The sequence below is a fragment of the Carassius auratus genome, chromosome 6 (genome assembly GCF_003368295.1).
Source record: "Carassius auratus strain Wakin chromosome 6, ASM336829v1, whole genome shotgun sequence".
Taxonomy (NCBI): Eukaryota; Metazoa; Chordata; class Actinopteri; order Cypriniformes; family Cyprinidae; genus Carassius; species Carassius auratus.
The window spans coordinates 15,377,701-15,440,849 of NC_039248.1; the positions used below are offsets into that span (position 1 = coordinate 15,377,701).

General features: G+C 39.1%; 4 protein-coding genes across 11 annotated transcripts in view; 3 read left to right on the forward strand and 1 right to left on the reverse strand.

The window, feature by feature from the left end:
- Nucleotides 1–831, forward strand: part of rhbdl3 (rhomboid, veinlet-like 3 (Drosophila)) — a 71,004-nt gene extending 70,173 nt beyond the window's left edge. For all 4 annotated transcript variants that reach the window (XM_026263081.1, XM_026263082.1, XM_026263085.1 and 1 more), the window contains one exon: nt 1–831. This exon is cut by the window's left edge and continues 1,376 nt beyond it. The gene's annotated coding sequence lies outside the window, so the exon portion shown is untranslated.
- A 15,541-nt stretch (nt 832–16,372) lies between these two features.
- Nucleotides 16,373–25,992, forward strand: znf207b (zinc finger protein 207, b). Of its 4 annotated transcripts, none has more exons than XM_026263137.1 (12): nt 16,373–16,575; nt 17,000–17,126; nt 17,212–17,350; nt 17,446–17,634; nt 17,734–17,809; nt 17,894–17,964; nt 18,978–19,117; nt 20,593–20,685; nt 23,065–23,277; nt 23,473–23,638; nt 24,315–24,505; nt 24,720–25,992. In XM_026263137.1, the coding sequence occupies exons 1-11, from the start codon at nt 16,535–16,537 to the stop codon at nt 24,473–24,475; spliced, it is 1,416 nt and encodes a 471-aa protein (XP_026118922.1). In that variant the 5' UTR covers nt 16,373–16,534; the 3' UTR covers nt 24,476–24,505; nt 24,720–25,992. The 4 variants fall into 4 exon arrangements, with proteins under 4 accessions (XP_026118922.1, XP_026118912.1, XP_026118904.1 ...); XM_026263127.1 differs by having other exon boundaries at nt 24,315–24,497; XM_026263119.1 differs by having other exon boundaries at nt 24,315–25,992.
- A 5,086-nt stretch (nt 25,993–31,078) lies between these two features.
- cd7al (cd7 antigen-like) lies at nt 31,079–36,716 on the forward strand. Its single transcript, XM_026263159.1, has 4 exons — nt 31,079–33,806; nt 34,109–34,462; nt 35,273–35,379; nt 35,874–36,716. The coding sequence occupies exons 1-4, from the start codon at nt 33,746–33,748 to the stop codon at nt 36,048–36,050; spliced, it is 699 nt and encodes a 232-aa protein (XP_026118944.1). The 5' UTR covers nt 31,079–33,745; the 3' UTR covers nt 36,051–36,716.
- rhot1b (ras homolog family member T1) lies at nt 36,400–55,005 on the reverse strand. 2 transcript variants are annotated; one of them, XM_026263103.1, is made up of 20 exons: nt 54,694–55,005; nt 53,799–53,857; nt 53,601–53,682; nt 53,385–53,428; nt 53,236–53,289; nt 53,017–53,069; nt 49,375–49,483; nt 48,089–48,190; nt 47,882–47,980; nt 43,829–43,937; nt 43,335–43,455; nt 42,853–42,937; nt 42,511–42,656; nt 42,282–42,382; nt 41,832–41,962; nt 40,245–40,328; nt 39,934–40,056; nt 39,484–39,686; nt 38,721–38,843; nt 36,400–37,059 (listed from the first exon to the last, which is right to left on the reverse strand). In XM_026263103.1, exons 1-20 carry the CDS (start codon nt 54,728–54,730, stop codon nt 36,942–36,944), a joined length of 1,983 nt encoding a protein of 660 aa, XP_026118888.1. In that variant the 5' UTR covers nt 54,731–55,005; the 3' UTR covers nt 36,400–36,941. The 2 variants fall into 2 exon arrangements, with proteins under 2 accessions (XP_026118888.1, XP_026118896.1); XM_026263111.1 differs by lacking the exon at nt 38,721–38,843 and having other exon boundaries at nt 36,658–37,059.
- Nucleotides 55,006–63,149: the final 8,144 nt, after the last annotated feature.

The following is a 63,149-nucleotide window of genomic DNA, read 5'->3' on the forward strand; positions in this document are numbered from 1 at the left end:
CAAGAAATGTGATTTGCAGTACCACAAATTGCACACTTGATTAGATTTATTGAATCATATTTGTTTGTATATTTTAGTCATGTGTTAGTGGAATGGACAGCATGACCGGGGAATCATCACAACTCAATTTCAAAACATTGATCAACTGAATAATAACACACACACACAAAAAGGAATTTACTACTATACGTGCAACAAATAACTAAATTGATCTGTTCTGCTGTAGAATATATAATATGTATTGCAGTAGTTTTTGAATGAATTGTGAATGTGTGACATCTACTGTATCTCAAATACTGTAAGTGGTCTATATGAAGTTTATCTTTATTGGTGCTGTAGTTTTGGACCGGTTGCTGTCTGTGCCTCTGGGAACTGGTTAGCTCCTCTCAGTTCTGTCCACATTGAATGACACGTTCTGTGTCATTCTTTACAGCAAAACTGATCCTGGTACAGCTTTGTGTGTACTCTCGAGAATCTTCTGCCTGTAGTGTGTGTGTGTGTGAGTGAGTTGCCATTGATTCTCAAACTAACAGGAAAAGAGGAAACTCAAAATAAAATCCTCAACTTGACAACAGAAAATTACTGAATCCCAGTTTGGATCTGCTTTAACAGTGTGTTTAAGCTACTTCTGAAGTGCCAGTATACTTTTTGTTTGCATTGTGCTTACTTTACTGTATCAAAATGTAATGCTGAGATGTAAGTTACCTGGGATTGTGTGTAAAGGGCTATGGCACTGGAAATAATGAGTTTCACCAGGCATATTTTAACATGCACCTATTTTGTAGATTTGATATGTAAATATAGAGTGCATTAAAAGTCTGTGATTGGAAATGGCATTTTCTGTGCTTTCATTGTGTGCGTCAAAGCAACTGAACAACATTCATTAGGAAAACAGTGTGTCAATAATGCAAAATGGCAGTTAAAGGCAGTTCATCATTGAATTCAGTGATGTCATCTCTGTTCAGGTAAATAGTGTCTGTCCATTTAATTGCAATCAAGTCAACAATATCGCTGTAGATGAAGTGACCCCAACTAAGCAAGCCAGAGGCGACAGTGGCAAGGAACCGTAACTCCATCGGTGACAGAATGGAGAAAAAAACCTTGGGAGAAACCAGGCTCAGTTGGGGGGGGCAGTTCTCCTCTGACCAGATGAAACAAGCAGTTCAATTCCAGGCTGCAGCAAAGTCAGATTGTGCAGAAGAATCATCTGTTTTTTTGAGGTCTTGTCCTGGTGGTCATCTGAGACAAGGTCTTTATAGGGGATCTGTATCTGGGCCTCTATTTGTCCTGGTCTCGGCTGTCTTTCAGGGCAGTAGAGGTCCTTTCTAGGTGCTGATCCACCATCTGGTCTGGATACGTACTGGATCCGGGTGACTGCAGTGATCCTCTGATCTGGACACAGACTGTGTCATGATTCTGCCCTCGTGTCCTTGATTTTTCCTAGTCTTGAGGCAGGATCATGGCAGACCCGTGTTTTGTGTTCAAGCACATGGCCTTGTCTTTGGGCCATGTGCTTGTGTTGTCTCGTTCCCTTGCCCCGCCCCCCTTGTTAACCTAGTCGTGTCTTGATTGTCCCATCTGTGCCACCTGTCGTGTCTTGATTGTTTCCCCTATTTAGGTCTCCAAGTGTGCTCTGTCTTGCGTCGGTTCATTGTGATTTGTGTACCTGTGATTGTTCCACTCTGTGATTGTTCCTTAAAGAAGTGTTTGTATTACCGTGAGTGTTTGTTTATAGTTAGTATTTAGAGTCCTTGTTTATCTTGTTAGTCCAGTCCTGTTTTAGTTATTTAGTCTTTACCTTGCTCCGTGTTTTCCCCCTCGTGGGTTTTGTTTTCCCCTTTTTGTAAATAAACCCCTTGTTTTGTGATTCCCCGTCTGCACTTGAGTTCCTCCTTGCCTAACCCTGACAGAATGAACCGACCACCAAGGAACTCAGCAGGCAGGAGGGCCTCTGAGCTTCAGCATCAGGCGGAGTTCCGGAGGCTGTGCTGGACGTCATCCCCCGCTGACAGGAAGGGGGTCACCCTCCCATACTCGCCTGAGGGGGAATGGGTCCTCCGTAATTATGCCCGGCTGTGGGAAAGCATCTCCCAGGAGGAGCCACAGAGGTCCCCTCCACCTACCCAGCTGCCAACGATCCCTGAGGGTCGTGTCCTGGCCGTGGCAACCCTGGGGGATCAGGCAAGCCCCCCCCAGAGTCCTGAGGTGCCCTCCACAGCCAGCAGTCTCCCCATGAAACGAGGGAGACGGTTTTCATGGGAGTCAACTTCTGAGTCTTCGGTGTCCGAGACTGCCCTGCCCGAAACCAAACTCCCCCAACCCGCCTCTGACCCAGCTGTGGCCTCTGCACCGCGCCCAAGGAGGAAGAGGAGCAAGAGGGGGCCTGCCGGTCCTGTGACCCTGTCTCCTCCCGTGCCAGCAGCGGAGAGCGCTGGCGTGCCCGTGCCAGCAGCGGAGAGCGCTGCCGTGCCCGTGCCAGCAGCGGTGAGCGTGCCCGAGCCAGCAGCGGTGAGCGTGCCCGAGCCAGCAGCGGTGAGCGTTGGCGTGCCCGAGCCGGCAAAGAAGAGGGCAGTATGCAAATCGGCAGTCGTGAGAGTGCAGGAGAGTGCCGCGGCCGACTCTGCAGCAAAGACTTTAGTACAGTGTGTCTCATCTCATAAGGAGATGCCAATTGTCTTAGCGGCTAAAGCCTTTTCAGATTATTTGTCTAGTCTTGTCCGTATCCTAGAAGTCCCCGTCAGTCCTGTCTTGTCCCCAGACCCTGTCCCTAGAAGTCCCGAGTGTCCAGCCGTTGTCTCCCCGTGTCCTGTTGTCCCCCCGAGCCCAGTAGATGTTGTCTCCCCGTGCCCAGCTGATGTTGTCATGAGTCCCGTTGATGTAGCCCCGTGTCCCGTGGATGTAGCCCCGTGTCCCGTGAGTGTTGCCCCGTGTCCAGCTGATCTTGTCCCGTGTCCAGTAGCTGTTGTCCCCCCGTGTCCAGCTGTTGTCCCCCCGTGTCCAGCTGTCGTCTCCCCGCGTCCCGTAAGTCTTGCCCCGCGTCCCGTAAGTGTTGCCCCGTGTCCCTTGTCTGCTCCTATCATGTCCCCTGTCAGTTGTCCCGAGACCCCTCCCCGCCCCTCACCACCCAGACCTGCCCGTACCCCCCGTCGTCAGCCTTCGTCCTGTCCTCCTAAGATCCCTACCCCTCCCACCCACCCTGGTCTGTCCCCCATGAACTTTGTGCTCCCTCCTCCTCCCCTTCCCTGTTTGTTTTTTTTGATTTGCCACCCTAACCCGGCCATTGTGTATTCATGTTTGCCGTTGTTATTATTTGTCATGTCTTGTTGGTTTGTGTCGGTGTCCCAGTCCGTCCAGTCAGTCATGTCCCGTGTTTGATGTTCCCTTGAGGAGCGTCTGGAAGCCGCTCCTTAAGGGAGGGGTTCTGTCATGATTCTGCCCTCGTGTCCTTGATTTTTCCTAGTCTTGAGGCAGGATCATGGCAGACCCGTGTTTTGTGTTCAAGCACATGGCCTTGTCTTTGGGCCATGTGCTTGTGTTGTCTCGTTCCCTTGCCCCGCCCCCCTTGTTAACCTAGTCGTGTCTTGATTGTCCCATCTGTGCCACCTGTCGTGTCTTGATTGTTTCCCCTATTTAGGTCTCCAAGTGTGCTCTGTCTTGCGTCGGTTCATTGTGATTTGTGTACCTGTGATTGTTCCACTCTGTGATTTGTTCCTTAAAGAAGTGTTTGTATTACCGTGAGTGTTTGTTTATAGTTAGTATTTAGAGTCCTTGTTTATCTTGTTAGTCCAGTCCTGTTTTAGTTATTTAGTCTTTACCTTGCTCCGTGTTTTCCCCCTCGTGGGTTTTGTTTTCCCCTTTTTGTAAATAAACCCCTTGTTTTGTGATTCCCCGTCTGCACTTGAGTTCCTCCTTGCCTAACCCTGACAGACTGGGTCTGGTGGCTACGGTGACCTCAGAATAAGAGAGAAACAGACTAATATTAGCGTAGATGCCATTCTTCTAATGATGTAGCAAGTACATCGGGTGGTATGGGAAGTGTTTCCGGTTCCGGTTTACCTAATTAATGCAGCCTAAAAATCCTTTAATGGATTTGGATATTAAAAGCATATTAGTATGTTATGTGTAAGCCAGGTTAAAGAGATGGGTCTTTAATCTAGATTTAAACTGCAAGAGTGTGTCTGCCTCCCGAACAATGTTAGGTAGGTTATTCCAGAGTTTAGGCGCCTAATAGGAAAAGGATCTGCCGCCCGCAGTTGATTTTGATATTCTAGGTATTATCAAATTGCCTGAGTTTTGAGAACGTAGCCGACGTAGAGGATTATAATGTAAAAGGAGCTCATTCAAATACTGAGGTGCAAAACCATTCAGGGCTTTATAAGTAATAAGCAATATTTTAAAATCTATACAATGTTTGATAGGGAGCCAGTGCAGTGTTGACAAGACCGGGCTAATATGCTCATACTTCCTGGTTCTAGTAAGAACTATTGCTGCTGCATTTTGGACTAGCTGTAGTTTGTTTACTAAGCGTGCAGAACAACCACCCAATAAAGCATTACAATAATCTAACCTTGAAGTCATAAATGCATGGATTAACATTTCTGCATTTGACATTGAGAGCATAGGCCGTAAATTAGATATATTTTTGAGATGGAAAAATGCAGTTTTACAAATGCTAAAAACGTGGCTTTCTAAGGAAAGATTGAGATCAAATAGAACACCAAGGTTCCTAACTGATGACGAAGAATTGACAGAGCAACCATCAAGTCTTGTTTAGAGTTTTAGAGGTCCTATAATTAACACCTCTGTTTATTTCTGAATTTAGCAGTAAGAAATAACTCATCATCCAGTTTTTTATATCGACTATGCATTCCATTAGTTTTTCAAATTGGTGTGTTTCACTGGGCCGCGAAGAAATATAGAGCTGAGAATCATCAGCATAACAGTGAAAGCTTACACCATAGCTTGTGTTAAACCTGCTTAAATTGTTTTATCTTTTTGCCAAATTTGGGTCAGATAATCTTAAAACTTTCAAGAATTTCATGCAAATACTCAGTTATAGGTCTCTCATTTGATGTTTTGACCATGACAAAAACCTTACTCTGAAGCATAATTTTACTGTAGGTCGACTGTCCATTTAAAAGAAAGGCACATAAGAATGGAAAGTTATTTTGCAACTCTGTAACAAAAGATGTATATACGTGTTTTATCTTAACACTTATATTTTGCTGAGGCTTTACATCACAATGATAACAAACGTTTCACCCTAAGCTTGATCATGACATTGCTGTAGTCCTTGTAATGAACTAAGTATCCTTTTCAAAATCATGGAGCTTTACAAACCTTCTGAATCCCTATATAAGGATTTGAACATATATGTTGTGCCAGGAGCTACCTATCAGATTATGCTACCAACACTGTATTTAATACTGTAAGGGTAGGTGTACACATTAATGAAACCTCATACCTTATTTATATCATGCTTGAAGCAAAATCAAATAGGAAGCATTTTGTTTTGAGACAAATGTTTTAAAGTGCAATTGCTGATTGTTTTTATTAGTGTTTAATAGTTGAATTATTTTGTTAAATTATTAAATATTTAAGATAATTATTTTGAGGATCCATAGCTCTCAAATTGATAGTTAATAGATAGTTAATAGTTATTAGATAGATAATTGCAATTTCTAGCCCAAAAACCTGCCCACTTAAAATAAAAATAAAAAAAAGCCAAATTTTTAATTGTCAAAATTTTATCGAATGTCACTCAAGGTTGATAGAGCCTACTTAAAGGATCACTCCACTTTTTTTTCTTTTTCTTTTTTAGTAGGCTTGTTTTCCAATTCCCCTAGAGTTAAACAGTTGAGTTTTACTGTTTGCAAATCAATTTAGTCGATCTCCAGGTAGCATAGATCACTGAATCTGATTTGACCATTAGCATCTCACACAAAAATGGCCAAAGAGTTTCGATATTTTTCCTATTTAAAACTTGACTCTTCTGTGGTTACACTGTGTACTAAGACCGATGGAAAATTTAAAGCTGCGATTTTCTATGTCGATATGGTTAGGAACTATACTCTCATTCTAGCGTAAAAGGAACCTTGCTGCCACAATTATATTATGCAGTGCCATAAAACATCTTGGTTACGTATGTAACCATGGTTCCCTGAATAGGGAACGAGATGCTGCGGTGACGTCACCTGCTATGGGAACACCTTCGGTGTGACGAATGTCTGAAGCCCTATACCATCCCGCCAATCCTATTGGCCAAATAGCGCTTGGCACCACCCTACGTACGCATCGTATACCTGGGTGCCGCCATTTCGCTCAGATTTCATGACTGAAGAAGAAGAATGCTATCAAGGTACGGCATGGCCAGGACCGCAGCATCTTGTTCCCTATTCAGGGAACCATGGTTACATACGTAACCGAGATGTTTCCTTTCATAGGTCACTTCGATGCTGCGGTGACGTCATCTGCTATGGGAACGCTATACCATAACGCCTGACGTACCTGATAGCTGGGATCCAAGGAAGCATCCGCTCAAGTGGAGAGAACCCGGGAGCCAGGAGCCATCCTCGCATACGGACTCTAAGACTTGATAAAAGTGCTCGGTGGAAACCATCCTTCCGCAGCACAGATATCATCCATAGAAGATCCACTAAGAAAAGCTCGAGAAGAAGCCACTGCTCTCGTGGAATTAGCTTTAACTCCTAAGGGCGAAGCGAGTCCGCGCGCCTCATAGGCTCAAGATATTGCCTCCACCAGCCATTGGGACATGCGCTTTTTTGTAACCGCATGGCCTTAACTCTTATGTCCAAACAGACAAACAGCTGGTCAGACTCACGCCATGGGGCTGTACAATCCACATAAGTCTTTAAAGCTCAAAGGGCAAAGACTTAGATCTTCTGACCCCGCCTCAGCAGGGGATAAAGCCTCCAGGACCACTTGCTGAAAGTGAAATGGATTAGATGCGACCTTAGGAACATAATTAGGCCTCGGTCGCAACAACACCTTCACATATCCCAGTGCAAATTATATGCACGAGGGTGAGACAGAGAGAGCCTGTAAATCCCCAACTCTCTTGAGGGAGGATAAGCCATAAGAAAAAGTGTCTTCAGAGTCAGGATTTTATCCGGTACAGTTTCCAAGGGCTCAACAGATGCCCTGATAACCCTGCAACACAATGGATAAATCCCATGAAGGAACTCGCACGGGGTGGAAAGGCCTCAGCCGTCATGCACCCTGTATGAAACGAGAAACCAGTGGATGACGGCCCACTGAGGTACCGTCTATATATTCGTGGTAAGCTGAAATAGCTGCCACGTAAACCTTAGAGTGACTGGCGTCACTCTATTCGAAAAACGATCCTGAAGGAACTCCAGCATTGAAGCCACTGGACAGTATCAATCAATCAATCAATCACCTTTATTTATATAGTGCTTTAAACAAAATACATTGCGTCAAAGCACTGAACAACATTCATTTGGAAAACAGTGTCTCAATAATGCAGTTGAAATAGTGTCTGTTTTTATTTGCAATCAAGTCAATGATATCGCTGTAGATGAAGTGACCCCAACTAAGCAAGCCAGAGGCAACAGCGGCAAGGAACCGAAACTCCATCGGTGACAGAATGGAGAAAAAAACCTTGGGAGAAACCAGGCTCAGTTGGGGGGTCAGTTCTCCTCTGACCAGACGAAAACCAGTAGTTCAATTCCAGGCTGCAGCAAAGTCAGATTGTGCAGAAGAATCATCTGTTTCCTGTGGTCTTGTCCTGGTGCTCCTCTGAGACAAGGTCTTTACAGGGTCTGTATATGGGGCTCTAGTTGTCCTGGTCTCCGCTGTCTTTCAGGGCAGTAGAGGTCCTTTCTAGGTGCTGATCCACCATCTGGTCTGGATACGTACTGGATCCGGGTGACTGCAGTGACCCTCTGATCTGGACACAGACTGGATCTCGTGGCCACGGTGACCTCGGAACAAGAGAGAAACAGACAAATATTAGCGTAGAGGCCATTCTTCTAATGATGTAGAAAGTACGGTGTTATGTGAAGTGTTTCCGGTTCCGGTTTACCTAATTAATGCAGCCTAAAAATCCTTTAACGGATTTGGATATTAAAAGCATATTAGTATGTTATGTGTATGCCAGGTTAAAGAGATGGGTCTTTAATCTAGATTTAAACTGCAAGAGTGTGTCTGCCTCCCGAACAATGTTAGGTAGGTTATTCCAGAGTTTAGGTGCCAAATAGGAAAAGGATCTGCCGCCCGCAGTTGATTTTGATATTCTAGGTATTATCAAATTGCCTGAGTTTTGAGAACGTAGCGGACGTAGAGGAGTATAATGTAAAAGGAGCTCATTCAAATACTGAGGTGCTAAACCATTCAGGGCTTTATAAGTAATAAGCAATATTTTAAAATCTATACGATGTTTGATAGGGAGCCAGTGCAGTGTGGACAGGACCGGGCTAATATGGTCATACTTCCTGGTTCTAGTAAGAACTCTTGCTGCTGCATTTTGGACTAGCTGTAGTTTGTTTACCAAGCGTGCAGAACAACCACCCAATAAAGCATTACAATAGTCTAACCTTGAAGTCATAAATGCATGGATTAACATTTCTGCATTTGACATTGAGAGCATAGGCCGTAATTTAGATATATTTTTGAGATGGAAAAATGCAGTTTTACAAATGCTAGAAACGTGGCTTTCTAAGGAAAGATTGCGATCAAGTAGCACACCTAGTTTCCTAACTGATGACGAAGAATTGACAGAGCAACCATCAAGTCTTAGACAGTGTTCTAGGTTATTACAAGCAGAGTTTTTAGGCCCTATGATTAACACCTCTGTTTTTTATGAATGTAGCAGTAAGAAATTACTCGTCATCCAATTTTTTATATCGACTATGCATTCCATTAGTTTTTCAAATTGGTGTGTTTCACCAGGCTGCGAGGAAATATAGAGCTGCGTATCATCAGCATAACAGTGAAAGCTAACACCATGTTTCCTGATGATATCTCCCAAGGGTAACATATAAAGCATGTAGAGTAGCGGCCCTAGTACTGAGCCTTGAGGTACTCCATACTGCACTTGTGATCGATATGATACATCTTCATTCACTGCTACGAACTGATGGCGGTCATATAAGTACGATTTAAACCATGCTAATGCACTTCCACTGATGCCAACAAAGTGTTCAAGTCTATGCAAAAGAATGTTGTGGTCAATTGTGTCAAACGCAGCACTAAGATCCAATAAAACTAATAGAGAGATACACCCACGATCAGATGATAAGAGCAGATCATTTGTAACTCTAAGGAGAGCAGTCTCAGTACTATGATACGGTCTAAATCCTGACTGGAAATCCTCACATATACCATTATTCTCTAAGAAGGAATATAATTGTGAGGATACCACCTTTTCTAGTATCTTGGACAGAAAAGGGAGATTCGAGATTGGTCTATAATTAACAAGTTCTCTGGGGTCAAGTTGTGGCTTTTTCATGAGAGGCTTAATAACAGCCAGTTTGAAGGTTTTGGGGACATATCCTAATGACAATGAGGAATTAATAATAGTCAGAAGAGGACCTATGACTTCTGGAAGCACCTCTTTTAAGAGCTTAGATGGTATAGGGTCTAACATACATGTTGTTGGTTTAGATGATTTAACAAGTTTATACAATTCTTCCTCTCCTATAGTAGAAAATGAGTGGAACTGTTCCTCGGGGGGTCTATAGTGCACTGTCTGATGTGATACGGTAGCTGACGGCTGAATGGTTGCAATTTTATCTCTAATAGTATCGATTTTAGAAGTAAAGTAGTTCATAAAGTCATTACTGTTGTGGTGTTGGGAAATGTCAACACTTGTTTAGGCTTTATTTTTCGTTAATTTAGCCACTGTATTGAATAAATACCTGGGGTTATGTTTGTTTTCTTCTAAAAGAGAAGAAAAGTAATCAGATCTAGCAGTTTTTAATGGTTTTCTATGGGATATGCTACTTTCCCGCCAAGCAATACGAAATACCTCTAGTTTTGTTTTCCTCCAGCTGCGCTCCATTTTTCGGGCTGCTCTCTTTAGGGTGCGAGTATGCTCATTATACCATGGTGTCAAACTGTTTTCCTTAACCTTCCTTAAGCGTAAAGGAGCAACTGTATTTAAAGTGCTAGAAAAGAGAGAGTCCATAGTTTCTGTTACATCATCAAGTTGTTCTGAGGTTTTGGATATGCTAAGGAATTCGGATACATCAGGAAGATAACTTAAAAAGCAGTCTTTTGTGGTAGAAGTGATGGTTTTTTGATACTTGTAACAAGAAGTAGAATTTACAATTTTGGCTATATGAAGTTTACACAGAACTAAATAATGATCTGAGATATCATCACTTGGCTGAATAATTTCAACACTATCAACATCAATTCCATGTGACAGTATTAAATCTAGAGTATGATTTCGACAATGAGTAGGTCCTGAAACATGTTATCTAACACCAATAGAGTTCAGAATGTCTATAAATGCTGATCCCAATGCATCTTTTTCATTATCGACATGGATATTAAAATCACCAACTATTAAGACTTTATCTGCAGCCAGAACTAACTCGGATGTAAAATCACCAAACTCTTTAATAAAGTCTGTATGGTGCCCTGGTGGCCTGTATACAGTAGCCAGTACAAACATAACAGGGGATTTATCATTAACATTGGTTTCTCTGGATAATGTTATATGAAGCACCATAACTTCAAACGAGTTATACTTGAAGCCTGCCCTCTGAGAAATCCTGAAAACGTTGTTATAAATTGAAGCAACTCCTCCCCCTTTGCCTTTTAGACGCGGCTCGTGTTTATAACAATAATCTTGGGGGGTGGACTCATTTAAAATAATGTAATCATCAGGTTTTAGCCAAGTTTCTGTCAAACAGAGCACATCTATATTATGATCAGTTATCATATTATTTACAAAAAGTGTTTTCGTAGAAATGGATCTGATATTCAATAAGCCAATCTTTATCATTTGTTTATTAATATTGCATTTGTTTTTTATTTGTTGAACCTCAATTCAATTGTTAACCTTAACTTGGTTTGGACGTTTTTTGTATTTTCTAGTTCGGGGAACAGACACAGTCTCTATAGTGTGATATCTAGGTGAAAGAGTCTCTATGTGCTGAGAATTAGCTGACCTCTGTGACGGGAGGCAGCTAGCAGACGGTCGGTTTAGCCAGTCTGTCTGCTTCCTGACCTGGGCCCCAGTTAGTCAAGTATAAACACTAAGACTATGTGCCATATTTCTAGACAGAAGAGCAGCACCACCCCAGGAGGGATGAAGACCATCTCTTTTAAACAGGTCAGGTCTGCCCCAAAAGCTCGTCCAATTGTCTATGAAACCTATGTTATTCTGTGGGCACCACTTAGACATCCAGCCATTGAGTGATGACAATCTGCTATGCATCTCGTCACCACGGTAAGCAGGCAGGGGACCAGAGCATATTACAGTGTCTGACATTGTGCTTGCAAGTTCACACACCTCTTTAAAGTTATTTTTAGTGATCTCCGACTGGCGAAGTCGAACATCATTAGCGCCGGCATGAATAACAATCTTACTGTATTTACGCTTAGCATTAGCCAGCACTTTTAAATTTGCCAAGATGTCAGGCGCTCTGGCTCCCGGTAAACATTTGACTATGGTGGCTGGTGTCTCTATATTCACGTTCCGTACAATAGAATCGCCAATAACTAGAGCACTTTCATCAGGTTTCTCAGTGGGTGCATCACTGAGTGGGGAGAACCTGTTTAATGTTTTGATCGGAACAGAAGAGCGGTGTTTTGACCCACGACTACGCTGCCTCACCGTCACCCAGTTGCCCTGCTGCAGGGGCTCTGCTGGAACCGGACAATGTACAGGAGTCCCTGAGCTAGACGCATCCAAAGCCATATCTAGAGCCCTAACATTCTTACTGTCCTCAATTAAAGTTTGGATGCGTGTCTCTAATTCTGAAATCTTCTCTGTCAGCCTAACTATTTCCCTGCATTTATCACATGTGAATCCCTCATCAGCGACAGAGATAGATAAACTGTACATGTGGCAAGAGGTGCAAATAACAATTGGATCCAATTGGATCCACATTACGATTTTCATACCAGGTTGTAAACAGTCTCCACTTTAAAGCATATAAGCGTCTCGTAGAAGCTGCTCTAGAATTCAGTATAGTCTCGGTAGTTTCAACAGAAAGACATACTAACTCACTCCGCTCAGAGGCCACGCCCACAGTTTCCACAGATCTGGCCTCGGGTGCCAGATCAGTCCCTGTGCTTGTGATAATAAATCCTGTCTGAGGGGAAACTCCATGGAGAACATGCTAACAGACTGATCAGGACTGCAAACCACGGCTGTGTGCGCCACCGCGGAGCCACCAGCAGCAGCTGTTCCACTCTGTTCAGCCGTATTTAGGATAATACCGCTGGGATCAAATGAATCGGGGAAAAAGCATACAGACTGGTCCTGGGCCAACTGTGAGCTAACGCAGCAAAGCCCAGGGGCGATGGGGCATAGGGAGAACCATAGTGGGCAATGCGTAGTCATGCTCGACGCGAATAAATCCACTCTCGTTTCTCCGAAAATCTGCCATAAGAGATTCACCGTTTGTGGGTGTAATCTCCATTCCCCTTGTTCCAGAGCCTGTCTGGATAGCAAATCCGCTCCGAAGTACAAACGTCCGGGGACATGAACAGCTCGGATCGACAGAAATTTGTTCTGAGACCAAAGAAGAACATGTCTCTGAAAAACAGAAAAACTGCCAGTAATTCCAACCTGTTTATATGCCAACTGCGTTGTGCCGCTGTCCACACTCCGTGGGCTGGTCGCCCTTGACAAAAGCTCCCCAACCGGTCAAAGATGCATCCGTCGTGATGGTCTCTCGGAAAGCACAAATCCCCAGCCGAACCCCGGTTAGGATAAATTCGGTTGGCATCCATAATTTTAACGACATCACACAACTCTAATTTTAACGTAACTAATTTTAACGTAACTAATTTTAACGAAATCATCCGATGCGGAAGACAACGGGGTGAAATATTTCGTCTTTTCGCCCACCACTGAAAAGGGCGCATATGAAGTAACCCCAGACAAATTACGGGGAATGCCGCTGCCATTAGACCTAAAAGTCTGAGGCACAATCTCGCTGTCACTGTGCGACCCACTTTGAAGCGTCGCACGCATGACGCAATCGACTGAGCGCGCGGGAGAGAAAGCTTTGCTGTCATCGCGCGAGAGTCCAATTCTAATCCCAGAAAGGTTATCCGTTGAGAGGGGATTAAAACACTTCTCTGGAAATTCGTGCGAAAGCCTAGGCTGTTTAAGTGATTCAGCACAAGATCTCAATGAGAGTGTGCTTGAGTCTGCGATTGCACTAACACCAGCCAATCGTCTAAGTAGTTCAAATACGAATGCCCTGGAGCAGCAACGGGGCCAGAGCTGCATCCATGCATTTGAGAAGTACGGGGTCGCAATCCGCTGTCTATTTTTTTTTTTTTGGTACCACAAAATAACGGCTGTAAAACCCTGCCTCCATCTGAGAGGGGTGTACGTCTTCTATAGCCCCTTTGCTCAGCAGAGTTGACATCTCCTGTCGCAGCACCGCTATTTCCATCGGTTTACCACCGTGGAAAGAATTCCGCAGGAAGGAGGTGGGCCTCTTAAAAACTGAATGGTGTGTCCGTGACAAATTGTGCGTAACACCCATTGAGAAATGCCGGGCAAGCGTTCCACATGGCCCGAAACAATACTAGAGGTCTCAAAATTTCCACTTTCTGCAACGCTGTCATACACGTTAAAATGTCCGGGCATGAAAAGCCTGCGGTGTTCGTGTACAGAGGAAGTGTATGCATAAGAGCCATTGCGTCCCGTTGTGTATAATCCTGAAACGTGTCCACGGCAGGAATTAGGCCAATGAATTGAACATCGGGCTCTGCCGCTAACGAAAAAGCGGCGGCTGTGCGAGCCGTCATAAACGGGTCATCTGTGTAGGACCCTTGAATCGCCCCTCGAATTCTGAAAGCTGGATTGCGCAGAGTGTCTGAGGGAACGTTTGGCGTTACAGCCCGATCCAATGTTGCTCGAAGCGCTGTTTGCTGCGACACAGTCAATGTTAGAGCGTAGGGACGGCAGTGAGTGTGTTGGATGTGCATTAGCGGTCCAACAGCACTCTCTAGTGGAGGGCACAGTCCATGGCAAACATCAAGGAAAGCGCATGCGTAAAACTCGCTGCGTTTCGTCGTGTATAATCCTGAAGCGTATTCATGGCAGGATTTAATCCAACAAGATAAAAATCGGGCCACTCCGCTTGCGCGAACGTGGCAGCTGTGTGAGCCATCATAAACTGGCCATATTTGCCAGCCTCTTGTGCCGTCCCTACAAACTCTGAAGACTGAATTGTGCAGAGTGTCTGAGGGGGCGCTCAAATGATAGCTCAATCCAATGATGCTCGAGGTGCCTTTGCTGCCAGACAGTCAATGTTAGAGCGTGGGGACTGCAGTGAGAGGGTTGGATGTGCATTAGCAGTCCAACAGCACTCTCTAGTGGAGGGATAGTTATCCACCACGCGGATAGCCACAAAAATTGCACACTGATGAAGGGGAGGCGCATTTCTCCTGTCCGCTCGGAGGGAGAGAACCGCGTATGCCGGCCAGAGCCTACTCTGAGTTCGAAGCCGCGGTTAGACAAACATAGTAGAAAAAGCAAATCTGCTTTGATTAACACCCTCGAGTGGGGAAGAGCGAGCAAGTGGAAAGCTCCAGTGCATCACTGTATTCATAGTCAAGCCACACATATCGCCCCTAACCAACACCTCGTGCAGGGCCTCGGCGACCGCAGAAGCGAACGTTTTTTTACCATAGCTCTAGGCTATCACAGAGAGAACATGTAGAGAGGCTGCTAACGAATCTCTCATGAGTGCCTCCCATAGACAGTAAAAGAAATGGACACAGCGACCCCATTGGAACTCAATTGAGACAAGTGAAGCCCATTTTTAGCGTTTTTTAGCACTTCCATTTCTGACGCGCAGACTCAAACGAAGCTTGACGACGTCAGCAACCTGTCTGACAGATGCAAATCTTCTAAGTGGCTGTGCGTGCAAACTGCCATCGTTAATCTTGCAGAGACGGCAAGCTTGAGCGGGGAGTTCTTTGGCGTGAGTGAGCAGGAGTAAGTATTCTGATTAATTATTTTGTATAGTATTTTAAAATGTAACGCCAGTACGCCATATTAAGTTAATTGCCTGCGAGCTTCTCCTCCTGTCTGTACGGTAATGCGACAGAGAGTCACGTGGTTATGACGCAATCGTTAGCCTATTTTTTACCAAAACTGTTTATACGGGGCCATAATGTAATATAGAAGGTAATGGAGCCCTTTATACATTGTCATGTATCTTTATAAATAAATAATGGACAAACGGAGTCTTTAAATGCCTCAGATGTAAACTTATTCGCTGTCAAAGTGACGCCAAAATGAATGGGAGTCAATGGGAATGCTAACGCAAGTGAAGTTCTGCTACAAGATGGCAGCCCACAGCCGACTTCAACTTCCGGTCGACTTCCTTGCCGCCTGGTGCCTCCCTGTGATAAACCCATTATACGGCTCTTACCTTTCGTTGACTCATCGCGTCCGCGAAAGAGGAGTTAAACACTGCTCGTAGAAACCGTTGGAGAATGCGAGATGATTTTTAGGGCAGGTGATTCGCTTCCCTGAAGGAATGAAATCTGAGCGAAATGGCGCGTGGCACCCAGGTATACGATGCGTACGCATGCGTAGGGCGGTGCCAAGCGCTATTTGCCCAATAGGATTGGCGGGATGGTATAGGGCAGGGTTCCTCAAATCTGGACCTCGAGATCCACTTTCCAGCAGAGTTTAGATCTAACCCTAATCAAACACACCTGAGCATGCTAATCAATGCCAATCAATGTCTTTGGGATCATTAGAAAATCACAGGCAGGTGACTTTGACCAGGGTTGGAGCTAAACTCTGCAGTGCATTGGACCTCCAGGGTAAGATTTGAGGAAGGGGGGTATAGGGCTTCAGACATTCGTCACACCGAAGGTGTTCCCATAGCAGGTGACGTCACCGCAACATCGAAGTGACCTATGAAAGGGAAATAGGCTTAAGGGGCAGTCTAGACTTTCAACTTGTTAAATCTTTTCTGACGCCGCTGCGAATATGGGCGGGAGCAGGTAATGATATAACATTTTAGCCGTAGCTCAGCTTCCTATTTTATAGAATACATCTTTAAAATATTATAAAAGTATTTAACGGCTCTGGGTGGGTTGTGCAAGTTTCCAAATGGGAGGGGTTATGTCTCAACGTCATCAAGAGCGCGCGAGCGCACCGACGATGTTGCGTGTTTGCGTCATATCCCGCTGCATTTTGGGTGGAGAGACATTAGCCGAGGAGTCGCGCCATTTTTCTTGTGTGTGTCCCGAAGTAAAATAAAAAAACTGCGTTTGCTGACTGTTTGAATTCCTCTTTCCCTGTTGGTTTAGAAGACAATAACGAGTTATTATTAAAATGGGACGAAAGAAGAAGAAGCAATTGAAGCCCTGGTGCTGGTATCCTTTTCATTTAACAATGCGGCCTGTTCAGTGCCATTACAGGAGCGTGATCGTGAATTTGAGCTCATGCTGTCAGTTTGACACCGCAGTCATATTTATTACATATCAGAAGAAAAACAGAAGCCTGTATATTCCATATTGGTGCAATTTCTTTTCTTAATGATATTCAGTGAATCTTCTTTATTAGGATTAAGGGCGTGTTTTTGACACAATAGCTGTGTCTCATTGTCGCAGTTGACCGCATATCGTGCATCATATGCGCTTTCTGGGTTGTAATCTTCTATAACCTTCTATAATCTCATTATCAGCTCATTTACTTGTTCTTTACACAATGCAGTTCGATCTCAAGCTCTATACATATTTCGTTCTCTTCATCACGTTCTTTCCTCTCCCTCAGTGTGATCCTTAATCAGACTTTAAGGTATTGCAACAGAGATTTCGATGATGAAAAGATTCTCATTCAGCACCAAAAAGCCAAACATTTCAAATGTCATATATGTCACAAGAAGCTGTACACCGGACCTGGATTAGCCATACACTGCATGCAGGTACGGACAGTGGTGATGTGTTTACTGGTACATTTGCTTTGACGTTTGCTATAGGTTGTTGAGCTATTTAATCTGTATTTTAAAGGTGCACAAAGAAACAATAGACTCAGTTCCTAATGCTATACCGGGAAGAACAGACATAGAACTGGAAATCTATGGCATGGAGGGTATTCCAGAAAAAGACGTGCAAGATCGGAGAAGAGTAATTGAGCAAAAGTCACAAGGTATGGTCTTGTAGTGCTTATGCTAAACTAATTTGTGTAGAAAATATTCATAGAATAATTTGTGACAGAAATATAAACTTTTGTTATCTGAGCAGAGAGTCAGAAAAAGAAGCAGAACCAGGATGATTCTGACGAGGACGACGACGATGATGATGATGAAGCTGGACCTTCATCATTTCAGCAGCCTGCTGCTCAGCCTCAGGCTGCTTACATGCCCCCAATGACCCAGGGGGGTATGCATCCTGGTCCTCAGGCCCACGGCATGCCACCCACTGGTTATGGAGGTGTGTATGCCATTAGCTTTAACAGCCTAAGTAGTTTAAATACATCTCAAACAAAAATGTGCCCCATTAATACTTAATTTTTTATATCTCTTACTAAAGGCATGCCACCTATGTTGACTGGCATCCCACCAATGATTCCTGGGATGCCGCCAGTAATGCCAGGAATGCCACCTGGGTAGGTCTTAATTTTCAGTCACTGAAGTTATAATCTGATATATTATATGGTTCAGTGACTTATATTTGGTCCTGTTTTGCATAGAATGATGCCTATGAGAGGAATGATGCCTCCAGGTCCAGCAATGCCTCCGATGATGCCAGGCATGCCACCAGGTCAGTGTTGCTAATAATTATTGGTGACCCATTGCTTAAAGCCCGGTTCATATTAATAATTAACAGTCATTATGTTGATCGTCCAAACCAAACTTAAAGTTTTTATGTTGTTAATAGGGTATTTAAACTAGGCCTGTAGCTATTGAACATTTTAGTAATCGAGTATTCTACCAAAAATTTAATTGAGTAATCAGATAAAATGTGTTTTTGCTTAATTAAAGTGCAATATTAATTATGCAAGAGAAAATAAGACTCCTGGGTCTCTTAAAATGAACAACTAAGTTTCCTTTTTTAGAAAAACTAATATTTTTATTTTTTTTAAATGCATAGAATGCAATGCATACATCAAAAATATGTTTCTCTGTCTGTAATTAAGTGCATTTAAGTGCCATTCAGTTGGGGTTTTAAATAAAGCATTTTCTGAGATGCACATTAAACATATAAAACATTAATTTAATTTATCTTTTAATTATTGAAAATTAAGCGAGCGTAACTTTTTGGTAAACAAAGGGGATTTACTATTAGAAATAACAGCCTACTATAGACCCGGCCAGCTTTATTCACTGAAATATTTATTTGTCATAAAATTATTACTTCATAATTGTATTAGAGTCAGATAATAGAGTCGTGCATTATTTTGAGTGATGACTGCTATTATAAGAGTGACTTGATGGAGCGCAGGAGATGCAGATAACGTGATATTGACCCTTAAGAAACTTTCATTAATGCTGTCACGTATACATATACATATCGCCTTTTAATCCAACACATGAACGCGCAATTATCTCAGATAACTCAATCCAGCGATACTAATCATACACAACAGGTGTGTTCAAAGAACCCAATTAGCCAGATGTTTTATGTTTCAAGTGGACATTTTTGTTTGTCAAAATTTTGGTGCATGAGTAGTTGTTTGTGTAAGAATAGTGATATTGTTATTGATTAAAGCCATTTTTTACATTAGCTTGAGAAGAAGAAAAATATTTTCTTGTTTCTCATTTTCTTGTTTTTAGGAATGCCACCTCTTGTTGCTAGGCCTGGCATGCCTCCAATGGCGCCTGCAGCTGTCACTGCTCCTGGAATGACCAGCAGACCAGCTGTACCCGCCACACAGTCCGCTGCATCCAAACCTCTCTTTCCCAGCGCTGTGCAGGTACTGAATATAGAACCAGACTTATTTGCTGGTTGAGTATGTGTAGCCACTGTTTGTGAATAAATAAAGGATCATGAAAAGAGATATTGGATTTACAGAAACAATCTAAAGTTAGTAGTCATTATATTAGACAAGTTTTTTTTGTCTTTTTATACAGTGCTAGTAAAGGACAATAGCTAGTGTCACAGTAAAATAAGAATTTGTATGTTTAAAGGTCCCATATTGTTGAAGTTGAAATTTCCTAGCTTTTTTCACAATAACGGGTCTAAGAGCTATTTAACTACCATATAAATTTCAAAACAGTCAGTCCACAGTAAAATGCACACAGCCTACTTAAAGTAGACACGAACCGTTGTGACTGCCGTAAAAAGGTCACGTCAGAACTACAGAGTCACCTCCTTCAATCACCACCACAGGCAGCACTGCCCACTGTCCAACTCTCCTTTTGTCAAACCCCCAGACAACATAACGTCCATGCCGTTGCTGAGCATTTGAGCAACAACAGCACTGAAACATGTCAAAAACTTTAACCACGAAACCAGATCTCTATATCATCAGTTTGTTGTTTTACACGCAAAGACATTTTTTCATATACAACATCATGAGATGCTAGAAACATACGGCTGTAAATCTGTAGTCTCGTCCATAAAAACAAAAGACAATATTTTATTGAAACTTTTCAATAAGTGTGTGTTGCAAACACGAGCATTTTTGACAAACGTTTCTGTCCAGTCCATTCGTTTTATCGTGTTTAACCATAGCTGTCATCGGTTTGTTTGTCTGGCAGTGGCAGCAGATATGCGATCATATTTCTAATTTTAGGCTGTATTACGTTGATTCTGGAACCCAACAAGATGATATTTTAAGCTCCTTACGTGGTCGAATCTGTGCTGGTTTGAGTGGGCCACCTCCTGTTTCCCCTTTGTTTTGCTGCCTTCAGCTAGCGCTGTGACATTGGCTGACCCTAGTAACGTGTGGTTGGCCTGGCCGTGCGTCACTCAGAAAACAGGCCAATCAGAAAAGAGGCTCATTAATATTAATTAAACAGGCTAAAATCTACCTGTTCTTAGCAGACCTCCTAAGAAAGATGCTGTAAAAATGAGATTTTTGGTAATTAGACCACAAATATATATTCTTAAGGACATGAAAACCTAAAATAATACTCCAGAAAAGTGTACAGTATGGGACCTTTAAGGTTATAACAATTTGCAGTTGGAGAAGTACCCTTACAGAGATAAGTTATACATTATCTTCCACTAAAATTGTGTTCAATTTGAGGGTGCTGCCCTTACTGACAAGCTGTTCTACACCCAAAGGTGCAGTTTTTGTGAGAATGTATGGTACAGGGTCTGTATCTTCTCTTTCTGTAAAAACAGATCTCGCCACTAAATGGACTAACTGAATAAATTCAAGGTTCAGTTTTCTCAGGGAGTTTAAGGAAACTCTTACTGTTATCCTTTCTCTCTGTGCTTCAGATGGGGACTGGTGTTGCGACCCTCAGCGCAGCCCCTGCAAGTGCAGAAACACAGTCTGCCTCCTCTAAGCCTAAGTTCCCTAGCTCTGCCCAAGTACGCACTAGTTTGTGTGCTTCTCTTTACATTAGCACATGCAGACATGCTTGTCTCTGTCATTTAGTAGATATGCAGATGCATCTAAAGCTATGTTGATATATTTAGTCAGATATTTAGTTTGGTGTTTTTGTTTATTTCTTCATGCATGCATGCATATGCTTTCTGCATGGGGTATGTTAAATATACACTACTTATAATTGTCTTATTAAAAAAAAAATAGTGGCAGAGTTTTTATACTACCTATATTACCCTCTTTGGCATCATAACCAGAAGCTCAAAATTACCGTATTTTGGAAGAACACAGTTATTATAATAGTTATTTTTCTACCAACATCTTTCTAAAACAACCTGCAGGTTACCACAATAGATAAATAAGTATGCGTACCTTAGTGGAAAGATCCAAACTCCACCTCTGAGTCACAGTCATTGGAAGCCTGTGTGTTGCCAGATGTTGAGGGTGGGGGTCCTTTTGCTGTACCAATTTGATGCCCTCATGGACTGCAACATAGTATTCATTAGGGCTGCACGATTAAACAAATGTGTATCTGCACGATATTGGGAAAAAATTACATTGCGATATATATTGCGATTTGATATGAAATCAAATTTTTTATTACAAACAAAAATTGGGTGAGCACTCTTAACCCTTTAACTGCCGCTCGACCAAATGGTTGAGCACATTTTGAGTCACTATATTTTATTGAGAGGAGTACCTAACTTAATTCAAGCTGATTGAGCCATCTCTACCATCTGGTAGAGGTATGTTAAGCCAAAAAAAAATCAACAGCATTTGTCACAACACTTCTTCTTTGATGGATGTCAGAGAGAAAGAAATCACTCCTGCCATGTAAACTGTTTTTGGTGAAATTTTGCAAGGTAAGCATATTTTTTTGACAAATTACACTGTAAGAGCCCTAACTTTACAAAATTATTTTACTTGGTGCCATGAAAAAACTTTAGTATGTTTTCAATAATTTTTCAAAAACGTGCTCAACCAAATGATTGATTTGTCACTTTATGGTAAACGTAGAAAAGCTAAGCTAATGTTTTAAAAATTATGGGACGTGTTGGAAAAAAAATACATTGAGTGTGGTAACTAATGACATAAGGAGATAAGAAATGCAAACAAAAAATGCTTTTTTCTTGGTGGGGCAGTTAAAGGGTTAATTCTCATTTTTAATGATTTAAACATCGACACCATCATGTCAATTGATTAATATGCGTGAGTGAGAGAGAGCAAGACAGCTCTCGTGTTGTTTGAAGACGTTGAGCGTGCGGCTGGGGCTTGCTCTCTCGCGCTTTCTCTCGTGCCCCCTCTCTCATTCTCTCTCTCTCTGCCCTGTCAATCTGACAGGACTTAAAAACACATGCAACTGATAAACTTTCTCTCTATGATAGTTAAGCTGTGCATACAGTTAATGAGTAACGGATCAACTATGACAGCCCTAGTATCTGCATATATTGTAAGTAAAACTGGTTTAGTAGAATTCTGATGGAGCAGCATTTACTAACAAGCTACGCAAAATCACATTTGTAATTGCACGTGATTTAATCACGTGATTATGAAATCAAATAAATAGTTCTGTGATAATGAAAGCTGTTTGCATAGCTTGTCAATGAACTACGGCTCTGTGTAGTAACTCAATTCATTGCGTCAGTTGACTTTCAAATAAATCCTTCTGTGAGATGATGTTGCTTCTAACACAAACTAAGGCACGCAAAATATTTAATAGTTTTCTAAGCAGTCATAAAGTCTATGTTGATTACCATTGCATTATTATATACTTTTGATAAAAATTGGTGTAGTAGAATGTTTACTAGTCACTTTGAATTAATGAAAGCAGTTAAATCTTTTTTTTTATTCAGCAACTGCTATAGGCATTTCCTGGGTTTTTTCTGTGACGTGTATTTAAAGTTTCAGGGCGAGTGTGCCCTCTGGCCTTCGGATGGAGATTTTCTTCTGATCACAGAACCGTTCTTCACTGAAAGCTATGCACGAAAACAGCTTCTGCCTAATCGCGATTTATCACCTTTGCAATTTAATTTTGATTAATAGTGCAGCTCTAGTGCTCATTGACTTAAAAGCAGGGCACCCTCCCACATTCTTAACACACCCTGAGGTGTGCACAATCAATAAGTATAAGAAGCCTTATGAATGCAACCACCATCATTTGAAGTGTCAAACATTTCTGAAATTATTGTATGTTATGGGATGTTTTTCAGTATTGATCTTGCATTGTACATCGTTCAAATACTATAATTATCGTACATCTGGCAACACTGTTTGGACTTTAGAGGTTACATAGATTGTTATGTGACTGGGGAGGACCTTTGCCTTAATTGTGAAATGTTTTGAAAATGTGGCTTTCATTTCAGGCGCAGCAGACTGTATCAGGACCGTCATCAACCACCTCTGATTCTCCTAAGGTGACATTCCCAGCCTACACCCAGCCTTCCTCCACTCCCTCTGTTGCTGCCTCCTCCAGCACTGTGGCCAAGCCCCCTGCCACAGTCACAAGTAAGCCAGCCACCCTCACCACCTTGAGTGCTACCAGTAAGTTGATGCACCCTGATGAGGATATCTCACTGGTGAGTGTTTGAGTTTTGCTCTAACTACTTTATTTGACAGTAAGTAATTGTGAATGCATTAACTGGTATTATGAAATATTGCTGAAGCACAATTGAAAGCGTTATCTGATGTTATGAGAATACATGCTGTCCAAAGTATGTTCTTGTTACTGCATCGTGTCTGATTTCATTGTCATTGTCTTGGCCCCGATTCAGGAAGAGAGACGGGCTCAGCTGCCTAGGTACCAGAGGCTAATCCCTCGGCCTGGGCAGACTGCAGCAGCTGCTGCCTCGGCTCCCCCTGGTGGAGCAGTGGGAGGAATGATACCTGCCCAGCAGGTTATACCTCCTCAGCAGCCTGGAATGAGGCATCCCATACATGGTAAGATTATGTCTGTAGATATTATAATTTCAGTTTAAGGGTTAAATTGGTTAAATTTAATTTTTTTTTACTTATTATTGGTATTTTAAATATGCATTTTGAAAAAAAAAAATTATCAAGAGTTTATATATTGATCTCAGTAATGCACAACAAAATAAAATGCTTGATTTTCCATAAAACAGACTTTCTATATTTATAAATGAATTTCAAATAAAATTTTAAACCCACCATTTAAAAGCACCTCTTTATTTGCTTTATGCCATTTTTTTTACCATCACACTTATGTTGGTGATCTCATTAAAGGGAAGGACATTTACAAATCAACTATAAACAGTTCGCAGTTGGAAAGTGAAGCATTCAGCTAATCAAAAATTTTGTGACATTTTTAATTAAAGCAATAAGCACACAGAAGATGTGGCTTACATTGGTTTTAGAACATTGTTGTACTCTTCTGTGGAATGCAGGGGCTTTGTTATGCAGATGTAATCAGAGGTGTTTACAAGTATTTGACAGTAATTTTCCAGTCATAATCAAGGACCGGAACGGTCTGTTTTATAGATCATCTCTCAATGCAATAATCACTTGTTGACATTAAAAATAATGGAATTTTAAATCATCGAGTATGGTAGGCCTAACTGGTTAGGTGTTTAGTCACTATATGTATTTTTGCTTTCAGGTCAGTATGGGGGTCCTCCACAGGGCATGCCTGCTTATATGGGTGGTGGCATGCCTCCTTATGGACAGAGTGCCCCAATGGTGCCCCCTTACCAAGCTGGCCCACCTGGGCCTCCCATGGGCATAAGGCCACCTGTAATGTCTCCAGGCAGCCGATACTGAAACAGCGCTGTCGTCCCACTAGGTTTGGAGGTTAAACCTTTTCTCATCTTGTGCTTTTAATGTAGCCAAACCAATGAGCTCTAAACCCACTGCTGAAGAAAAACTGCATACTGGACATTTGAGATATGTAATATCACACAAGAGTTTTGGATTCTGCCCTTAAATAAAGACAAAGAAGATAACCGCAGTATCAATGTTACAGTTGATACATGTATTGCTTTTCTTTCTATTGTTTTTCATTCAGGTTGTACAAGTACAGTATATTAGACAAAGGTTCATAATATATTGAAGCCGCTGGCCTAACAGTATCTCCATACTCAAGGCAAGTTCCCAGTAAGATTTCTGCTTTTATCTTAGTAGTGAAGCCCTCACAGCACCATACTGTGCTGTTGGACTTTACGTCCCCAACATCAGCTTGGTGAGGGCTTCAGATTACTGTTGTCATGTTGTTGTTTGTTTTGTTTTATTTTTTTTTACTGTGTGCATCCATTTATTCAGGGTTTAAATAGCACAAGGGTAAATGTGTCTCTGTTTTTTTTTTTTTTCTTTCTTCGCTATATGTATTGTAATAAAACATACTTAATTAGATTTTTTTTTTTCTTCTTGATTTTGTTTTTGTGTGAGTGTGTTTCCTGAACAGTGGAGTCTTCAGGCAGGTTGGTTTTTTTGATAAAGCCATAATGACATTACAGATACACTCGCTCTGGCAATAACAAGTTTGTTCTGGAATGTTCATAAAGGTATTCAGTGTTAACCCCATTAAAAGTCATTTATAGTAAAAGAAAAAAAAAAGTAAACCTGTAATCACTCCTTAATATTTTTAACTGTTAAATTACACATTTTTGCTTGATAACCTAGTTGCATGAATGATCTGTCCAGAAGTTGGATTTAAAATGCACCACACATTTGTCTGTGATATGCTTGATTGATGTTTCTCAGTTACCAGTATTAAATTGGTACAATGGCTTGGAAGCATTTCCTGGTCTGCAGGTAAGAGCCACTGTGAGTTACATTGTAAAGGATCTGATCTTATTGCATGTTTTTGTATTTCATGTTCTTTTCTTTTTCTCATGGAATTAATTTACCAGAAACAGTTTTAGCATTTGGGGAAAAGCAGGAAGAATGAACTCTAAAGATATTTAACCAGCTAAGTGTTTGCCAGAAAGTCACGCCACTTAACATCTGTGTACACATCTGTCAAGACTTAATGCCCTTAAATCAGGGGTTTGCTGTCTTACAGAGTTTAGTTTTAACCATATTTCAACACACCATAACCATGTGATGTAACATTGGTATTAACGATTGTCAAAATTACAGATGTGCTACTTGATTTCCCACCATAGGTTTTCATCTTTCCTTCCCAATTTGGTGTTATTTGGAAAAAAACAAGTTCTATATTTATTGCTAAGTCAGAGCATAAATTCAGTGCTGAAAAGTACTGTGAGGATTTATTGCAGAAAAGTTTTTTTTGTTTGTACTGTGATGTTACAAATGTGAAATAAACCTCTGTATTCTAATTTGACTGTTTCATTGCTTGGATATTAATATCCAATATACAGTACTAGTTTAAGTTTGAGTTTTCTACAAATTCCAGAACTTATAAAGAGCAAGATGTCTGCTAAGCTTTTTTTTTTCTTATGAGACCACAATTTCGCTTCTAATCCCAAGCCTTCATGGACAATATCTTTTTCATTTAGTGATGCCATTTCTAGTTTTGTTAAATTACAAAATGTTAAATTAGCTGTGTTAATCTTGTCATCAAAATCTGTTTAACCAAAGCTATTACTACTTCTGGATCATTTAGAATACCCAAATTGATAACAGTTTCGCACACTTTTATTTTATAATGCAGCTTGAGGTGCTGATTGAGATGCATTTCCATTTCCAGTCTTGATTTAAGCTTTTATACAATAGGCACTGTTTGGAGATGGGATTTTAAAAATAACACAGATGATTTCCAGACCACTAGAAATGTCTATAAAAATCTAGTGCTTCTGCAGCCCTAAAAGTATGTTAAATATTTAAAAAGGAAAAAAAAACTATCCGATTGACCTGTTATAAACATTCATGAGAACACACTTACAAGAAACCACATTTTACACTCAAAACATTCTCTGTGGTTTCCCTTACCTCTTGCACTTCAAAACACCACCCCTTACAAAGGTGAAGTTGAAAACATTTTGAAACATTAAAATCTTCTCAACAGGGAATCCGAATGGTATTTATTTTCAATTTCCCACACTCATGAATTTAAAAATGATCAACAGCAGACTCGTTAGAACTTGGTTCTGTCCATTTTCCAGTTTGTGGCCAAAAGTGAAGAGAATAGCTGTTGTGATCAAAAACAAAGGAAAGTAAATAATGATAACTGATTACATTGTAGCCAGTGAATGCTTTATTTTCTGTGAGCTTTTTGTTGTTATTATTAATAATAATGTTATCATTACATGATATGCTGGAGTTTGTCTTCCTTGCCAAAATATATATTTTTCTTTGTTTTAATCACTTAAACCAAATTGAGTGCATTTTTCTTACCATACTACCATACTTACCATTTGTTTTCTTTTGGTATATATGTATATATAGATATATATATATATATATATATATATATATATATATATATATATATATATATATATATTCTAGATTAAATACATGTAAAGTAAAATGTTTCGAGTGTTTTTTTTTTTTTTTTTTTTTTTTGGTTTTCATTTTGATGATTAGAGCTTACAGCTCATGTAAGTCAAACATCCAGTATTTGAGTTTCATTAACCCTAAAACTGTATTCTGGACAAATTTGGGCAAAATAATTTTGATTTATTTTTAAAAAATACTTCCCTTGATCTGAGCGGTACAAGACTTGGTTACTTTTCCTAAGTTTGCCTCCTGAACACACACAAATGTTTTTGACTCAATTCTACAATGTTAAGTGGGTGAAAAAAAAAAACTCCTTAATCTTGTATTTGGGTCAAAAATGGGCACCCATAGAAATGAATGGGAAAAACTGTAATTTAAGAGCATTCTTGTTTTTTTGTAAAAATAAATTAATAGATCCAATACAATGCATATCTAACATACACACAAATGAAGGGCTGATCCTGTACAACGTTCTCATCATGGCAAAAACTCACACTCATACACACACACACACAAACAATGCATTCAATGAGCCTATGACACAGCTGGGCTAATGTCTGACCATGTTTTTTGGTATGATCCAATCATCCACCTGGCTCATCACCCTCTCTCTCTCTCTCTCTCTCTCTCACACACACACTCACAGACACACACCCCCACTCACACTCACTCACACACACAGACACACACACACACAATGATCTACATTAGAGCATAATTTACATAGAAAATATGGTACTTTTTGAGGTAAATAAATTAAAAAATTTAAAAAAAAGCACCATAAATGGATAGACAAAACTTTATCGAAGACAGTGATATAACATTTATAATAAATAAAAAATAGGATCACACCTGAGTCCTCTGTGCCCACATTTGTCCACAATTACAGGATTAAGGGCTATAAAGTGAATACGGTTTGAGGGTTAAGGGGGTCATTTGATGCTATTTAAATTTTTCCTTTTTCTCTGTGGAAATATTTGTGTAATGTCGCCCAAATATTCGCACAAAGAAGGTGTGGTTTCAGTAACCGCAGTTAGTGTTGAAGCAGCCATGTCAGGGAGATGCTGTGTGTATTTATGCAACGCTTTATTTGGCCTGCCGAAAGTAGATGAATTTAGGAACCTTTAAGATGACTTACAACAGAACAGCAACGCATTTTATGGACGACATTTGTGAACCTAGGAGAGGAGGTAATTCTGTTCCCATTGTGGGCTTGAACTGATGGTAAAACTAAGGACATTATTAACTTTTTCATTTATTTTGAAAAGATTAAACTCGCGATTATGGAAAGTGGTGTTACATTTTGCTTGCGGTATTCGGCCAATCACAATGCACTGGGTCAGTTGGCCAATCAAGGCAGACTGCACTTGTCGGAAGGAGGGACTTTGTAGAAAATGACTTGTTTGAGAGAGGTAGGGCATAGTCTACAATAATGTACAATATTTGAAAAATGAGTTTTTTGAACATTGAAGCATGTTGACATTGTTACACCAAAAACAAAAAAAATTATCTTTAAAAAAAAAGTGTCATATGACCCCTTTAAATGACCATCCCAACAGTATAAATTCTGGGTATTTCTTGTTCTTTGCAATAATGGGGAAGACTGTTGACTTGCCAATGGTCCAAAAGACCATCTAAATCATTGACACCTTCCACAAAGAGGGTAAGTCACAGAAGGTCATTACCGAAATGGGTGGCTGTTTATAGAGTGCTGTATCAAAACATATTAAATGCAAAGTTGACTGGAAGGAAGAAATTGGGAAAAGGTGCACAAGCAACATGGATGATTGCAAGCTTGAGAATACTGTCAAGCAAAGCCAAATTCAAACACCTGGGAGAGCTTCAAAAGGACTGGACTGAAGCTGGAATCAGTGCATCAAGAGTCACCACACACAGACGTCACTTCCACTTCTGAAACAGAAACAAAGTCAGAAGCATCTTAACTGGCCTGAGGAAAAAAAGAACTGGACTGTTACTCAGTGGTCCGAAGTCCTCTTTTCAGATAAAAGTACATTTTGCATTTCATATGGAAATCAAGGTCTGGAGGAAGACGAGAGAAGCACAGAATCCAAGCTGCTTCAAATCCAGTGTGAAGTTTCTGAAGTCAGTAATGTTTTGGTCCAATTATCTATTGTGTTTTACCAAGTCCAAAGTCAATGCAGCCATCTACCAGGAGATTCTGGAGCACTTTATGGAGATGTTAATTTTATTTTACAGCATGACTTCAGCACCTGTCCACTTCCAAGTAGTTTGCTGACCAAGATATTACTGTTCTTGATTGGCCAGCTGACACTCCTGACCTGAACCCTGTATGGATCTATGGGATATTTTCAAGAGAAAGATGAGAAACGGTTGACCCAACAATACAGATGAGCTGAAAGCTCAGCAGCAGGCTGATCGCTTTCATGCCACACCTCACTGATGCTGGAATTTTTGCTAAAGGAGCCCGACCAATTATTGAGTGCATAAAATGCACATGGGTGGTGTTAGCGCAGTGGATAAGACACATGCCTTTGGTATAAGAGTCCAGGGTTCAAATCCACTGTGAGACACCAATGTGTCCCCGAGCAAGACACTTAACCCCTAGTTGCTCCAGAGGCTTGCGACCTCTGACATATATAGCAATTGTAAGTCACTTTGGATAAAAGCATCAGCTAAATGAATAAATGAAATGTAAAAGAACATACTTTAAAGAACATTTTTTTTTTTTTTTTTTTTGCAATATACTAATATTCTGAGATACTGGATTTTTTTTACTTTCATAAACTAATCTCTAAACAAAAAAACAAAAAAAAACTTTTGAAATGTTTAATGAATCAAAAATCTATGAAAGTTTCACAATATTACAAAAAAATGATTTTTTTTTCTTTTTTTAAGATGCACCTGTAATTCCAAGGCTCTAGTCTATAGGCAAGGTAAGTTTATTTATATAGCACATTTCATACACAATGGTAATTCAAAGTGCTTTACATTAAAGAAAGTAAAATAATTTAAAAAATAATCACAACAATAAAACAAAGAATTTTAAAACTTTTATTTTAAAAGTTATTCAAAAAATTTATTTAAAATGACTCCCCTTGTTTTGTGTGAACCCTTGGTATTTATAACTAACTTGATCCTAATGATCTGAGTGGGCTGTTTGGTTTATATAATAATATATATTATATTTATAGAGTGGTGCTTAGAGCTGAAGATCTTTGCCCAAACCCGATGGGACCTGACCATTAGGAACCTAGGTGTGCTATTTGATAGCAAATCAATATAAAACTGCATTTTTCCATCTCATAAATATTTCTAAATTACGGCCTATGCTCTCAATGTCAAATGCAGAAATGTTAATTTATGCATTTATTACCTCAAGGCCCATAACATAGCCTGAACCCTAACTAAGGCCCGATTACAGCTCTAGTGGTGCTATCAGGATTGCTCTTTATCAGGAAGGGCTTAATAACTGTAGTGTTCAAGGAGTTTAGAAAATTCCCCGAAAGAAGTGAGACATTCACCACTTCTTAGAGATCTGCTTCTAAACAGTTTAGCACACTTTCGAAAAAATATTGGGGAAGTGTGTCAAGATAGCAAGCTGACAATTTAGGGTGCTGTACTCTTTCTTCCAAAGTTTTGCTATCAATTGCTTCAAAAACAGATATAGTAACTTATTTTTGAAATTGTGGTCGAATCTGTCTGACCTCTGTATAATTTGAGGATGTACCAATCACCTTTCTGATATTAATGATCTTCTCAGAATAGAAGGAAGCAAACTCACTGCATTTGCTGTTGGAGAGCATTTTTACTGGGAATCTTGACTTGGGAGCTTTGTTAGTCTCTCAACCGTGTTGAGTGCTGATGAGTAAATCTAGAGTGTATCCTCGACTGTGTGTGGGTACATGCTGAATCAGGTCAAAAGTGTTTAAAACAGTTGTAATTTTATTTTTGTAGTTTTTGATTAAATATTAAAATCCCCTGCAATAGCAAAACAGTCAAACTCTGAGGAACTAGAAATTGATAACAGTTCCGTGAACTCTTCAACAAAGGTTGGAGAGTTTTTTGGAGGCCTGTAAATAATGATAAACAGAATGTGTTTGTGAAGCACCTTCATTAGATATTCAAAAGATAAGTACTGACCAAATGACGCTTGCATTGATAGACATCTTTAAATAGAGCAGCTACACTTGCACCTCTCCGAACAGTCCTGCAGACACTTATAAAAGTAAAGTTAGGAGGGGCTGTTTCATGGGACTTTTGCACTGCAGCTGGCTACTAGCCATGTAACATTTAGAAACATAAAATCCAGGTTGTTTGTGGTTGAAGTGGTTAAGTCATTGATCAGAAATTGATAGCTTAATTTTTGTCTCTACAGCGATCTTAGTTTGATGTATAATAGGCCGCAGATTGGATGGGTCAGCCATATGGCTTGAGAAGGCCTTAAAATTTCCATCACAAGATAAAACAGAAACATAGAAAGCTACAGGCACACTGGGTTCTGGTGAGCGGGGCTCTGGCTGGTGTTTCCGGCGGCTGAAATATGTTGTCCTGGCTTCCCTGGCTGTTTTTACAGAAAGTCGTCCTCGGGCACTGAATCTTGGAGCTGTTCTGATTCATCACAGTCTGTCTGTGATGAACTCTGTGGGCAGGGCTCAGCCGGGATGTTCATGAGCAGTGTTTGTTTTGCCTGCGTGGTGTTATCAGTGTCATTGTGGGATGTGTCAACCACATAATGACTCAGAAGCTGATATGAAGTCATGTGATCACTGATATTTTGTTCAGGTGTGTGTGTGCCATTCAGGTTGAGTGGTTTGCCACACACTACTGAAGGAAAATTAGATATTGTACTTTAGCACTCTTACACCAAGTTTGTTTGGGTGGAGGCCATACCATTTAAACAGTTGTCTAGGGCCCCAGGAAAGATTAAAGTTGTTGATGAAGCTCATTCCTTTATACTGCAGGTTCTTTGTAGCCATGTATTCATCCCAAGTAACCGCAAAAACATGTTGGTTCCCCTTTCTGGGAGTATTCCACTGATGAGTCTTCAAAGTGTTTCAAAGACTTCTCTAAAATCTGTCTTAAGGAGTTCTGACTGCTCTTTCCAAATATCATTCTTCCCCACATGGATTATGATTCCATTTGTAGTCTTGTGCTTCATGAGAATTTTCTGAAGTTCCTTGTTCACATCAGAGATGGTAGCTTAAGGAAAACAGCATGTAGTAGTAGTAGTCCTGCTTCTGATGTTTCTGAAAATGAGGTCGCCCACTATCAGAGTCTTGGGCTTTGCTGCGCTCAGCTGAATGCTGCTGTCTGCTTAATGTTGAACGCTTGTTAGTCGCAATGTTAGTTGCTGGCTGATAAGATCAATGTTCACTCAAATTTGGGGATTCCTCACCCCATTCATAAATGTTTCAAATCTGTTGTCAAGATGTATAGGGGGTGGTAGATTACCAGAGTTTGCAAGCCTTGTCATAACCGTATCTGGGGTAGAGGATGCTACCTCAGCAATATGAGATACCTGTGTCAATCTGATGTCTCAAGTGCCTTGGGTCTCGCTCCTTGTTTGTGCCATCGATTAGTTTGTGGATCAGTTTTGGCTTGTTCCTCTTCACTTAGTATTAACTGTTGAGATTCACTAGATTCACAGTACCTCACTGGCTGTATGCTGAGGGGATCTGTGACAACGGTCTGCTGAGTGTTCTTCCTGTTTTGAAAGTCCAACAAGTAACTTTGTTTCAAGAACTGCAATCCTTTGTGGAAGTTTATGGCAGGTCATGCAAGAGGCATTTTCTTTCTCATCTGTTTGAATGAAGGCAGCTGGGTTTTCCCACCTCCGTAATGCAAGCTGCTGGCAGTGGGAGACAAAGAGTCTTCTCTTTCGCAGTATCAAAATATTAGTATTTTAGAATCTTAGAAAAAAAAAATCGGAGAAAAGTACATGAACAGAGAGCAAAGCATGGAGAAGTTAGCAAAAGAGATTCCGAACAGTAGCAAAGCCAGAAGCATTAACATTTACAATCAGTGCTTGAAGTGGGTAATGCAGAATCTTCAATATTTTAGTCTTTAGCGTACTGGCACTTTTTTGTGCGTACCGGCACTTCTGACATGTTGCCAGTACAGAGTGCAGCCACTTCTTTTTTTCCACTTCAAACATGGTTTACAATTAAATAGTAGCACTTACTACCTTCTCAGATGTGTAACAGCTTGTACATGTCTCAGGATGTAAATAAATAACAATAAGAATTTATAAGTACTAATAAACCAATATGTTATGACTGTCTGCATCTCTTAATCCTACACCATACCTAAATTTAATTACCTTAGAAACTGATAATAAGCAGTACTTAGGAGTTTGAGGCAAAAGTGGTATATAGTTAATTAATAATAAGAATTGGTTCCCGAACTAAAAGTGTGACATTATTAAATACATTCTACACTTTTGACTTACTAAAAAATATAAAGATGACTCAGAAAGCAACGCAAAAATCTGTACGTTTTCACAATGATGAAACTGGTTTCCCTTTCCTCTTCAAACTTCAAGGTGGAGTCAAAACACTGCTTAAAATTTTCACATGCCATGATTTCTTTATGCTCAGAGACTATCTGGCTTTCTAACCAGTCACTATTTTTATTTTTTACTTTTTAATAATGTTAGGTTTTAAGTATGCTCATGTTGTTCTCTTGTTTCTTATCACCCCTTCTATAACTGGTAAGTTAATACTTTATTCAGTTTTAAACTTTTGTTGTAGTTTTTTGAAGATTATAAAAGACTGACTACATTGTGATAATTTTATAAAATTAAAAGTTTACATCTAAAATTAAAGTTTATATGCAGAAATGTACACAAAACCTACATATTACATATTACATTTTTGCATTTGACTTAATGCTGGATTTTGTTTTAGCGGTCTAGAGCAGCCTTATAAGGAAACTGTGTGTAACTTGAATGTGTTATGCAATGCATGTGATTACTCTGTCAAATGTCACTAACTTTAAGTCATTTCACCTCAGCACAAGGGGGTATTGTTTATATCCACAGAGTAAGAAATTCATCCATTGACATTTCCTGTGAATCGGCAAAAAAAGAAGAAAACCCATTTGCCTTTTCGCTGAACCGCAGGTTGCTGCAGTCCAGACAAGTGATGTATCTTTCTAAGGGAGCCCAACCTTTTATCAATAAATCTGAGGACAAGGATCGCATCACTGTACGTGATGAGCTGGACAACCACACAGTTCATCTGACAATCTCAAACTTGCAAGGACAGGACACAGACGTGTACCACTGTGAATTCCATTATGATGATCTTCCATATGATAAGAATGTTCCTGGCAAGATGGAGTTCTTCATCTACATTGAAGACCTCTGTAGGTGACCTTTACTGATATCACTTCAAATATGAGGTCTATGGTAAAAATTTCCTTCCGATCAATGTGAATAGCCCAAAATAGTTACATTTTGGATTCAAACCACCATTATCTCTAAAGGGGTCATATGATGTTGCTAAAAAGAACATTATTTTGTGTTTTTGTTGTAATGAAATGTTTATGCGGTTTAAGATTTAAAAAAATAGATTATTTTCCGCAAACTGTACATTGTTTCTCCTCTATGTCTTTCTGAACCGTCTTTTTTTACAAATCTCATTGGTCTGAAAAGCGAGGTGCACTCTGATTGGCCAGCTATCCAGTGCGTTGAGATTGGCCGAATGCCTCAAGTGTGTGACGGAATTGTTACGCCCCTTAACATACTGTGATGCATGTCCAACAGTGGGAATAAAAGTTCTGCAGGAACATTTGGGTGGGGTCATGCAAATCTTCCCACATCGTGACGTAGACTTGGGAGCGTGTTTGAAAGAGGCGTTTTATACCACTCTTGCACAGCACTTCACCAATCAAATTAGAGGATCAAAAGTACTGTGTAATGTGTATTTTTCAGCCTTTTTATTTTCAGCTGATGGTTACAGAACCTGGGAAAACTGAAAAAATTTAAATAAGATAAGGTTAGGCAGAAGCCTAACTAGTATATTTAGCCTATGTAAAGAGAGAAGGACAGTTTTGTGAAGAATTATACAATAGTAGTCATCATAAATAGTGTACCTTATATAAAATGTAAAAAAAAAACTATAAAATGTGGAAACACAACAGATTATATCAGTGTTTTTGTTGTGACTGTTGCAGCTCATGATCCTTGTTATTGTTCAAGTTACCTGCCGTTGCTGTATGTGATCTCTGGAGCTGCATGTTTGCTGGGTGTTCTGGTTTTCACTCTCCTTTCAGCTTACTGTGTAAGTATTTTAATTATAGTTTTGTATTTGATTTTTAAGGAAAGAGTGAGTTAACCTGTGCCATATTTTACCGATTTGTTCTTTAGGCAAGATAGAAAATACAATATATTTCTAAATATAGTCCATGAAGACTGCTTTCAACTGAAATTAGAAGAAAATTTATAACAATTGGGCCATAGTTATAATATTAGTAGTCTCAAAAAAGTGGTCTTCATTACTGGGGAATATGTAAAAGAAGAAGAAAAAGATCAAGATAAATAAGAGAAAACCATTTTATCTCATTTCAGTTTCAAGTTCATCTTAACTTAATATGTTTTTATTTTACATGTATATATATATATATATATATTTAAACAAAAATTTGGCATTTAAATCTTATGTGACAGAGATTTGCTATCTAGCATGTGGTTTAAAGAAGCCGTCTTTCCGACTACTTATTCATATTCAGTATTTCAGTTAAACCCTCCCTTTTACCTGTTTCCTCTCACATACAGTGTAAATGGCCTAACCGTAGCAAGCCACAGCCTGTAGTTCCTGTTTATGAAGAGATGACTGGGGTGCGGTCCACCAAACAAAAAGCCACAAGCTGTCATACTGATATTGCAAAACTGGAGGAAGCAAACAGCTCTGTGGCCCATTTGTTCAGCAATGAAAACCTTTATGTCAATTGATTTAACAAAATGTGTTGACTGGGATGTGATGAAGTGCTGATGTTTATCATGATGCTCCAGCTCACCCACACAACCTTTCGGAATCATCAGCTTGTTTGTTAGCATAAAGTTTGTTTCATCTTTCATCTATATACCTTCATGTTAATGGTATTTCACAACATATAATTGTAATGCTACAAACACAGAATGGCAGCTTAAAGCATTTTGATAGAGAAATTATCAGATTTTTTGGCTGTAGTACAAAATAGTTCTGATAAAAGATGCGTTTTGTGATATACTGGCAACAGTGTTTTTCTCACTGTCTGCACATTCTCTGCATTAAAAAAATAGTTTTGTGATTTCACAAAAATACATTGTTGAGGGACCTGTTTATTGAAATTTTGTAAAAAGCGGAAACTGACAAGACTTTAACAGCATTGTTCTGTTGACATTTGTCAAATATTAAAGCATGCAAATAACACAAGATTGTTTCCACAGCTTTGCATTTACACAAGCAGAAGATTTGACTTCCTGTCTTCTCTCACACTTGGATGATTTCGGACTGAAAACAGTCCATCAGACGTTTTGAGACAAAAGCGAGAGCAAAGTGTTGCATTTGTTGACTTTGAATATGAATGCTATATGTTTTTATTCACTTTGTAACAAATAAATATTTCTCTCATTTACATATTTACAGTTTGCTTGCATTATATTTAAAGAAAAACATTCTAGAGTTCTGTTTTACAGAGTCCCAAGACCTGGGAATGTACATACTACAGTAATAATTAAATAGAACAGCTGTTACTTTATGCTTCCTTTTTTAAAAACTAAATATTTCTACTGGTTTTCCCTATATATATGAGAAATAACTAGGGTAGATGGGAAATGAAGGAAGTATGTTTTTGGGTCTGCTCATCGAGGTTTAAGGAGGGCTCTGTACATTGCAAAGCCAAGCATTGCACAAACTGTGGCTCCAACGCTTGCTCTGAGCCAAAACATAGAGCTCTTCAGGTCAGCATGGGTAATATGCCTGAGAAAGAAAACAGAAATTAATAGATAAGACAAAAAAAAGTGACATTTGTTTTAGTACCTTACATTTACTATACAGCTTTTGTATTTTAAAGTATTAGATCACCTCCGAAATGAAAATTTTATCATTTACTCACCCTCATGTCGTTCCAAACTTGTTAAACTTACTTTCTAATGCTGAACACAAAAAAAGGTATTTTTACCTACTATGGAAGTCAATGGGGGCCAACAACTGTTCGCTTACCAGTATTCTTAAAAATGTGTTCAACTTAACACAGGTTTGGAACGACATAAGGGTATTTCAGATAAATAAAATAAATAAAAGGTTAACATTCAAAATAAAACTATAACACAAGTTTAGTGGAAAATAATGGCCAAAATAAACAAACCAATGAATTCAAATGAACAGAAGGGATAAATGCTGGATATACAAAGTTTTATTTAAAGGGAATGGAGAAAATTATATTGCAAAACGTGCAAAACATTAAAAACTCAATCCAAGCTGAAGGATGAAGAAATAAGAGAAATTTCTGTGTCAGGAAGTAGTTACGGCAGATGGAGAACCTAAAGAAACTTTAAGAAGAGGAAATACAGAGGAAAATGGTCATAAGTAGATTAACTGTGTTGCAACTTGTAGGATGAAAGACTGAACTGCTGCATGTCACAAGTTGCAAGTCAGATGAGAATGACAGGAATTTGGACAGGAATTTTAAAAGCATGAAGAATGTGCAGGATCGTGCTTAAATCTAAACCCTGAATCCATACCTGCTGCGCATTTGCCATGATAGTGTCAAGACCTGCCATATGTAGTTTTGGTATATGTGGTATATAAGAGGGTGTATCACATTCTGTTTGCATATCGTAAGAATAGTTATTTTATTAGCGTAGGCAGCGTAGTCATTATGTATAATTATACAATATAGTCAATATCAATATTAAAACTAACAATACATATATGTTTAAAGCACAAGAAAGTGGGCTTCCCCAGCCATAAAGTCCCTACATTCTTGGTTCCATCAAAGGATTTTTCTTATCTACCTAAATATCTTAGGGAGTTTCTTCTTTGTCATTTGACTTTTTCACTGCAGGGATTCGTGTGGTACTGCACTACTCTGTTCAGCTCCTTTGGATCTACATGTTTTTGAAAAGTGTTACGTAACTAATCTGGACTGAACTGAAAAAGTATCTAAAAAAAGCCCAATACTTAAATAAGCTAAAAAAGAACTGCAGCAACTCTATAGCCTAGGCCTGTCCACTTATATACACGGAACAAAATTATAAACGCAATCATTTTTGCAATGTTTGCTCTTTATGATTTTTTTTCCATCAAAGTCACACCTGTGCAATAATCAGCATCTTGATATGACACACCAGTGAGGTGGATGGGTTATCTCAAAGGAAAAGTGCTCACTAACACAGATTTGTGAAACAATGTTTGAGAAAAAAAGGCCTTTTGTGTACATAGAAAATGTCTTGATATTTTCATATTTTCATTTAGTCTATATGGTCAGGTGTTTGTTAGCATGTTAAGCCAGACTGCCAAAGTAATGTGAATTAGAATAAAAATAATTAAATAGAAAAAAATGAGGATGAATTACGATAAAATCAAGAGATATAAGTGCAGAGGAATATGATTAACCAAGATAAAACCATCCTGAGGACCTGCTAAAGATGACAGTGTAGAGTTTGGTCCGAACCGTCTGCACAAGCTCAGAGTTCAGGAAGTTCTGACACAGACAGAAGGTACACCTGTTACAGGTACACATGCAGCGCAGACGCGCATGGCTGCCAACACACACAGAAAGATAGAGGCAAACAGCAGAAATGAGTCACTACAGAACAGGATATAAACAGTGTACTTCTGAGTTAACAGACAGTGGAAAGTCTTGAAATAAAGAAGTGAAAGAATTTTTTTCAACAAGTGTAAGAGTATTTCAGTATATATTGGTCTACATTTTCATCTCCTGTTGTCTTACATAACAAGGGGAAGAACTGGGCAAAATATGATTTATATCACATGCTTGGAGATTTCCCAAACTGTACTGAATTTAAATGCATATGTACTGTAGACAGCGTGATTTCATGATACTGCAATTGAAGAACAGAAAACCGTCATCTGACTCATAAGATGCTCTGCATCTAGACAGTTTTTGGAGAAGCTTTCTGTTTTTAGGGAAATCATTATTTCTGAGTCAACCACCTGTTTTTATTGTTATTTGTACGTGGAAATAACCCCAGAGAGATAAACGAGTAGGCAATTAAAACAGAAAGAATATAAAACAAAACTCAAAAAAAAAAAAGTACAAAAGGATCATTTGAACTGTGACAATTGATTAACAAAGGTAACTGTACGAAGAATTTATATAGAATTCCGGTCCTGTGTTAAAGTACAATCAACAATTGTGGATAATGAGAGATCACTTACGGATACACAGCCATGGTGGTGAGTTTGATGAAGATGTCTTTGCTGGGAGCCGCAGCTGTGTTACAGGTGTAGGTCTGAGGCGGCGGCATCTTGTGCTTGCGACAGAATTCCAGTGGAGTCATACAGTATTGCTGCTTTGTTTCTGGCAGGTCTGACTTTGCAGCAATCAGCATACATGGAGTCTTACTATCCATGAAGTATTGCTGGTAAATAAAGTAAAACATGCATTTAGAACATATATATCAGTGTAATATAAAAAGAAAACAGTAAATATCATTAGATAGCATGCAGAAAATGGCATGTGTAGCCTAAAAGTAAATTAGAGTCATAAAGGAATAAGTCATGGTAATGTATTGCAGTTTAATTCCTCTGTTTTTAATAATTAGACACAGTATTGGCTTTGCTCTTTCTGTAAAGCAAAAAATGTGAGGTAAAAGTGTAGAAGCAAACCTTGAAGATTCGTGCACAGTACTCAAAAGAGCAAGGGTTGCTGACATCATAGATCAGACACACAATGTCACATGAAAGTTCAGTCTCAGACAGGACATCAAAATCTGGAAAGATTTCATGGAGCTGAAAGAAAAACAAGCATAGGACAAAGTTTCAAAGATTCAGCATCTTTTTTTAGGAAACTATCATGATAAACAGTGGCATTAGGAATGCTGTTCCACCCCCAAAAAAAGTGTGTAATATAACTATAGTTAAACAGACTGAAAAAAAAAACTCAAGTGTAAGTTCCTGTAAGCCAAATAACTATTTACCAACAAGTACTTCTCCTGTCCATACACATGCGCAGTGCTGATTGCATAATATGATTTGTGTTCTTCTTTTATGGTCCTCTGACGCTGTGAGGAACAGACAGTAAAAAAAACAAAAAAAAAAAAAAAAAAAGTTAATGACAATGTCACATCTGCAATAAATGTTTCAATTATTATTATTATTTTTTTTTTTGATGAATGGAATACAAATGATATCAGAAAATACCACAGATTGTAAAAATGCCTTGTTTTCGAAATTATGTTGTTGGGTTTTTCTCTCAACAGACAGCACCTCTGATGAAATCTAAAACTGCGCAAGGGATTTTAATAATGCTTCTGCAATACTTTACATTGGTCAATACCTTAAAGCTGCAGTCTGTAAGTTTTGCCTCTTTGTCGCCATCTCTGTTTGAAAACCTAAATATTTCAAAACTTATGTTTTGAGGTGAATGTGTGCACAAACTGGCAGTCAGTCACCGCATCAGTGTGGGTTTTACTGTACTTCGCAATCACAGATCTAGCCTATGTCTTGGAATATATGACCCGAATAAGTATTTTTACTGGATATTTTCATCTGACCACGTAAGTAACAAGTCTGCCACGTTTGTTCTGACCAACTAAGGAAAAAAAAAAAAACATTACAATAAATAACTCATATCACATCAAACAAATCAAATAATAATTATTATTGACAACTTTTTAAATTCTCAAATTCTTAATGTTAACAACATCAGCATTGCGTGACTATGTGTATAGTGTGTATCAGAGTGTGATGTCAGTTTCTGTACAGTCAATTCTCAAATTTTCATACCATTCGAATTTCTTTTAACCCAAAAAGCTAATTATGCTCCCTTCAAACTGGTTCTCTTAAGATCTTGTGTAATTCCAGGCTATCTTTAATCAGATGCACAATTGAAATTGAAATCGAAAAACTGGAATACTATTTCATTTCATAAACACATAATCCTTTGTGGATTACAATACACAATCAAAATGATCAAATTAATTATACTAGCTGCTGTGAGAAAAGGCTATAAATGATTTGCCACCTGCAGGATTCTCACATGTGATAGCCTAGTAGCCGTAAAGTAATGACTTGTACCTGTACCACTCAAATTAGAAAATATTATTATAAGTTTGTGGTTTGAATCGGGTAAAAGTAGGGCGATAGTTTTGAACACTGACTGGTTATGTACTTGCTCATAAATTTTAACCAAAAAAAAGTTACGGACTGCAGCTATAAGGATCATAAAATAACGATGAAGTGTACTTATGTAATTTTTACATTTCGAATTTGAATTACATGTAGAATTTAACATTAATAAACTATGAAAAAAAACATGAATCAATAATAAACGGTTACATACAATTCACAACATAACAATAACCTATATTAATAAATCCTTTAGAAACTGTTTATCATAAACCCTAATACATTAGCAAATTTTAACAAACTGAAATTTGTGAAAAGTGTAACCTAACTTCTTATTTTATACCAAAGACCAAAACAAAATATCCCTATTAAGTTCATAGGTCTGTGTGGGATATGGTTTTTCACTTTAATAGAGTGGTTTTCTTGTTGCAACTGACCACAAGGTTTCTGCCCAGGAAGCCTTGCAGGAAACCAGTTTTACCACTTCCAGTTATTCCAAACACATGACAGCGAAAAACATTCCGTTGCGTCTGTTTCTTCTGAAGGTCGTGCTTCTTGTCACGGGTCACTAGCATGTGCAAATACATTCAGTGAGGACCACAGGTATCATACTGCACTTATAAATAAAATACACATGAACCAAATACATAGTGTCAATGAGATGTGACTTTTGCAATCTGCATCTATAGTTACTCTTACAACCACAAGAGGGCTCAATGACCCAGATTAAAATGGGCTAAGCGGTGAGTTAACAATATTAAAAAATTAAGTCTTAAAAATGCTTTAGATTGAATTTTCCCAAAAATACCCAGAAGCAGTAATAAAAGATGTATATAATTATATATAATTAGGTACGTTATATAGCAAATATATGTCTTTCAACTTACCTGCTATGGCAGATGCCTGAGATTCCTGCTCAGCAATGATAGAGTAACCAAGGTAACCAAGATATTCCAGGCATCGCTGGACATCCAGGTAAGTCGTTAACCTGCAAGAAACATTGATAACTGATAAACTCATGAATCATTCCAAAACTCTCCGGAGAGTAATGCAACATCATTCATGAAGGATAACTATAATTCTTGAACGGAGACACATGGCATGTTTAATACACACGTCCACTGAGAGAGATAGCCTTGGTATGTGATCCAGCCCTGGTCATTAGTGCAAACCGTACTGTTCACATCCAATCCCCAGGGGACGTAGGGGAAAACGTCAAAGAGATCCATAAGCTCTTCAGGGCACAATGCATTGTCTCTGTCCTAAAGCAGATACAAACATGCTTTAGTAAAACAAGATAAAAATTAACATCCTGAAAACAACAATTAAAACCTCTTAGAATTTAATCTATTACCACTTGTGTCACCGACATTTTTCTCTAAACCTTAAAAATGGGTTTCTTTCTCGTCTGTCTAATTGGGTTCTGATAAACATTTGAAACAGTTAAAACACTTTTACCTTATCATGTTTGTCAAAGACACTCTGTAAGAACAGGTAAGCATTGTGATTGAGCTCTGTGGTGCAGTCTGGTGGTATTTTTAACCTGCAGGAACATAAACATTGAGTCACATGGCGATAACTGCAAGATTAGCTGATTAGCACAGTTGGATTAAATTGGGATTTCTACAAAGATTTGAATAGGGAGTGATCAAAGCAGATTAAGAAAGGGTCTTAAAGAGTTCAACACTGTTCTTAATTACTCTTAGGAAACTATCACACACACACACACACACATATACTGTATAAATATCTACATTACATACACATATGTATTAAGTTTGCTGTACTGGTCAGTGGTCGAAAAAATGCAAAACTACATCATATTTTTACCAAAAGTTGATTTACTGAGGTCTCTTCAGAAAAGCCAAATTAATAGAACTGATCTTCATAATAAATGTGAATAGTTAATAGCTTGACTTATAGGCAGCAGTTGTTCTCACAGAGGAAACAGGTAGTCCTGATGCAGCTCAAGATCATCATCATATCCAAACCTCCGCAGTACAGCCCATGTTGTCTCATGCCTTCCTCTTTGGATGAAGAGAGTATGTAGGAAGAGGAAACCTGTTTAAAAAAATGACCATGTTGACTGATTAAATCAAGAAGTTCAGCATGTTCCTTTCTGAACAGAACTGCTAGGCAAACACAAGGCTGCCACTGAAATTCAAAACTTTTTCACAGTCTGGGTCATTTAGCTGCCCTTAGGCAACAAGGATAACTGACAGTCGGTGGAACCACTGCCTCAAAGGTTAAGTCTGTAGAACATGGTCCTGCAGTACCCAAACACTGCTCTTTTTTTCCATTTCAGGACGTGGCGCCTTTATTAATGATTCAATGTTACAAATAAGGTGTCTTAATTTGGGAAGGCATTCAAAACCTGGATTGAGAACCATTTCTTAAGATCTGTATATGTTAAACTTCCCCATTGCAGCCTCACCTTTGAGAGTGAGCCCATTATCATGCACTCCATCTGTCAGGTTTTTTCTCACAACATTTTTTACATCCTCGAGGGCCTGTGGGGCTAGTGGGGTGTTGAAACAAGTTCTCTGCAAATAAGAATCAGACAGTGATATTGAATACACAAATACTAACCTTACCCAAACCTTAAGGAAAACAATTTGAACTTGAATTTGACCTTCCATTTACCACATTTGATGTGCTCTATGTATGTGTGCTGATTATTGCTTGAATAAAAATGTGAATAAAAATCTAAACTGAATCGGTTCATATTGTTAAAGCGACCAGGTCCATTTCTATAATATTAAAGCAACATGTCTCTTCAGAAGATCGCTTTTCTGATCGCTTAACTTTTTAATGAAATGGACTCCCGTTAGAGGGACAGATATCTCTCAGGTTTTATTGAAAAACCTTCATTTGTGTTTCGAACATCAACAATACTGTAGAATAAATAAAGAATAAGGAAACAAAAAACCTTAGGGGGCAAAGAAGACCACAAATTCAATTCCATGGTCCAAAAATAATCATTGAGCAATTATTTCAAAATCACTGCCATTTATAGAGGGTTGATCGCCTAACAGTCTCCACTCACATGGGAAAACTTTACTTTTTATTGTACAGGTCCTTCTCAAACAATTAGCATATCATGAAAAAGTTCTCTAAACGAGCTATTAACCTAATCATCTGAATCAACTAATTAACTCTAAACACCTGCAAAAGATTCCTGAGGCTTTTAAAAACTCCCAGCCTGGTTCATTACTCAAAACCTGACTGCTGTCCAGAAGGCCATCATTGACACCCTCAAGCGAGAGGGTAAGACGCAGAAAGAAATTTCTGAATGAATAGGCTGTTCCCAGAGTGCTGTATCAAGGCACCTCAGTGGGAAGTCTGTGCAAAGGAAAAAGTGTGGCAAAAAATGCTGCACAACAAGAAGAGGTGACTGGACCCTGAGGAAGATTGTGGAGAAGGACCGATTCCAGACCTTGGGTGACCTGCGGAAGCAGTGGACTGAGTCTGGGGTAGAAACATCCAGAGCCACCGCGGATCGGCGTGTGCAGGAAATGGGCTACAGGTCCTGCATTCCCCAGGTCAAGCCACTTTGGGCTACAGAGAAGCGGCACTGGACTGTTGCTCAGTGGTCCAAAGTACTTTTTTCGGATGAAAGCAAATTTTGCATGTCATTCGGAAATCAAGGTGCCAGAGTCTGGAGGAAGACTGGGGAGAAGGAAATGCCAAAATGCCTGAAGTCCAGTGTCAAGTACCCACAAGCTGAAAAGCTTAATGGAGATGAAGATTTCCTTTTTCAGCATGACCTGGCACCTGCTCACAGTGCCAAAACCACTGCTAAATGGTTTACTGACCATGGTATTACTGTGCTCAATTGGCCTGCCAAATCTCCTGACCTGAACCCCATAGAGAATCTGTGGGATATTGTGAAGAGAAAGTTGAGAGACGCAAGACCCAATACTCTGGATGAGCTTAAGGCCGCTATCGAAGCATCCTGGGCCTCCATAACACCTCAGCAGTGCCACAGGCTGATTGCCTCCATGCCACGCCGTATTGAAGCAGTCATTTCTGCAAAAGCATTCCCGACCAAGTATTGAGTGCATAACTGAACATAATTATTTGAAGGTTGAATTTTTTTGTATTAAAAACACTTTTCTTTTATTGCTTGGATGAAATATGCTAATTTTTTGAGATAGGAATTTTGGGTTTTCATGAGCTGTATGCCAAAATCATCAGTATTAAAACAATAAAAGACCTGAAATATTTCAGTTGGTGTGCAATGAATGTAAAATATATGAAAGTTAAATTTTATCATTACATTATGGAAAATAATGAACTTCATCACAATATGCAAATTTTTTGAGAAGGACCTGTATGTTAGAATCAAACCTTCTGGTCTCTCTCGTAAAACCAGCTCGGAAGTGACTAAAACTGCAATTCATCGACTGGCTGCTAGAGGCTCTAGAGAATATTTACAACAGAAAAGTTCTGCATAATTAAGGATGTGGTTGAGCGACAGGTGGATTGCCGATGCTGTCACTGCCGTCGAGCTAGGTGCGTGTGGTTTCAGCATCCAGCTTCCACCTCTTTGCTCATTTTCGATTATCTGTGAGTGACGCGCAGTGACACGCTGCCAAGATGGCGACAGTCCACTCCGTCCACTTTGAGATTCAAAACCACTTTTCAGAAACCCACATCACGGACACTATGTCCTTGTTTTTATACAGTCTACGGTTACAATATGGCTGCAGGGATTTTTTTCTCTCTCCCATTCAGACACAAGAACATCAATGAAGTCAGGCATTGATTTTAGCAATGGGACCTGGCTTGGTTTCAATTATTTTTAAGTCAAAGTTGTTCAGTTCTTGCCTTTGTGCAGGCCAGGTAAGTTCTTCCCATTTTATTATGGACCTCACTTTGAACCCATCACAAACGTAAGGCTGGAGCACTGATCTATATATGACTGGATCGCTCATCGCGTTTTAACCAATGGAAGTGTTTGATTCACCATCTTACTAATCCCTACCAGCAGAGAGCATCACTGAGTCACATTCAAACCGCTGTCCTAAAATCACCCGATTTGAAGCAAATCAGTCAAACGGGACTAGTTTTTATTTTGTGTGTGTGTAAATTAATGTTTACTTCAGATGTTATCTGTAGTGTTTATGGTCTTTTGCGACAGGATAAGCGATATATTTAAATTGTTTAGGTTGGTGTGTCTGCTGCGCACTGATGACACAGGTAACTGATCCAACACAAAATATAGCTTATTTATTTACGAACATAATTATTCTGGAATTATTAAATATGAACGTATTAGTATCAGAAATTGATTTAAATATATTACAATGAATAATACAATACTGTTGTTAATATTGCTCTATAATGAAATGAAAAGCTTAACTTACTATCTGGGAAATAAAGCTTTATGTCTTTTATAAATAAATTCAGATTTCAGAATGAGCACTTTGTTGTTTGTTATATATGTTGAGGTCGTGTCCGTCTGATGTTTATCATGTTCATGATGTTCGCTACTGTAATTAATGTAGCCCAGGGGAAATACCCAACATTTAAAAAAATAACCGTTTACATGCCTAGGGTGTTTGCATTGAAATAATGTACAGAGATACTTATTTATGAACGCTGACTTGTTATCTGATGTTTTCTAATTAAAATCATACAATTTCCCTTTAATTTTACGCACACTTTGGCTTCACTTTAATGATGTCATGAGCAATCCAGTTCTATATTATAGATCAGTGGGCTGGAGTAGAAAGGGCAATTAACAAACAATTCTCTAGAATATCATGATTAGGGGTGTGCAATATTTATCACCTATGTTAATATTGTAATTACCGGTAACGATTAAATGATGTGCAAGAGTGCACAGTTTCACAATCCCATTAGAATGGCATTAAAATTTAAGGTATACAAGGCCATTTTTCCTCCATGAATTTTGTTTTACATTACATCAAATTATATAGTTAAACAAGAACACACAAGCAAGAGTGTTTGTTTCCCCTCCCAATATCATCATGATATTGAATGACATTGATTTCATAAAAACAGTTTAATAAACAATACATTAACATTTTTAGTTTCCAAATCAAACCACAGCAGAACTGTAGGCTACTGTTTTGTGTCTTATAGCAGCACACAACGGTGTTTTGTTACTCAATGAATCTGAGTTGCGAACAAATCCATTTAATGAATGATTCAAAAAAGAGGTTTTAATAAATCATCCTAATTACTAATGAAGTGTGATCTGCCACCACCTACTGGCCATTAGCATTTTTTTAAATCATAAAAAAAACATATTCACACAAACTGTGCAAAAAAACACACTCAGCTAAATATTTCTAATTAGCATTATCATCAAAATCTCAGAAAATATTGAGATATAATTTTTGTCAATATCACACACCCCTAATTATGATATAACCCTAATAATTTGTAGTGGATGTCCACAAATAATGTTGTGGACTTTAAAATGATATAAATACACTCTACTCAGAAGAAATCTCACCTGGAAAAAGGTGAGCTCATGATCATTGAGAATGCCATCGTTGTCCAAATCTGACACCTTAAAGATACGTGTCAATGCCCGAATACAGGCAGACCTCATCTGTAAAACAAATAAAATACAGTTAAACTTCAGAACACAAAACGTCAGTACAAAACAAATACTGTGTATTTACATAAATTATTAAAATGTAGTCATATATGTGCAGACCTCTTTCTTCTCTGGACAGTAGAGAGGCCCTGTAGGGTGAAGGACAGCCTTCTGTGCATAGTAAAATAACTCCGAAATATTCTTCAGATTCTTTGCTGAACACTACAGAAAGAAGTAAAACACTTAATTTACATTAGGGGTAGTAAACTGTAGCCGAGTTTCAATCCAAAGTTGCGAATTTAACTTATGCGCCAAACTGAAATATCTCATAAATAAAATATTTGCAGAAAAGCATTGTTTCCATCGAGACAAAGAGAACAAAACTGTGACTTCCTGGTAGAACTGGCACTAGCCTATATATCATTAAGAAAAGGAAAAGCCACTGAATATAATAATTTTCATATATTCTGAACTGCTTCATCTCAGAGCAAGCATTCAAAACTTAATAAATGTGGTCATTGCTGCCTGAGGTGGATGCTTGCTGTATGGGAACGCAGTCATGTAATAGGTCTTGAGAAAATTATACAGAAATACTTTGATGACAGACTTTTTTCGGAATTTCAAAATGACCATAACAACATTTAAGATGCTGTGGAACAACATCGGTCTGCTGGTTAGTCAGATTTTGCCGTCCCAATGCGCAACCTCACATTACTTTTTTATGCGTATGGAGGAATTTACTCCATCTCCCATTATTCACATTACCCCTTTTTCACACAAGTCAAAACCCACCTCAAGCGAGTTTAAAAACCTTTTTGCAAATTAAAGTAAATAATGAAATTAAATTTTTATTCGAAATTTGTTGTTTCCATCACTCGTTTCTGATGTGATGCTTCAAAATGTGTATTAAAACAGATTGATGGAATCACAGCTTGTGACTGTACCAAGGTTTGAGTTTAGGATGTTCTAGGTTCATTCTGACACTGCTGAACCCAAAGTGCTATATGTACTTTGTCACTACTACACTGCAATAAACGTTTTAATAAAGATCTTCAAAATCCTCATCATGTTTATTTAAATACCTACCTTATAACTATCATAAATAATGTTCTTATGCGTTTCAAAGAGGTGTATAAATCTTTGATTGCCAGGCTTTTAAGTTAATTAATTGTATTAGAATCCACACAATACACAGACTGACATCACATGACCTATATGATAGTTAAAGGTTAGTGGAAGACATTCAGCTGCTCAGTACCCAAATCTATCTATCTATCTATCTATCTATCTATCTATCTCTCTCTCTCTCTCTCTCTCTCTCTCTCTCTCTCTCTCTCTCTCTCTCTCTCTCTCTCTCTCTCTCTCTCTCTATATATATATATATATATATGCATTGTTTGGCATACCTCCACACAGGTCTCTATCTCTGTGTATTTGTTCATAATGGGAAGGACAGTCTCCATACTGCTGTGCTCAACCAGATCAGATTTATTCCCCACCAGGATCAGAGGAACCCTTAAACAAACACACACAGTAAAAGGTGAACACAAATAGCTTCTGGCTATTTTTGGTATACCAGGGAATTAACATACTGACTGCTGTTAACTCTTAATCTGGAAGGCAATTGTGTAAATCTGGCATGAAATGAATACACTACACTATATTTTAGATCTTGACAAATATTTAAAAGATCTTATTGTGAATTATTATCCCATATGTTTTAATTAAAAAAAGAAGCTCACCTTCATCTGGATCTATTTATGAGTGCATCTCAAAATCCAATCATAAACCAATTCATAGAACAAATTCCACACCCCACCTTTTTATTTATTGATAATCTGTTAAACTTGGATATATGGCACAAAATGGAAGAAAAGATCTGTCCCTACTTCAATTTCATTGTGGCTTTAGACAATTAAGTACAAGCGACTGTGCAAAAGAATATATATATATATATATATATATATATATATATATATATATATATATATATATATATATATATATATATATATATATATATATATAGACACACACAGTACAGATATATATATATATATATATATATATATATATAGACACACACAGTACAGACCAAAAGTTTGGACACACCTTCTCATTCAAAGAGTTTTCTTTACTTTCAAATGTAGATTCACACTGAAGGCATCAAAACTATGAATTAACACATGTGGAATTATATATGGAATTATATACATAACAAAAAAGTGTGAAAAAATGAAAATATGTCATATTGTAGGTTCTTCAAAGTAGCCACCTTTTGCGTTGATTACTGCTTTGCACACTCTTGGCATTCTCTTGATGAGCTTCAAGAGGTAGTCACCTGAAATGGTCTTCCAACAGTCTTGAAGGAGTTCCCCGAGAGATGCTTAGCATTTGTTGGCCCTTTTGCCTTCTGTCTGCGGTCCAGCTCACCCCTAAACCATCTCGATTGGGTTCAGGTCCGGTGACTGTGGAGGCCAGGTCATCTGGCGCAGCACCCCATTACTCTCCTTCTTGGTCAAATAGCCCTTGATGCCTTCAGTGTGACTCTACAATTTTCATAGTCATGAAAATAAAGAAAACTCTTTGAATGAGAAGGTGTGTCCAAACTTTTGGTCTGTACTACTGTGTGTGTGTGTATATATATATATATATATTATATATATATATATATATATATATATATATATATATATATATATATATATATATGGGTTTTGGATGTGAAATAAATATTTTTAAACTCTGGGCATCACTTATGAAATATGAGCAAAAAAAAAAAAACTTTTGTATAAAGAGTTCACAAAACAGTTCTGACATAAACTTTCAGATTCTTTCATATTTTTATGTTAGCTGTTGCTACTAAACATTGGCCACACATAAATGAAGATTAAACTTCTGAACTTTATGAAGTCTGATAACTGCATCTTGATGACACTATTCAACATATTATAATAGATTAGCATATTTTAACCACTAGAAGTACTTGTCTGCAAGCTGTCATTTAATATTTTCTGTTATCTGCTTATGGCCACTTAAGTTTCTTTTCAGTGATTCTTGAGACATGGGACAAAACATGTCCAGCAATTGTAACTGCTATTTGGTAAATATCAATATTAATTGTAAATATCATGGGGATTAATAATAGAATGTATATAACACAATTATCCCCTTCAATTTAGCTTTATCATCATCATGTGAACTCTATGACACTTAATTTCTTCTCACTACATTTAAAAAGTGTGTCCACAGAGAAGGGTTAAATTATTCATATTCTATAAAACTGATAATTTGCTTTTGTTTTTTTAATGATGATGCAACACTTAATAATATCTCATATCAAAGCAAGGTTGTTTTTCAGTGACACATACATGTTTCATAAGGTTTCAAAGTTGCGTGCCCACTTTTTGTCAACACCTTCAGACATTTATTAAAATGTAATAAACTCAGGGTATGTCAGGGGCAGCTGTCACTCTAAAGGACCCCCTTGCCACAATCCATCTGTCCAGAATACATCAGTCAAACAGGCTCTGGTAAATTTTATGGTTTTAGAATATTTAAAATTCTAATGTTAATATTTCCCTTTGTCATAACAACGATATGTCAACACCATCTTCCAATTCCTGAGGAAATTATTTTGAAATATTTAGATCATTATATTCTCCTGAAGCAGGTTCCATTAGCATCTAGCATCAACAGAAAACAAAAACACAATGGCTACTACATGAACTCCATTTGTTTTGTGAAAGAAATTTGTCAACACCTTCAGATGTCACCATCATAAGATTTTGTGTTCTAATGACATATCAAAATACTTTAATGTAACTCTTGAATAAAAGCTTTATAAACAATAAAATATTCAGTTTTTGGTGTTTGTTTAATACAGAGATCGATTCAATGAATTTGATAGTCCTCAAACATTTCTGAATTCTCTGGATCCTCCTCTACAAACTCCTGTGAACTCTCATGAGAAAGATTATGTTTTTAACTATCAGCTCCTTCCTATTTACTCCATGAGTAAATAGCATTGACTAAATATTTGTAATAATGACAAATTCCAGTTTTCATCACCACCGTCAGATGTGTCAACACTGTCAGTTCTGGCATCTCCATCAGTTGAATATTTTTGATACCATTTCATTATGACATTTTATATTTGTTGTTGAATTGTTGGTCACATGTGAAAGTGTCATCTGTCTGCTAGCATGAGAATGTGTTTTGGAATGTTAAAAACATCTCGACTGCTGTTGAAAGATAAAGCTGAAATTATATTACACAGTCCAAGGTTAAAAAGCACATTTTGATAAAGAAAAAGAGAAAAGTTGGGAGTTTGGATCAAAGCATAGCTCAGTAGCTTAGTACATATAAGATACAGAAATGTGGTTTCAATTGTCTGTGTACCGGGTTTAATTTTTTTTTAATTGTGCACCGTTTTGTCCCACTTCTTGAGAATCAGTGATTTATGCAATATACTGGAGCCAAATTTGAAAAGGGAGTCCAGAAGATCCCATAGCATTCCTATACATATAATTCACATACCTGCAATTCCTGATTGAAGATTGCCAACTGTGAATGAGCAGGCACTCTATGATTGGAATTCATTAACAAACGCACATTTAACTATCATATCTGAGAGATATAAATATTTTTGTAATTCCAGAGATGAGTGTTTGGAAAGGTTCATTATACATATATTTAAAAACTTTTATGAATGAGATGGGTCAAGTTCATGGGTCATGGGTCATAAAGTGGGTTTATGAATGGGTTGACCAAGATTCTGCTAATCACCCAAGATGTATTACTAACATATAAATATGCCTGATTTCAATAATTGCTCTAGTTGGATAAATAATGTTTCAGCTTCTGAAAGATAAAGTATGTTTTTATAATCAATTTTGCCTATAGCAAATGAAAATTGGTAAGCATTATATGATATTCGATACGCCCCTCTTAAAATCCAGTCTACCTTTAAAGAAGAGCATGTAATTGTGCATTTGTGAGAAAGACACACAAAGAAACTAATGCTTTATACACCTGTATTTACATACCTGCTGTCTTTGTCGGTTCTCTCATTTATCAAAGGAATCCAGTGACTTGTCACCTGCAATGACATGATTTATTAAATCTGAAAGCTATATAAATATGTTTTAAGTCCTATTTACACCAAAGAAGGACAGTAACTAATTACAACTATAAATGATTCATAAGTGATTACATTATTCTGACTTACTGCATGAAGACTAGGTCGTATGATCAAGTCCTCTCACCTTTTCAATAGACTTCTTGTTGTTCACAGAGTAGACTATACATATAACATTGGCCTAAAAAGGAATGCAAATATAATTTCTCTGAGGAAATCAAAGTATCATACATGTGTGTGTGTGTGTGCGTGTTAAGTTTTGTGTATCAATCTTACTTTTGATATCTCTTGGTACAGCTGTTCATCTGTCTGTTCAGCTTCTGTGTACATTTAAAAACCACAACAACGAAGAAAACACAATTGTTAATTAGCATTCAATGTGCATTCTGAGTCATTTTTTTGTATTTTTAAAAAGACAAATATTTTCATTAAGTGTCGTACATCGTTGAAATATAAAAGATAACCACAATAATTTGATTTCTTGTTTAATACCCGAGTAGTCCACTATATGAGTGGGGACTCTCTCTGGTGTGACATCTGCTGGTATAGTTATCTCCTCAGCTCTGTAAGGAACCTATTATAACAAAAACATCTATTTTGAGAACAGACAAAGGCACTGTTGCAAATAATAAAGTCAGTGAGGAAAATAATTATTAAAAACACTGTAAAATTATTAATAATAATGCATACCACCGCTGGAAACTCCTCACTGACAAGTGTCATGATCAGAGACGTCTTCCCCACATTGGCTGTTTACACACAGGAAAATATAAGAGCATTGACAGTTTCCTTCACACATCAATCTGATCAACCTTAAATTCTTTAACATTTCGCAAAAAAAATGTAAAATAAATAAATAAATATTTCTATTTCAGTGTTGAAGAGCTTTTATAATATGTTATTGACAACCAGGTCTAGAGTGAAGCCATGATATGTAACCCTCTTATGGTCATAAAACTAAAATATGTTTTATGTCTTTGCAGAGCTTAGATATGCAAATACATTTGAGTTTGGCAAAATGTAATATTGACCAACCCCCAACAGACGATTCCTTTTTGCACAAGTCTTTGTCGACTACAGTAGATCATCTCACTGTATTTAGCAAATGCTGCCTGTCTAGAAAACATTCTGTTAAGATAATGAACTGGCTTCCTATGCAGCATTCCCAAAAGATACTGAGCTGCCTGCCTAAACAACATTCTCTGAAGTAAGCACACTACCTAGACAGTGTTATTATGCATTATACACTCATTTAAGCAGAAACTGAACCCTTACAGTCGGATGACTTGAAACACGCACGGAAAGATGGCCAAAAGCATTGACTACTGTAGATATTGTAGGAAATCCACTATCCCTCAAAGCGCTGTCATTACAAGAAGGGCAGGTTATGACAATCTCAAATTGCAGTAACACGGAAATCTTGTCATCAGACATGACATCGATTTTATTTAATGTTACAATGCAATTTGTATCGTATATAAGCTCAGTATTTCAGTGGAAGAGTGTAAATGTTTAATTCATTTTAAGGTTATGGTCGTTTCGTAACAGTGAATCAATGAAACCATGTAATCAATAAGACACTTACGTTCTCCAACCAACAGAATCCTCACGTCTTTTCGCATATTTCCCAGTTGTGAAGTCAGAATGACCCGATTATAATCTTCAGGATTTTACATACGTCCAAAACAACGCAAATCAACCCCGAAACTAAGCAAGCTTGACATTATGAACAATCAAACTGATTTAAAGATTATCTTTAAAATCATGGGATACGACGTTCTTTACATAATATGAGCATCGGCATCTGTTGGTACTGATGGAGTCTAAGGGGATGGAGACACTCAGCGGTTGTTAACTGATGTAGATGTGTTGCACACACGCCTCCCTCTGACCTCCACCATGCCTACGGGTCTCACTGAGGGACAAACTACGCAAAATTCAAAAGAAACGCACTATTCATCGGTTTCAGAATAGTATAGATTTGCAAGCTGAAAATCACAATTTACATATGTTATCAAGATAACTCATAATATAACATCTATTTTCTTAAACAATAAAGTACAGTATATTACAGCAATCAGCAATAGACTACATTTGCATTCATTTATACGTGTATCCTTTAACTTTTATCTAATGCGCCCAAAATACAATGAAGAAAACATCATAAAGTATCCAACAATATTAGCATTATCACAATCCAAAACTGCAGAAATAATTAGTATAGCAAAAAATGGACATAATTAGTCCTATAGAATAATTATGATTGTGTAACTAAATGGTAAAAATAACAGAAAGCTGAACGAGATTACACAGATATGTAAAGAAAATAAACAAATACAAGATCTTTATATAGAATGCATATTCTGTAAACAAACTAGAGAGTATAAAGTAAATGCCACAGATCTATGTTATCCTTAAGGCATTGTGTGACAGTCCACAAATCCAGAAGACAGCTCCAAATTTATTTGATTGTGCCAAGCATTCAGTTTCCCCTGCTCAATTCCAAACACCAAAATGAAGAAGATCTCCCCAACCACTCGTCATGCCTCAGACTGGGATGCGTCACGCCAGCCCATGCAGTAGTAAATGTGGTGTAAACGTCCCAGTAAACCCACCCTTCTTTAAATTCCTGCTTCGCCATCCACTGACAGGCATTAAAACGCCTGTGTGATGTTCTTGCTTGGTGCCCTGGTTGCATTTCCACTGTACGGCTCTCTGTGTGAAAAAGCAGTCATCTGTTTCCCAGGTGGAGAGAAAAAGAAAGCTCAATGAACTCTGCATGAAGAGCAGCTGGGAGGTCAGGAAATACATTAAAGTTGGAACGAGAATAACACGACATACACATTTTTTATTCCAATATGCACAAAAATCAGTGGCCGCATAAAAACATTACCCTCAGCACTGTGTCTGTTGTGCTGCTGCGCGCACTGGGAGTGGGATGTGCATCCTCAAACAGATTCTAAATTCTCTGGAGCCTCATCTACAAACTCCTGCTGAGAAAGATTATGTTTTTAACAATCAACTTCTTCCCATGAGTAAATAGCATTGACTATATATTTGTAAATACATTTCTCAGAATTCTTCAGAATTACTAACATTTTATCAAGATCCATGAATTAATAGTAAATACATATACTGATGGGGCGATTTGATGAAAACACTTTGCTTCCCAAACCTCTCATCTAGACATATGGCCAGAACTTTATTGGGTCTCATTCACTTCCCATGTGTACACAATTATGCTTTGAAATAATGTGTATTGTATAAAGTGCTATATTAATAAAGGTGACTTGACATATAATTTATAATGAATCTTCAAAATGTTTGCAATAATGTTTAACAGTTCGGGGTTTATACGATAATAGAAAGTCTCCTGTGCTCAGCAAGGCCACATTTATCTGATGAAAAACACAGCAAAACAGTAATATTGTGAAATTATTATTACAATTCACAGTAAATGTTTTTATTATTATTATTATTATTATTAATATTATTGTTCATTAAATATTAAAACAATTCATTCATGTTATTTTTTAATCTTTTTTAATCATTACTCCAGTCCTCAGTGTCATGATCTTTCAAAAATCATTCTAACATGCTGATTTGGTGCTGAGTTATTTTTCAAAATTTTATCAATGATAAAAAACAATAGTGCTGTCTCATATTTTTTAACAGAAATTATTTTAAATCTTTTGAAACATTAGGCGTCTTTGCTGAATAGAAATAAGCTGCAGATATATTAGAAAGAAATGCATTCATATTTTCATAAATTGGATAAATTAGTGACCCTACAATAAGCATAAAAACCAATCATTTTTAATTGTTGCCCATATAAATGTCACATTCTTTGTTTAGCAGATCAAAGGACAATTGAGGTGCTTGCTGCATGTCAATCATTTAGCAATGTCACAATGCATAAGCCAGAATCAGAGAGTGCTTTAGACAGACTTTTACATTTTTAAAACTGTTTGGGAGGTCCAACAACAACAGTTAAAAAAGACTGCAAAAGAAGTGAGATATATGTAAACATCAGTAAAGCTTTCAATAGAGGAAGGTTAGAGCAGCAAAGTGCATTCGAACAGGTTCAGATCATACTTTGTCGGTTGTAGATATGGGATTTCTTATGTAATGTAGTGTTTTCTTACACAGGGAATTGTACTCATACATACAAACACAAATTTGTGTGGGTCTTGCTCAGAGTCAGAGGAAAGTGAAAGATCTTTAGGAAATGGATGGAAAGAAGTAAGGAGTAATCGGGGAGAAAAATGGAAGAAAAGGAGAGATGAAAAGAGTGGGGAAAGTATAAAGTGCATCGTATGGTTTGGAGATCAGATCGGTGTAAGCAAAATTAATCCATTAAAACTGACAAAGATCATAAATAGAGATATAGGAAACATTGATTTTGCTAAAGTTCTCTATGATGGGAATCTGCTAATTGGATGTAATAAAGAAGAGCAAGCAAATAAAACTCTCAAAATTGTCAGTACAAACAGAGTAGGAGATAAAAGTAAAAGTAGTGGCCAAAAAGGGATAATTTTTGGTGTTCCTCTTAATATAGGTATGGACAAGTTTAAAGGTAACTTAAAGGGAGGGAAGATAATAAATGCGAAAAGAATTAAATCAGGTGCATATGGAAACAGAAGAGACACTGAAACAGTAGTAATAGAATTTCAAGAGGATGAAATTCCAAAAAGAGTAATGATGGGTGTGATGAGCTACATTGTAAGAGAATATATACCGGGACCAGTGAGATGTTTTAATTGCCAAAGATTTGTACATGTTGCTACAAGATGTAGAGAACAGTGTACATGTGCTCGGTGTGGAGAAAACCATGAATATGGCAAGTGTGAGGAAGGTGTACAACCAAAATTTTGCAACTGTGGAGAGGCACATAGTGCAGCATTCAGGGGATGTAAAGTATTGAAAATGGAAATGGAGATTCAGAAAAGATGGGTGGAGAAGAAGCTAACATATGCAGAGGCAGCAAAACAGGTTAAAGGGTGTGATGACTGGGTGAAGGAGAAGCTGGAAACAAGTGCGAGTAAAAACAAAGTTTTAATGAGAGACGATAACCAAACAAACTGGAACACAAACAACGCTGGGAAGAAGATACAGTCTGAGATGGTGGAAGGAGGCAATGAATCCAGATGGCAATGTTGAATTGGCAGCAGGAGAGGGTGGCACAGGAACTGCAGGGAATCGAGCCGAAGGTAAGTTGTGATGCATGTGGGAAGACATGGACATCCAAAACACAGAACACAACAGAAAGCAAAGCACGGTTAACCAACATGAAACAAAGCTCTCACAAACACAAGACGTGAGACAAGCCATTATATAGAGAGGGTACTGAGTGACAGATGCTGCTGATGACAATTAACGGAGACGCCCACAAACAGACTTCACCCACAAAGTGCAAAACCCAGAGATCACGGTTTACCAACCGTGACAGTACCCCCACCCCCTCGCCCCCAAGAAAACCTCCTGGAGGATCCAATATGTACCTAGCAGGTACCCAACTTCTCTCCTCCGGACCGTAACCCTCCCAGTCCACCAGGTACTGGAATCCTCGTCCCCTCCATCTCGAGTCCAGAATACGATTAACCGAATATGTCGGTTCCCCATCTACGAGACGCGGGGGAACCGGAGTAGGCAGATTAATACGTGCATAAAACAGGGGTTTAATCTTGGACACATGAAAGGCGGGATGTATCATCCTGTACGCTGGAGGTAGTTTGAGGCGGACCTTTCACCGGACTAATTATCTTGGTGATAGTAAACGGGCCAATAAATTTGGGAGCTAACTTGTTAGATACGGATCGCAGAGGAATGTTATTGGTAGAAAGCCACACATTCTGACCCACGACGTAAACGGGAGGCTTTGACCGGTGGCTATCGGCCTTGGCCCTCACCCGGAGCAGAGTCTCGCAGGCTCTGGTCCAGGTGCGGTGGCACCTCTGGACAAACGCGTGAGCGCAGGGGACCGCGACTTCAGATTCCAGACTAGGAAAAACTGGTGGCTGGTAACCTAAGCTGCACTGAAATGGAGAGAGGCCCGTGGCTAACCCTGGTAATGAATTTTGAGCGTACTCCACCATAGAGAGTTGTTGGCTCGAGGAAGAAGGATTCTTGGAGACCAAACATCGCAACGTCCTCTCTAAATCTTAGTTGGCTTGCTCAGACTGCCCGTCACTCTGGGGATGATAACCCAAAGACAGGCTAACCGACGCTCCTAGCAGCTTACAAAATTCTTTCCAAAATTTGTATATAAATTGAGATCCCCTGTCAGAAACCACGTCTACCGGGAGGCCATGAAGCCGAAAGATGTGATCTACAACAACTTTCTCAGGTAAAATACACTCGGGAGTCACCTGGCGGGCGGAGGGATCAAAAAGACGTGATAAAGAGTCAGGTTTGACATTTTTGGAACCCGGGCGGTACGATAAAAAAAATGCCCACCGAGCCTGCCTGGAATTGAGTCTTTTGGCAGTTCTAATGTACTCTAAATTCTTATGATCGGTCCAAACAATGAAATGTACCCCTGAGCCTTCCAACCACTGACGCCACTCCTCTAAAGATAATTTGACGGCCAACAATTCTCTGTTACCAATGTCATAATTGCGGAGATACACGATGGGAGAAAAACACGCATGGATTTACCTTATCGTCCGAGGCACGTTGGGACAGTACTGCTCCTACCCCCACCTCTGATGCATCAATCTCCACCACGAACTGCCGTGTGGGGTCAGCAGCCACAAGGATGGGAGCCGAAACAAAGTGGCTCTTGAGGTTAGTGAACACAGTCTCGGCTGCGTCCGACCACCTGAATGGAGTACTGGGAGAGGTCAAGGCCGTCAGAGGTGAGGCTAGTTGGCTGAAATTGCAAAAAAAAGGCCGATAGAAATTGGTGAACCCCAGAAACTGCTTTAGGGCCTTACGGGAATCTGGAGATGGCAAATCTATCACAGCCTTAACCTTGTCAGGGTCCATACGTATTCCCTCGGACGAGACGATATAACCTAGGAAGGGAACAGACTGTGCATGGAATACGCATTTCTCCGCCTCAACAAAAAGCCCATTCTCAGGTGATCTCTGGAGCACTCGTCTGAAGTGTTGAACGTGTTCCTGGAGAGATTAAGGAAAAATCAGTATGTCATCCAGGTAAACATATATAAACTGATCTACCATATCTCGCAACACGTCATTAATGAGTGCTTGGAAAAGTCCAGGCGAGTTGGAGAGCCCGAACGGCAACACCAAGTATTCAAAGTGGTATTAAAGGCAGTTTTCCATTCATCCCCCTTCCTGATGCAGACCAAATGATAAGCATTACGTAAATCTAATTTTGTGAATATGGATGCTCCCTGTAACCTCTCAAAAGCTGAAGACATAAGTGGCAAAGGATAGGTGTTCTTTATTGTAATGTTGTTCAGCTCTCAGTAGTCAATACAAGGTCGCAGAGAACCATCCTTCTTCCCGCTGGAGAAGAGGAAGGGCAGATGAACCTCGATGCCAAGGAATCAGAAATGTATTTCTCCATGGTCTCCCACTCCAGAATAGAAAGAAAGTATAGTTTGCCTTTAGGCAGAAACTTACCTGGCACTAAGTCTATAGCACAGTTGTAGGGACGATGTGGAGGAAGAGAAGCAGCACGGGACTTACTGAACACCTCCTTCAGGTCCAGGTACTCTGCGGGCACGTTTGAAAATACCATGTTCTCCTTCTGAAAGACAGAAACAGGCACAACAGGACAAGCAGAAACCAGACAAGACTCATGACAACTTTCACTCCACAGTGTGACAGTGTTGGATCCCCAATCCACTCGTGGATTATGTTTGATTAACCAGGGGTGACCTAAAACAATGGGAGCTACGGGGGAGTCCATGAGAAAAAAGGATATGGTTTCACAATGATTGCCTGATGTGAGCAGAGTGATGGGTTCAGAATAGTGGGTGACGTGAGGCAGTTCCTGGCCGTTGAGTGCGGTGACATGGATGGGAAGAGACACAGCCAGGACATTAATGTTCAGGTGACGTGCAAGGAAATGAAATTACCTTCGGCTCCAGAGTCCAGAAGGGTGTGACAGTCGTGAATGTGATTCTCCCACCACAGTTTCAACTGGAAGGAGAATCGTTGAGGACTTCCCAGCGGAGACCCCACCCTATAGTAGAACACGGTCGGTCAGCCCTTGCAGGAATCGATGCCACTGCGCCGCCTCGTTCCACTGGCCGCCAGGGTACGGAACTGGATGGAATAGTCTGTGACTGAAGATCTACCTTGTTGCAGGTCTGAGAGCTTGTGGGCGGCTTCCCTGCTGGCCGCGGCTCGATCGAAGACCCGTTTCATCTCATCCGAGAGGGTATGGTACGAGGCGCAACGCGGATGTTGGTTCTCCCACACATGCCGTCCCCCATAAGGTGGCTTTGCCAGATAGTAAAGTCAGGGTAAATGCAACCTTCGACTCCTCGGTCATAAAGGTGAGGAGCTGTAAAGCAAAGTGCATGGAACACTTGTTAAGGAAAGTCTTGCAGAAATTTGGCTCACCGGAATAATTCTCTGGCGCCGGAAGTCGCGGCTCTGGCCGGAAGTGATCCTGGAAGGTCTCTCGGGGGATGGGCGGCGCAGGCGGTGCGATGGGCGCAGTGAGAGAGGTGAGCTGGTGGATCTGCTGGGTGAGCTTGGACACCTATGTCACCAGCGCTTGGATAGCGCGTCCGGTGTTTGCGATGCCCTCCTGTTGCTGATCCATTTGATTGACGCTGTGATGGATGAAGTCAGACAAGGAAGTGGTGCTCGCTGCTTCCATGATGGTGAGAGCGTTCTGTGATGACTGGTTGAAGGAGAAGCTGGAAACAAGTGCGAGTATAAACAAAGTTTTAATGAGAGGCGATAACCAAACAAACTGGAACACAAACAACACTGGGAAGAAGATACAGTCCGAGATGGTGGAAGGAGGTGATGAATCCAAATGGCGGAGGTGTGTTGGCAGCAGGAGATGGTGGCACAGGAACTGCGGGGAATCGAGCAGAAGGTAAGTTGTGATGCTTGTGGTGGTTGCGAAGAGTGGACGAGGTTCCGGGGGAAGACACTGACATCCAAAACGCAGAACACAACAGAAAGCAAAGCAAGGTTAACCAACATGAAACAACGCTCTCACAAACACAAAACGTGAGACAAGCCGTTATATAGAGATAATATAGAATATAGAAGTATTGGGAAAAAGTGGGGGAATGGAGGACCAGCCAATCAACTTTCCTTTCAATGGAGATGAATTGAAGAGAGCTATTTGTAATGCTAATAAAAAACGGTCCTCTCCTGGAAAGGATCAGGTCAGTTATATAATGTAGACATCTTAAAGATAAGGCTTTAAAGGGGGGGTGAAAAGCTCGTTTTCACTCAATATCCTGTTAATCTTGAGTACCTATAGGGTAGTACTGCATCCTTCATGGATCCAAACTCCAAAAAGTCTTTAGTTTTATTATATTTATAAGAGAAAGATAGTCTGTACCGATTTTTCCCGGAAAAACACGACCGGCTGGAGGCGTGACGTGTGGGCGGAGCTAAAGAATCACGAGCGCCAGTAGGCATTCGCGTTGAAAGCGTTTGGAAGCTGTGACATTACCGTGAGGAAAAAACATCATCCAAAACAAACAATGGCTAACAGTCAGATTCAGCTGTTTATTTATGATCCAGAATCAGATCCCGAGGCTGAAACTGAACGAGAGCAGCAGCAGCAACGACTCGCTCCGAGCGGGGCTCGAACCCTGGTCTCGGCATGGGAGCCGGACGCACTAACAAGAAGGCAGAGATATTTGAAGCAGTTTTACTCACCGCCTGCGGTTCCAACACACGATCGTGACCCTTTTTCATTGGGATTGCATCATCCTTAAGAAATAAACAATACGCAAATCCATCGTCAAACTGGGCCTTGTTTGTAAAACAAGCATCTTCGAAATGCAGGGAACAAACACAAACACTTGCACCACTCCGTTGATGCTCTGTAAAAATAAACTCTATCCAGTGGTCCCTTAATGCTGTTTTTTT

Coding starts and splice junctions, on each gene's coding strand:
- cd7al (XM_026263159.1), top strand. CDS start 33,746: ATGTTAGGTTTTAAGTATGCTCATGTTGTTCTCTTGTTTCTTATCACC. Junction 34,463..35,272: donor CATCTACATTGAAGACCTCT/GTAGGTGACCTT, acceptor TGACTGTTGCAG/CTCATGATCCTTGTTATTGT. Junction 35,380..35,873: donor CTCTCCTTTCAGCTTACTGT/GTAAGTATTTTA, acceptor TCTCACATACAG/TGTAAATGGCCTAACCGTAG.
- rhot1b (XM_026263103.1), bottom strand. CDS start 54,730: ATGCGAAAAGACGTGAGGATTCTGTTGGTTGGAGAAC. Junction 47,981..48,088: donor ACTGTCCAGAGAAGAAAGAG/GTCTGCACATAT, acceptor TTTGTTTTACAG/ATGAGGTCTGCCTGTATTCG. Junction 38,844..39,483: donor ACCACCATGGCTGTGTATCC/GTAAGTGATCTC, acceptor GTGTGTTGGCAG/CCATGCGCGTCTGCGCTGCA.
- znf207b (XM_026263119.1), top strand. CDS start 16,535: ATGGGACGAAAGAAGAAGAAGCAATTGAAGCCCTGGTGCTG. Junction 17,965..18,977: donor GATGCCAGGCATGCCACCAG/GTCAGTGTTGCT, acceptor TCTTGTTTTTAG/GAATGCCACCTCTTGTTGCT. Junction 23,278..23,472: donor CTGATGAGGATATCTCACTG/GTGAGTGTTTGA, acceptor GCCCCGATTCAG/GAAGAGAGACGGGCTCAGCT.